This window comes from Phoenix dactylifera, unplaced genomic scaffold (genome assembly GCF_009389715.1).
Source record: "Phoenix dactylifera cultivar Barhee BC4 unplaced genomic scaffold, palm_55x_up_171113_PBpolish2nd_filt_p 000085F, whole genome shotgun sequence".
NCBI classification, from domain to species: Eukaryota; Viridiplantae; Streptophyta; class Magnoliopsida; order Arecales; family Arecaceae; genus Phoenix; species Phoenix dactylifera.
Window position 1 is genome coordinate 1,202,128 of NW_024067677.1, and position 72,089 is coordinate 1,274,216.

Below are 72,089 nucleotides of genomic sequence, written 5' to 3' on the forward strand. Positions count from 1 at the left end.
AAGACAAGGGGCGGGTCTACTGGTTGCAGCTTGGCCCGACCCTTGGCTTGAGAAGAAAACAATCACTCAATAGAAGATATGTAGAGGAAAGCTTAAGGATTGATTCTATTCCCAAATTGAAGCTACAAGCATAAATCTAGAGGAAACTATGATTGGTCTTCCCTAGCCCAAGTCCAAGAGCAAGCTCAAGGACCGAATACAATAGGGCAAAGCCCTCCCAAGCCTAAGGCCGAAATACAAGAGAATACATATGACATAATATCTAAGCTCCCAAATGTGCCTCTCCAAGGCTTATTTATAGGCATCCAAGTCCCCATATGGCTGCCCAAAGGAGTGGCTAAGGCATGGCTTCCTAGGGCCTAGGCATGGCTAAGGCCTAGGTGACATGTGGCACAAGGCTGCAGCCTTGGCATGGTGGCTGCAGCACTTTGGCATGGCTGTGACATGGCCTGGCAGGGCGTGGCTGGCTGTGGCAAGGTGTTGGCATGGCATGGCTGCTGCAGGGGCTGGCAGGGTGGAATGGCTGGGCTGCAGGCTGCTGGCAGGTGGAATGGCTGGCTGCAGGCTGCTGGCAGGATGGCATGGTCTTTGGCAGGCAGGCCAGGGCATGGGTGTGGCTGTAGGGCCATGGACATGGCTGCAGCAGGCTGGACAGGCTGAGCAGGGTGCTGGCAGGGCAGGCAGGGCCCTTGGCAGGCGGCAGGACAAGGCTGGGCATGGCTGCAGGCTGGCTGGCCATGGCAGGGCATGGCCACGGCCTGGCAGGGCTGGCAGGGGCTGGCTGGCCATGGCCTGGCGCTGGGCAGGCCAGGGCATGGCCTTGGCAGGCGCTGGGCAGATGGCCTGGCTGGCCTGGGCGCAGGGCATGGCGCTGGCAGGCTGCAGGCGGCAGGGCATGGGCGGCCAGGCTCTTGGCTGGGCGCTGGCAGGGGCCTGGCACTGGCTGGGCGCATGGTCTGGCAGGGGCTCCAGCATGGGCGCTGCAGGCTGGAATGGGCGTGCACAGGGTCTGGCAGGCTGGGCGCATGGCCTGGCAGGCTTGGCAGGTGGCCAGGCGGGCGGCATGGCCTTGGCCGGGCTGGCCTGGCGCTGGGCGGCATGGGCGCGGCAGAGCTGCCACGTGGGCGGGCGGGCGCGTGCCGGGCGCGCGCGGGCGGGCGCGGGGCGCGCGCGGTCGGGCGCGCCTGGGCGAGCCGGGGCGGGCGCGGGGCGCGCGTGGGCGGTCTCGGGGCGCGCGTGGGCGGGCGCGCACCGCCCGGCGGCCAGGGCCTGGGCGCGCGCGGGCGCGCGCGGGGGCGTGCAGTGGCCGCGTACGGCCGTGGCTTGGGCCGTGCACGGCCGTGCCGTGGCTTGGGGCTGCTGGGCCTTGCCTTGGCCGACCTTGGGGATGCTTGGCCAAGTCTTGGCCCCTCCCCCAAGCCAAGAGTTTGGCCGGGGCCTTGTGCTTGGCGATGCTCTCCTTTGGCCTTCTCTAGGCCTTGAATCCTCCTTGGTTGCAAGCCCCAACGGCGGTGTTCATGGAGGGTCCTCATCACGTGGTCATGCGCGGGCGAGCGCAAGACTTTGGCCATAGTTTGGCCCTCCTTTGGCACCGTCAAGGCCCAAAGTCTTCCACGGTTGGCTTCTTGGCGGTGTGGTGGGCTTGGGTCCGCAACAGGCCTGGGCGTGCGTTGGCGCGTGCAGCTGCGGCCTGGTCGCGCACGGGCGCGTGCGGTGGGCGCACATGAGCGTGGCTTGGGTCGCGCACAGGTGTGCCGTGCCTTTGGCATGCTTGGCCCACTCTTGGTTGACCTTGGAGATGCTTGGCCAAGCATTGGGAGCCTTGGCTTGGCCGAGGCTTGGCCAAGTGTGAATGGGCTTGGCCTAGGCTTGGCCAAGTGTGAATGGGTTTGGCTAAGGTCCGGCCACCCCTCCAAGCAAAGTAATTGGCCCGGATCTTGAGTTTGGCAATTGCACGACCCTCCTTTGGCATCATCCGGGCACGGGCTCCTCCTTGGTTGTGGGATCCGACGGTGGTGTTCACGGAAGGTCCTCAACAGCGTGCCTGCATGCGCGTGCGTCTGTGTCTGTGTGTCTGCATGTGTGTGTGTGTCATGCGCGTGTCTGTGTGTCTGCGTGTGTGTGCGTGTCGTGCGTGCATGCGTGTGTGGGTGGGGTGGGGTGGGGTGGGGGGGGGGGGGGGGGGGGGGCGGGTTGTCGGCCTTCAATTTTCATGAGGTTCTAGGTCCCAAGGTAGTGAGAGTGGTGTACCTATCAAACTTCCAAGGATGGTTGTTGAGCCGTCGCGGGCCCCTCGCGTGCCGAGGCGAGACACTTCTCGACTCTCTTTGCTCCTCGAGTCTCCTCTTGGTTTCTTGGGGGAGTCTCCTGTCAGTAGATTTGCGGCGGGAGGCAATGACTTTCTTGACATAGACATACTTGTCGGCTTGTGCCAATATTTCAGCAAAGTCGAAGGAAAAACGCTTTCCTTTGATTGAGGTTGATCTAGCTAGCAGCTGGACCCTTCCTCTAGTGCTAATCTATAGCCGCCATATCCAAACCGAGATAGAAGCGCAGCTTGGACAACCCTGAGGTCTACTGGAGGCAGGCAGAGGGTTGAGGCATGCATTGGGCGCTGGACTTCTCTGTTGGGTGGCCTGCAAGAAGTCCATCTGCTGGAAGATTTTCGGCGGGAGACCGTCCAATGCTTAAGTCAAAACAACGAGGCAACAATATGGAAGGGAGAGATTTTAGCAGATTGAGGGCTCTATAAGAAGGGTAGCATATTGCAGATCTCAGGTCCTCCGAGTTTTTCTCGTTATATAGGTGTGAGGACCCGTGCGGGCGTGTGTTTAGTCCCACATCGGTTATTCGCTGGGTAGATCTTGGGTATTTATACAGGATCAAGGAACCCAAAAAGTACCTTCCGGCTAGCCATTTTGGGTGAGGTCCTGAGTTGTTACAAATGGTATCAGAGCGGACCCGGCTCATAACCTATGTGGACTAGGGGACACTGCAGCACGGATCTATTGGGGCTGACCACGGGCCAATCGTGGTGTTTGTGATTAGATTTGAATAGATATGAACCCTTAGCCTGACGAGGACGTCAGGGCTTGAACGGGGGGAGTATGTGAGGACCCGTGCGGGCGTGTGTTTAGTCCCACATCGGTTATTCGCTGGGTAGATCTTGGGTATTTATACAGGATCAAGGAACCCAAAAAGTACCTTCCGGCTAGCCATTTTGGGTGAGGTCCTGAGTTGTTACAAATGGTATCAGAGCGGACCCGGCTCATAACCTATGTGGACTAGGGGACACTGCAGCACGGATCTATTGGGGCTGACCACGGGCCAATCGTGGTGTTTGTGATTAGATTTGAATAGATATGAACCCTTAGCCTGACGAGGACGTCAGGGCTTGAACGGGGGGAGTATGTGAGGACCCGTGCGGGCGTGTGTTTAGTCCCACATCGGTTATTCGCTGGGTAGATCTTGGGTATTTATACAGGATCAAGGAACCCAAAAAGTACCTTCCGGCTAGCCATTTTGGGTGAGGTCCTGAGTTGTTACAATAGGGAAGCCAACCTTGTCATTATCTAGGTCGATGTGATATGTAATGCCAGGTAGCGGCTAGTAGTACGACTACAACATGGGGGTCACTCTGTATAGGCAAAGTGCGGTGCAGGTCTGACGCGGGATATATGAGTTGCCATGTTAGGGTTGTCGGTTGTTGGGGTTGTCAGCCCGTGTCAACACATGCTCATTGTTCTCCATGGCGTAACTCATCGGCCGGTGCCAAAGTTGTTCACTTCAGTTTATATTTGAGGATAAAGGGTTGGTCGGGCCGATGTCGGGGTATCCAGTATTTCCCCTATCACATATAAATATTAATATTGTGAAGGTATTACCATAATTTTATATATGTATGAGGGTAAATATATTAATTATGGATTCTTAGATTCAGTTGAGCACCATTCTCCATTGTCTATCCGGCTTCTTTAATCAGTTTCGTTCTCAAGTATACCATTAGTATGGTCGCCCGACTTTCTCCAAATTGTTGGATAATCTCATCCACAGCCTCTTTCTGATCCATGGACTCAATCAACTCCTTGTTTCGGTTCTCAACATTTCCTCTTAAGATCTGAACACATCCCTGCATAGCTTGATCTAGCATCCAAACAAGGCCGAAAAGATAGCTTACGAGAATGCTCCTCCAAGCATCCTATCCCGGTCCTCTTTCCTTCTCTCGTCCGCCGTCGGCCTTTGCTCCCTCATGATTCTCGCGTCCTCCTCTTCCTTCGCTCCGCCCCGTCGCTCACCGCGCACCTCTCGCACTCTCTCCGCCTCGGCCTACGACCCGCCCCTCGAGGTTTGCGTCAATGTCTCCACTACCGTCCTGGCTTGAGATGTTTATATGATGCAATGCTGTTCCTTTGATACTTAATGTTTGTTTTTGAGATGGTGCATTATCCGGTTATTCTGCGAAAAGTTTGCCCTTGGCTAGTTAGTGAGCTTTCAGGCGGGAGTGATAAGAATATCTGCTAATATTGTTTATTATTCTCTATATTCACTTTTCGGAGGCCTTTTTCTTTGCCTGTTACTGCTTATTTTTATTTATTCCTGTTTTTGTGGCGGTTTGGATTGTGTTGAGAACAGTGAGTCGACTTGTAAATGCACCTTATTATGTGCCACTTATGCACAATCTAATGCAATTTCCGGGGGTAGGATTGAAGTCAGATTTCGCAATTAGATTTCCAAGTATAGTCTTATGTCCAGCACACTAGACTTTTTTTTGTTTGTTAAAAAAAAAAAATTGGAAGCACCTGCGTTCTGACATGAAGTAGGTGGATCTTGCTAACAATGCAGGATAGTAAATCTATTCTTATTGCTTGATGGGAAGAAAAAAGTAAGCTTCATCGGCAACTACAAAGTTCTTCAATGTATGCATTTTAAAATAGTGAAGATTGACGAACTCTCATACAAATTGGTGAAGGCTAGTCGGCTGAATTCCTCCCTCCTTCAATGCGAGAAAAAGCATTTAGGTTTGACCGATGACTGATAGCGTGAGCAAAATAAAGAAGAAAAAAAGACGAATTTGTTCATAAACTATGTTTTTTCGACTTCTACCACTCTGAAATCCAATAACTGCTTGTTGAACAGGTCAATTAGGGATGATTTTGAGCCTTACTTGTTGGCAAAATCTCAGATTATGGCCTTTCTTAAGAAATTAATGCAATTTCTTCCCTTACCGAGACCAATCCACTGGCTATGGCTTGTTGACTGGCTCTTGCTCGCTCATGTCAAGGAAATGTTTGCGGTTGGCTCTTCAAATAATAATATTTCTTTTTGAAGGTTCATCGGGAGAGAAAGGATTTCTACTTACTTTGTGTGGCACCCCCTTATCCTTGATAGTAAACCGGATCGAGCCGGGGATCTTCTTGAAAATGAGAAGATCTAGTCTTATAGCCTTTTTCCAATGAAGGACTGAAGCCACCTGACTCCTCTTCAACCCGAAGCGAGAAAGAGAATTTGCCTAAGCAGGCTGTCTTTCTTAAATTGATCTTGCCAACCCTGCTTGATGATTGCCATCATCTTCAGATCAGAAAGGGGATCTCGGATGGCATGAAACTGACTCTTTTACAAGGGAAAAGATGATTGCTGGGCAAGAGCCCTTACACAAATATAGGAATGTGAAGGATTGGCAAACTACTTGAATCGACCAAGGAAGCTTTTCTTTTTAGTCTGCGATCGATTCCTCAAACCACCTTTCTCCTTAGCCTCTGGTCGGCTTAGAAACTTTGCTTCAATTGGCTTCCCTTTCATCATAGTCTTCATGACACCCAGGATCTATCAAAGGTGCCGATGTGGTATCCGTAATGTTGAAGATGAACATTGATTGATAGTTATGCTATTTTAATTATTTCTTCCGCCAATTTGACTTTTTCTGATTGGCCATTATAGTTCTTGTTATCAGTGTCACAAATCTTACCATTATACTTAGTATGGATATGAGTGGGCATATTATCATCAGATCTTGATGTTAACATTATCTGTTTCATGATAAACATAAAGTTTTTTTTTTTGTCATTTTATATTAGAAATGCAATATGTTCATGTGGCACAGGGTTGGGTTGGTAGCTTTAGGTTAGATGAGTCCTTGGGTATAGAATTTATATTGTTTCCCTACTTCCAGATTACTGTACCCATAGTTTTGTGGTGTTGTAATCTGAGATTTGTTTTTTGTTACCTGGATGAAGGAGATGACAACAATGCTTTGTTGGGTTAAGGGTCCATGGTCAAAGCGATTTCTAGTTTTTGATATATACTGTTTAGAAATCTGATTGTGGACAGATCTACTGAATCTTTATGGTATGGGGAGTGGATGAAGTTAGGGAAAATATTTAATAATTCTAGGGTTAACCAATGTGTTGTGAAAGAGGATGATAGCAAGTTATGATCAGATATTTTCTGATCTGATTTGCAGAATATAATTTTTTTAAGCAAAGGTAGTAGGACAAGAAGAGAAGGTAACCAAAAAGAAGAAAGAGGGGAAAAGGTTTGTTCAGTTCAGCAGAACTCTAGCAATCCTATCTTTCTTCTTCTCCTCTTCTCTGTCTCCTCTCTCTCTATTTTGTTGAGGAGTCTAAGGCAACAAATACAGACCTGTTGTCTCATAGCAGACAAACATAAAAGGGCAAAGGAGAAGGAACATGAAGGACTAAAAATAACGAAGATGGAGGACAAGAGGGAAGGAAGAGAATGAGCTGAGAGGGGCCAGCAACCTTTTCCTTTTTCTTTACAAATCTCCACACAATTTGCTAAAGTTCCAGCTGGCCTTTCTCTTTTTATTGGGACCATCTATGATTCTACAAGCCAAGAGAAGCAAATAATTATAATTTCAATTATATCTCTCAAGTTTCTCACTAATGCACTTAAAATGAAGACTAGAATCTAAAAATGAAATGACCAGTTCAATTGTGTACTTTCTCTCCAATGTCTCTATAATTCTTAAGTCATTTTTTTCAAAAGTCTAGGTTGTTCTGTATGGTGAAATAACTTGCTTAATTCCTTTTGCCTTTTGCCTTGTTTTGGACTTTTAACAGACCTAACCCAAGCCCATTTATGCTGCCTATAGCTGGCTGCTTAGCTGCAATAATTGCTTTCGCTTTGAACAACTCATCCACGAGTCAAATGCCTTTGCAAATTTCTTTTGCCTAGACCAAGGGCTTCTTGGAGTAGTCTACATTTGTATACCTTCATCAGTATACTTCAACTATGGTAGGATTGGCCATATGGCCAATGCCCTTACTTTGCTCCTACAGGCAAGAAGGCCATCAGAGCAAAGAACTTGATCATTATTGACCTCTTGTCAGTTGTGCTAGTTGATGCAAGCTCGCTTGGGGATGGCCTGCTTATGCATTGGTGGATCTAATGGATTTGGAAGTTAAGGGTTTTGCTTGCTTTTGGTGCATGCTGTCCTATCACAGAAAATAGGGCAGAAGTGAACAATTTGTTGGGTTAATAGGAAAAGTTTTCAAGGTTTTATCTGTGGCATACCTGGATAGATTTTGGTGTTACAGGAGCTTTCTTAAGGCTTGAAGATTGGAGGTCTTATGTCTTATATGTTGAAGTGACTATAATAACGTAGGATTAAAAAATCAGTAGTAGTAGAACACTACATTTTCACCACTTATATTAGCCAATGGCCTTCTGATATTTTGTAATAGGGATCAAAGAACTTACAATTTGGATGAAAATAAGTACGTGATATTTTTGAAGGATACACAGGTTGATCATAGGTACATTGAGAAGTTGCTACTGTCATTCCAAAAGAACTTGAGCATTGACTTCCAATGTTCTCTCATATGACGAATTGGTTTTCAAAATGTCTCCTTTCTGTTACATGAAGTCATGATTCATGAAGGCCATCCTACTTTTGCAAATGTTGGAGTTCTGTTCTGTTTTCTGGGGCATTATATAAAACATGTAACTTCCCTAATCCCCATTACCGAGGCATATTATTCCAAAGCAGTTCATTACTTCACATTCAGGACAGCAGGCCATGTGCCCAGGTGGTGAGCCCCTCTATGAGCATACAGAGCAAGTGATATGGTATAAGCGAAGGCAAGATTATATTAAGCAACAATAATATGCTAAGTTAAAAATTAAAAACTTCAGTGTACAAATAACTTAGCTGAGTGATCAAGATCAAATACATCATATAGCAGATTGAAGCTCCCATCCCTGCAATCAGTATTTCTGTCCTTTCAGAACATGGAAGTGATTGATTTGCATGTGCATCCTGGAGTAGAATTGTCCATCTGGAAGATTCTTTGGCCGACGACAGTCCGACAAATCTGACCCTTTTGTCACTTGTTTCCTTTGCCCTGCCTTCCCCTTAATTGTGGAAGATAGTTTTATGGTCAAGTGGCTCTTTACACTTCAATATGTTTGCTTGTTTTCTTCCCCTTCCGTACTCTCCCTCTCTTTCCATGAACAAAGGAAAAGAAAATAGCTAACTAAACAAAAAAGATCAGAACCCATAATAAATGAAATGAAGATGAAGCAGCCATTTTTCATACATTGGTACACAGGCGTATGTATGTAATTACATATATCTGTATACCATCGCACGGACTAGAATTTCTTTGTGAACTTCGTAGATGATATGCACACTGAATAACAAAAGATGCAAGACGCATGTATCATGGCATGCTCGCCCAAGGTTATTTAGAGGAATCAGTGTTTGACCAACATTATGTACGCCAAATAATAAGACGATGCACCTTTCCAAGGGAACACTGAGGATTAGGATGTTATAATGATCACATATGCCTTCTTCTTCTTTTTTTTTTGGTAGAAAACTATGCCTTCTTCAGTACCTTATCATACCATAGGTTTTATGTGTGTGCTCCTGTGCTGAATGGTTTAGTTGTTACTGAACCAATATTTCCAATTCCATTTTACTGAAGTTGAAGATTGTTTAGGATGAATTAAAAAAAAAGTAGTTTCGATTTTATTGTACTCTCCGCACTTATATTCAGATAATTTCTTAAGTAGTTTTTAGAATTAGTGTGAAGAAGTCCTACTCTGGATATATGTTAGATTGGTAAGTCAGTCATTGATTTTTTTTTGCAATTTTTGTTGTCTTCGTATATAAGGTACTGTAGGATTTCAGTGTTGGCCCTGGAGAAGTGTCTTGTAAAACAAGTCATAAAGCATGATAGAAGGGCCTTATGACTGTCAACTAGAAGACATTGCTCGTGAAATGCTTGAATAAATGAAAGATTTCTGTTGGCTGCGCTTGGCCCTTCCAACCATCCAATCCCTCCCTCCCGATCCCCTCCTCCCCACCTCCATTCTGCTTCTATTCTATACTTGTGATGTAATTATTGTCTTCTTTATGGTTTATGATTAATTGCATAAAATTTTCTGCATATTGGATTAAATTTCATGAAATAAATTTGTCTATCTTTTTGAGTTTTTCTTACAACGGAACAATGGATCCTTTCTGATTGCCATTGAACCTTCTTCTTATTAGGGTTTCTAGTACCCTTGCAAACTCTGTCTAATTGTGGGACAGATTTATTCCATTTCTCATTTAGTTATAACAATAAACTTTTCTGTTTTGTTTCTGAAACTGGACAGCAAGCTAGATATTTGTTCATAGGACCTTACTTGCATATGCAGGCCATGATTAATTGGTTCTACTCTATTTGCCTTTTCTTTGATCTCTTTTCTATTCTTTATTTGATTGTCATTTTAAATCATGTTATTAAGCAAAGAGTTATTTTAAGCATGAGGTTCTCCATCATCATTTTAGGCTTATACACAATGAGTTGGCATCAATCTACATCAGGATGAAATTATCAACAACGATTGGGTGTCAATGAGTGCTATTCTGCAAGCAACTGTAATACAATTGTGTTGAAAAGCTCCTAAGGCCAAACTTAGGATCAGAATTCATGTAACTAATGAAGTTTGAGAATCATTACATGAGGAGGCTAGTATTGGAGAACCTATGTTCAAGGGTTTATCAAGCAAAAAATGTGATAGTTGAAGATCTTTCTTTCGAAAACCTTGCAGTCCATGGTCCATCCCTTATTTTGAAGGAAGATCAAAACAGTGAAGATACACATGATGAGAATACACATATAATCATTTCACTGCTATAAAGTTGATAATCAAGATTCAACATGAATTTCAAGGTCCATTAGATCTTGGATTGAAGAATCCCATGCTCATCTTTGTCTGTGGATCAATTTAGTGACAGCAGAATCTGATTTTCCAATCATGAGAGAATTCTGCACTGCTCTTCTTCAGCAAATCCTAAAGATCCGACAATTGAGCATGAGGCTATAAATCATCAAAAAGATCTTGAGGGTGAGATCTGCACATCATAAGTGAAAAATGACAAACAGAAAGAAAAAGAGATCTATACTATGTTTGAGACTTTTATTTAGGTAACTTCTAAAATAAGTTTTAAAGACCTAAAGTATAATTTGTTTATGAAAGTCCTACTTAGATAGATGCCAGGCTTGCTAAGTATAATAGGTTGCTAGAATTTCACTCTTTGTAATTTTAAGTTTCTTTCTTTGTTGGGTATTGTAAAATTCCGAATTTTGCATTCTAGTAAAGTTTGGAGATTAGTTACTTGGTTATTGAGGACCCCTACTTACAAAAAAGTCATAAAGTGAAAAAGAAAATATGAAGGTCTTATGGCTCTGTTCCATTAGCATTGCATGTGAAGTATTTGAATGAATGAAAGATTTCTTTTGGCCATGTTCAGCCCTTCCTATGCCATCCGATCCCTCTCTCTCTCCTCTCCTCTCCTCTCCCCCTCTCCCTCTCTATCCAATTCCCCCCTCTCTCTCCTCTCCTCTTGCCCTCCCCCTCTCTATACAATCCCCTTCTCTCTCTCTCTCCTCTCCCCCTCTCTCCCTCCCTCCCCTCTCTCTCTCTCATCCCCCACCTATTTTATTCTCTCCATAATATTATCTTCTTTCTTATGCTTGCTGTTTTGTAGCAGGAAATTTTCTGCATTTTGCATAAAGTTTCTGCACAGAAAAACCTTCCATGTATAAGTTTCACTTACAAGTCAACATCTGAAAAAGCCAGGTGAAAAAGCAGAAGCTTGCTTGAAAGTTGTTAAAACGAAAATTGTTGAAAGCTGGGAGAAAAAATGAAAGCTTGCATGAAACGGCCCTTTGCAGGTTTATCAAACACAATCACAACGATAGTGATTGTTGGTTGCTTTTTGATTGTTTTGCAGACAGACAATGTAGCTTGGATGTCTATCTTCATTCTTAAATGAAAAGACCCAAATGATGGAACAGAGCATGCACCGAGTTAATGAGCCGTCATTCTTCAATGTTCATTTAAAGGAAAATGTGAGTTTACCATGTTCTTGTTGCTTTATTCTTGAACTATTCTGTTGCCATGTATTTCTGACGAGTTGTCCATTGCCATTTGCCTTTTTTCTCTCTTTTGTGATGGAAGTTTGATGATTTTGGTATAATACTAAGCTACTGATAAAATCGCATGCCCATGCATTTAGGTTTGAGATCTATTTAATAGTTAAGAAACTTAAAGACACATTATCATGAATTTGAAATAGTTTAACCTGTTTCCTTGTGGCATACAGCACAATGGAGGGCTCCCATGTATTCTACTTTGTTTTTGTATATTTGTATTTGGTAAGCATATTGTAGCATATCTTGAACAATTATATTCTTTTATATAGACTATTGGACAATAAATAAAGAACATTTTCCTATCAGAATAACAAAGTTATATGCTATCTCTATTGAAATTGCAATTTAACTTTGTAGAATTTAAAATTCTAGTACAGGGAATGCAAGTGTTTGTCAAAATAGTATCAGTAGGTTTTGCATATGCTACATGACTGATAGTTTAGTCAATTGAATGAACTTAATATTGGCTCTCGATGCAATCGATCATCTGGATGTTAATTTAATCTAATAATGCATTTGATATTGGTCTTTGGTGCACATTTTAGATAATCAATCAAAGCATTCTCCAAGAAAGCTTACTTCATGCTTGCCTCACCTTTTGCCTAAATGCAATACTCTTTTAGAATGCCCTATGTCTCATATGTGATGCTTCATAGTATGAGGCATATCACATAAACTAGTGTGGTACATTCATGAATTCTTGTGCCTTCAATAATTCCTATATTAGGAGGCATATGCTTTATTATTTGATTATTTGTCCAACCATTGTAGGAAAGTAATGGATGTAATTTTATATATTTTTGTGCAGCATTATGTGTAGACTTAAGTTCCACGATGAAGTATGGGATTATGTCAACCCATGTGCTATATGGAATATGGTGTTTCTTAACAATTTTTGTATCCATGTCCATACGCATCCAGAACTTGATGGATGCGTGTATTATTATCAGTTATTAACACTTTGATGATCAGACAGCATCAAGATTCGCCGTATCGTATCGAAGCCGGCAGTAAGCCGAAGACAGCATCAAGGTTCGGTATGGTATATGGTATGGAGGGTGTACCGACACTCATTATACTGAACTGGCCTCGTACCGTACCATACCGACACAATGATAGTATGGCACCGGTATGGAGTCCAGTACCGAAATGGCGTACCTTGGATTGCATACATAAATCACTAGTTTATGTTCAATGGTCTTCTAATTGCACATGATTTTACTAAGGACATGGAATGCCTGGAAATGGAAGCTATTTTCTTGTTGAAGGAGAATAACTAGATCTGCTGAACAGGATTAGTTAGGCAGTTTAGTCCAGTTGACAATTTGTCAAATTTTTTTTGACAAATTTACTTTTCTTAATTGGTTTTTTCTTGGTGATTGTCGCCTGTATATGATATAATTATAGACCAATTAGGCATTGTGCATATTGGTTATAGGTTAGACAATGTTACATTAAATGTCCAAAGGATGGGCATAGGTTATTGTTGTAGTGGAGGCACCTATATGCTAAAGGTTGTAGCATGGTCTACCAAACCGGACCGAACCGGCACCGAACCGATACCCGAATCGGCAAAAACCGATCCGAAACCGGTAGAAATCGGTTCGGAACTGGCAGGAACCGGTCCGGAACCGACTAAAAAGGGGCCGACGGCCGGTCGGAACAGTGCAAACCGGCCTGGAACCGGTGCGAACCGGCCTGAAATCGGTGCGAACCATCTAGAACCGGCCGGTTCTATTCCAACTCGGTGCGAACCAGCGTTGACTCGGTTTCGAATCGGGTTAACTATTTTGGGTAGTCTGATGGCCAATAATTGTTGTTGGGAAGGCCCGAGAAGCCTTTCCAACAACAATTCACAAAGAGGATGCGTCCTTCCGCCGCTTCTCCTTCCGAAATACTCTAAAAACAACACCGATTCAGGCTATCAGAAGGAAGATCCGAGGCTAAATAAGGTGTGCTTTCTTATCTCTATCTCATTTCCTCCTTTTTTGGAGGGCTTGAAAAAATAGCTCAAAAATTGCAAAATAAGAGATCATGCCAAAATTTTTGATTTGGGCTTTGATTTTTTTACATGTTGCAAATCTATGGACAATCTACACGCTGACATAAAAATTTTAAATTTTTGGTGGCTACTATTCTTGAGGATACGATTGCATATACAAGACGGGCTCCTCGAGGTCATTCAGCAGGACATGATACAGCTATAGAAGACCTTGCATGTAGAGTAGAATCCATAGACGTATCAGATTCCGAGTTGTATACTGGATCTTATTATTCGCAGCCACAGACAGCCTATGATCTATACGGATATAGATATGATGCGTTTGAGGCATCTTCTGATGGCTACTATCCTACGTAGCTTGAAGCATCTCATGGGTCGGATTTTGCTGCCGACATATTTAGATGGGCTTCTCCACAGCTGTATTATCAGCCAGAAGATATCTCTCACAGTTAGAGCGTCAGTGAGAGATCTGAGAGTGCTTATAACCCAACATACGTTTCTTATGGGATGAACGTACAAGACTACAATGCTGCTTGGTTAGAGAGGTGGGTTGATGTGCCTCCAATTAGCTTCCCGTCAATTGAAGATGGCTCCTAGGTGCCTAGGTTTGGCTCTACAATTTCTTGCAGAAAATCTACTCTCTGTTTGGTTCCAGAAGATGACTCCTGCTAGATAGAGATGACTGCTATCTTGTCCACTTCATCCTTCCGAGCAGGGAGGCGGCTCCAATCCACTTGGAGATAACTCCTCGCCTTCTCAGCTTCCTTCACTTCTTGAGGGGTTGACTCCTGCATTGTAGGAAACAACTCCTCACACAACTTCCTACATACCTATTCATTTGTCTATTTTAAAGCAATTCAAATACATTAATAACTTTTCAAATATTTTATTATGATCAAAATCAATCCCTTGGGTTCAACAGAAGAAACAACATTCTAGTTATTTTTGGACGTTGTACAAGGTTTAAATTTGTCCTGCAAGTGAAATTCAGCAAATAGTGTATGCATTTTTTGCCAACAGAAAATAGATGATGTATGAAAAATTTAAGAAGGAAATTTAAGAAAGAATTTAGATTAGATGAGAGGAAGAGATAATAGTAAGGAAATAAAGAAGAGAAAGAGTGATGCTGGGGAAGTGTTGAACTTTAGCTAAAAACTTGAAGGAGGAAGGATGTGTCGACACAACTGATTGTGGCGAGGTAGAAATCCCACTATGGCACGTACAATACAAGGTGTTCGAATGGATGGATGGTAGTTGGAAGAGAAGCAGGGGCGAATCACTCTCTTCCAAGGCCAAAAGCATCATTTTGACCGACCACTTCAAGGATCTAGCTCACAGATGCTCATTCGTAAACTCTAGAAATCCAACAAAAGGAAGGAGAAAAATAGAAAGAAGGCAAGAACAATTCTCACAAGAGAGTTCTCATTAATCAATAACTCAACTATCTTAAGTATGACTGCAAGAGAAGCCTAATGGAGGTATTTATATGTAGTACAAGGAGACTTTTTTCTCCAACTTTCCAATATGGGATTCCAAGTTTTATTCTAACTTGAAGAACTCTAACTACCAACTTTTCTAATAACATTAAAAGTTCTCAAAAGAAAGTTTACAAAATTCAAAATTTTCTAGAATTAACTGACATCAAACTTTTCTAACGAGACAAAACTCAAGTTAGGTTTCAAGACCCGTGGAGCTGTGGCCTACGATCCATGCAGCCAAGGCCGGCGACCCATGCGGCGACATGTGCATCCTAGGTGCTCTGGCATCAAAGAGGGATAAAAGGGTCCAAATATGGCCAATTAGAAATCCATCATTCATTCAGTAATTTCACATACAATGATTATTTGAGCTAGCACGATAGGCCCTTATGATTTGTTTTTGTAGAAAAAAGGGACTCTTACTAAGCAATAGACTAATCATCAAAAACTTTACTTAAATGGAAAATTAGAATCCCACAATATCCTATATAGAGAGACACCAAAAACAACCACCAAGCTAACATATATCTAAAGTAGGGCTTTTTTTTACATAAATGTCACTTAAAATACTATAAAATTATCTAAATAGAAGTTCCAAATATACAATAAATTTAAAGTAACTGTTTTTTTATTCCCCATCTTTCACTTCCACTGTGTGAATCTCGTCCTGGAGATCTTGATGAGTTATGCTCGCAAGGTTTGGACTTTGGATCCTTAAGATTTAATGATGAAGACCAATTTAGAACCTTATCATTGTCACAATATCAGTTGGTTCTTCTGGTTCCCATTGATCAATGATGATGAAGCTCTTGATGAGTTGATTGATAGTGTTCATCCAAAGATCTACAAAATCAGCAAGGGATGGAACTTTGAATTACTTCGTTATAGATGTAGCTCTTGATTGATTTCAGTCCATGATTTCATCAATTAGAAAATGCTCCAAAATTGTACTTTTTGAATTTCACTTTCAATTCGTTTCTCTGGCCATGTGTTTTCAATTGGCATCTCTTGATATGAAGAAAGATATTTGATCACGGAGTTCTTGCTGGATGAATCTTCATCTGCAAGAAGTTTTGCAGATCTCTAGCTCTCTATGTAGCTGGATCTCTAGCTCTATATGTAGCTGGATTTTTGGTTGTGCTGAAAGAAGTTTTGCGGAAGTTAGTTGAAGATTGAAGGTTGGAGATGATGAAACTACATTGATGCACTGTCCAAAGCCTTGGGCTATAGCATATGCTTGTAAAAAAGCTGTAATTGATGCTAGATCATTCTAGATTTCTAATAGATGTTATATCACAATGCAGCTGCCCAAAAACCTTTTTCTCGTATTTGATATGCTAAGGAGAGCATCAATATTAAAACCTAACTCTTTGATTGATAGCATGCTGAGAGCGGAATGAAATAAGTAGTGACTGGAAGAATGATATAAGAAAAAGAATGAAGGCATAGGTAGGATCCTTTAGCTCTGATACCAAATTTGATGTAGGGCAACTAGGGGTTAGGGATTTTCACATGTGATGGTGGTCCTAGAAGAAAGAGGATTAGGATTTTGGAGAAAAGGATTTTATTGTTCATGAGCAGGAAGAAGGCTTTTGAAGTGATCTTTGTAGAAAACTAATTTGCATGAAGATATAGAAAGGGGATGTAGAACATAGAAAATAAGAGAGAAGAATTAGAGGAAAGAAGTAGGGAAAGAAAAAGTGAAAAGGAGGGGAGAACAACCAAACCTTGGCTTTCTTCTATCTTCCAATGAAAAAATGGTGAAAAAAATTAGTTTACCTAAATTTTATGGTATTTTCGGAACTATTGTTTAGGCAGTTTTTAGAGTGGGTTCTAGAGTCCTATTTTAACTAGGATTTCAGGAAAAGAGTCCCATTTTAGGTATGTATTGGGTTGGGTAAGTGATAGGGTTGTTATGGTTTGATTTATGCCTAGGATATCTATATATAATAATATATACGATTCCAAAATTGTCATTTAAGAAATGCAAGGTTCTAAATACCGGTATTGAATGGCATACCATTTTTTTAATCGGAATGGTACAATACTGGTATTGATGGCACATACAAAAACTGAAAAGTTACTGAACTCAAATTAACTAGTTAAAAGTAAAGAGACTTGAAAGAAATATGCCCAAGCCTCTGATGGCAAAGACAAGACTAACTTACGACCTTATCAACATGAACTGAGCATACTGTTGGATTTCTATTGATGTCAGAGGTTAGAAAATTGGCTTCACTATCACCACCAAACATCTTCTCTGGTTCCAAGTCTTGAAGAACACTGTGAAGACTAAAAATGCCGCACTACAGTTCAGTTGCTTGGTAAGTTGACTTACCAATAACAAGTTTTTATAGTACATGTGACCTGCTAGGGATTCTGGCTACTGTATCCATGCCCTGTGCACCTTACCGTAAATGGGAGTTACAGAAGAGAAGCCTTCTTATTTATCAAACATATGTCAGAAGCTGCTGGATCTATGATTCAAGAGTTCTAAGGGATTGAGAATTGTTTGCTGGTGTATGGAGGGAAATATTCCTTGCTTTGCCTACCATTTGATTTCAGAATGTAGCTTTGAGCGATGCCTGCTGCTGTGATATATCTTTTATTATTATCTGATTTCAAGAATCTCCAATAAAACTTTGGTTAGCAGAACATACACAAGATTGCTTCCCCTCAAAAGCAACATTGCAACAAGATGCCTTTAGTTCTTGGCTGCGAAAATAATGTTTAAATCCAAACTTATCTTAGTCTCTCTTCATATTACAATGACCACTATTCTTTCTCTGGCATCATTTACTTCCTGATATCTCCATGTCTTGCTGGGTTTCCTGCCTTTACTGCTCAATAGTCTGCGGATCCAACATCTTTAGCATTGAAGAGTCTGTTTCACATAATTGTAGACACCCTCCAAGACGGAGAAACATCTTTCTCTACAGCATGCAACATCATGACTCCATTTCAAATGTTAATCTATCAAGAATGTGAGGGACATGTTGTTTCTTTATTCTATTATCTATTTTAGCAATATCAGTAGCATAGGACTGATAATAATCTAAATTCTCTTAATTCCTACTTTAGAAGACTTAATAATCTTCTATTAAACTACCTCTTTGCTCTATGGTCATTGGTTCCTTCTACAAATGATATAATATAGCATTATTATGCTTGTGAGAGTATGTCCTAGATTTTCCTTTTTTCAGTAGAGGGAGAAATATATTTCTGATATGAGGTTCCATTAAATGTAACTGACAGCTTATCACAGTAAGATTCACTTTCCCAATCATCGTGAATTGCTTGATTTCTCCTATTTTAGTAGAACTCATGGTGCAATCCAACTACTTGTACATGGTAATGAACATTCTAGCAAAATGGCTTCCCAATCTTAATGGTCTTCCATCTGAAGGAAAATCTAGTATTGAGAAATCTGCAATGTCAAAAATAATTCAGTCAAGCAACAAACATCAAACCATCTTCAAATCTGATTAGAATCTTCCATGTGATCCGAAGGCTTTTTTTCATAACATTAGAACAGCAGCACAACAATGCTGGCCTATGCCAACATTAAGCAAGAATAACTGTTTCATATTTGATCCGGATCTTCTATTTGCACATCTATTCAGTATAGACTGAGAATGTCACGACCCTTGCATCTGTCGGAGGTTTCAGTCAACAGATCAGATCAAAACTCGTTCCACTTGACCAGAATATAAAACAGAGTTAGATCTGAAATTATAATAAACTAGAGAAAGAGAAAATAATTAGATCTACTCCATGACTAAAGATTTGGTGAATCTTCAGAACTATAATATGTATTTAGTAAATTTTATAACTAGTCTTCAGGTTATGTGTTGAGGCGCAGGACTTGCTTCCAGCTTTGAAGAAGGCATAAATTTGTAACTAATGAAACATTCAAAATTTTCACTTTCACATCAATTACTCCACTGTTTTGCGTTACCTTTGTTGCCTGATGAGTCTTACATGTTTCTGGTTTTCCAGTCCATTTTCTCTGTGGATTCATTGCTTAAAAATCTAGCACTGCCCCAAAGTCATTGGTTAAGTCACTCAGCAGATAGCAAATGATGACATTTTGATACCTGTGACTATAGTATTTGCTGCAATATAGTAGAAATCCATCCTATTTCTCTTGTCACATTGTGTACAGGAACTGATTCTCTAACAGATTATGATCTCATCTGCTGGTAATAAATTTCACCTGTTACTCTTTACCCAATGTAGTCCAACCAAATAGATATAACTGCATGATGATCACCTTTAAGCCATATATACTGAGTCACCTCTGCTATGCTTTTACATAATCTGAACTAGCTTTGATGAATTAGGCCCTTAGAAAGCTCTAATGGTTGTAGGAGTCGGAAAATTATGAGAGGATCAAACCTTTGATGCATGTCAAACACATTTACCTGTTGGATTTTGTCTCTCCTTGGCTGGTGAAAGTATTGTTGATGCATGATATTGCTAGCAAATGAAAGAGATTTTCTTGTTTTGAGGACAATGATGGGATAGAATATTAGGTCTTCCAAGGGCAATAATGATAAACTCTGAGGGGGATTTCATCAAAAATTTCTTGCTCTAAGATAGATGCTTGCTTTGGGGGATGTTTGGTTGCCTCCATCGGTCTCAAATTTTACTGGTAGGATGCAGTTGTTTGGTTGCCAGCAATTGGGCTAGATGCCGACGATTGAATCGTACCCTAAGACTCTTCACTCTTCAGCTATATCTAAAGATGCAGCTAAAAGTGGTCACATACCAAAATACATGCACTAATTATGGTCTTAAAGGAGCTATCATCAGCTCCCTCTCTCTCTCTCATGATATTATTACATTTCTTACTATAGTAGTTCTTACATGATAAAATATAATTATCATAATATCATAATGATACTATTATATAAAATTGCAAGGGATGGACTATCCTCCTCTTGAGAGGTGAAGCTATTTCTCTTAAGTACAAAATTAATAATAAAGCATTTAAATCGAAGATCCATACCATTGATTACGATCTATACTATAAAAATATCTAAAGGCCAAATATCATAAATTTTGGTCATTTTTAATATATGCATTATATTGACACAAAATGGATGATTTTATTTGTACTAATATGGTCAAATACATGATAACACATTTAAATCGAGAACCTATCATAATGACATGATCTATATATGTTGCAATATATACAAATTGAAAATTAATAGATTTTGATACATAGGCTAGAGATTATCAAAATATACTATTTTTTATTAAGTATTTTTAGATATAGATTATGATTAATAATATTTTAAATTTGGATACTTTATTATTGATTTTGGACTTGAGATGACTAGATATAATATCTTGGACGTCCTTTATGATTGTGATAATATTATAATTAGAGTAACATGATGGTAACTATTATCATACAATTATTATCGATATTAATTGATTATTAAAGAAAAATAGTATTGTAATTTTATGAATGGAGATAGTATTATAATATTAAATATCACATATAATAAACATACTCCATTATATTTCTATATTTTGTAATGTATTGTGTTGTATTATATGATGTATTATTTCATATTATTTAATAGTATGTTATATTATATAAAATCAGCAAATTACCAACTTGGTAGATCACCTTCTCAAATTAGAATTCTTATTGAGATGCTATTCCACGAAATCGAAAAAAAATTTGGAGTTCTTTTCCTACCTTTCAATCTTCACAGGTATTTCTGACAAGCAGCATAGATCCTAGCACCCCTTAATGTCTACATTTTCCCTCTTTCCATATCCTACTATTTAATCTGTGTTTGTTACATTTTCACTCGATCAATTTGCTAATTTAAAAAATCTGAAATACTTCTCTAGAGAAGCCAGTTGTCATAACTCATTAAATAATCCAAAAAAGAAGAACTTTTTGAAACAGTTTCAAAGTTAAATTTGAGAAGTTCATCTTTGCTTTGTTGACAAATAGTATTAGTTTCATAATTCTCCTACAAATATAAACACTAATCTATGTTAAATTCTTGCAGCAATGATTTCCTAGTTGTTCTTAAGTTAGATAATGACTTTTATTAATTCATTGTTTCTCACCTCCGGTAAAATCCTGAATCTGCCATTTAGTAACATCATGGCTTATCTACCAAAATTATTACTTTAAACAAAATAACATTTAGCTAGTAACAAAACTTCCACCGATGCAAGCAACCGTTAGGTGAACCATGCTCAGGATATCTAGTTTAGTTCTCCTACATAATAGTAATCCAAAGCTTGATCTTTAGGCAATTCAGAAACCTGAATGAAGGGCTTCAATTATCATAAAACAATATTAGTCACAAATCATTGCATTCTTGTTATTGCTGCTATTTTGGTCCCTAGATCTACCAATAGAAGACCAAAATGCTTCTCACCTTGTAATTTGGTGAAAAGGTTTACATGACCTTACCCTTAGTCATTACTAACCAGGAAAGAGAGAATATTTGTTAGCTTGAATCATATAGGTAGTTTTCTAGGCTTTTTTCAGCCATTCAAGAAGCTGGGGTTTTCGTCTATATATCCAAAAAAAGTTCCTTCATTATAATTTTACTGTAAGGACGATTTTTTTCTAGAAAAAACTGTGATGATGAAATTATTGTAATGATGATGAATATATTGTTGCGTTGCCTTCATCAACAGTTTTGTGTCGCAGATCTCAGGCCACTTATGTGCTACTTGATGATGAACTATTAGGACTGCTTGAGCCGGGTCAACTGGACCGGTGTTAGATCGGATTGAACTGTCGAAGGTGGAAGTAAGGGATTAGTGTGGACATTAAGTGAAGCAGTCTAAAAGACGTCATTTATATCTCACAACAAATATACTCTTAGCTTCAAGCTTTAAACATCCTTCCTCTCACTTGCTTACTTGGTGCTCACCACATAATCCTTTTTTTTTTAAAAAAAAATAAATGGAACATACAACAATATAACTACTAATAAATGTGAACTATTATACTATCCTACCTCATATTCACATCTAGTTGGTATATCATATACCTTATCATAAAATATCTGAACATTCTAACTCGGTCCATACATCAGTTTCGTCATACATCAATCTCATCGGCCTCCTATGGCCTACAATGCAAGTGATCTGCTACCCCAATGGTTCAGATAAGGAAGCCATTTTCTAATTAAATAGCAGTCTCCAGCTAAAGATATTTTGCAACTATGATTGGGCTAACAATCCTTGACTCACCACAAATTGCCATGTCATATTAGGTGACTCCCTCATTTGGTAAATACCAAGTATCAATGAACCACTTCTTGCAGCTCTGCTTAAGTTAAGGTAGCACTTACAAGTTGGGAGTTGCATGCCTCCTATGTTTTTGAATTGTTTTTGCAACACACATACTTACCTGCTTTCTATATTATTGCGAATTTGTCATCAGTCTCAACACATTGAGGTTGATTGTCACTTCGTTCATGAGAAAATATCAATAGACCCATTGTGCATGGTGTATCATATTACCACCAAGCAAGATGATAATATTTTTTCTTTCTTTTTCTTTTCTTTTTTTTTAAACAGTCGCTTGGCAGGCCTCAATATGGTAAGTTACCTTAGAAAGTGGGTGTTGATTGCTTGAGGACTGATAGAAGAGTACTGTATACAAGAATCTGTTACATACCAGTACTATTACTTGTCAGACTGAATTATTTAAAATTTAAAATATTAAGTGGAACTTTCGGTGGCCCTGATTTTTCTAAATCAATTTGTATTGCTAGGGAGAGTGAAAAAGAGTTAAGTACTAATCAGAAGGCTTGACACCTTGAACTCTAGAAGCAGAGAAGTATGAACATGGAGATTACTTGCAAGTATATTAAGCTTGCGATCAAGATTTATGGACCAGCTCAAGTCTTTTCAATTACATTGGATATGCACACGTTTTGGGTTTATTCGCAGCAAGAATCATGCAAGGGTTCCTTCCGGTTGCGTCTTTTGGGTGAAGAAGGATTCATCTTCCTTCATGGGGATCCATTATTGAATTGCATGATAGACATTTTGAGATCTGTGTAGGTGGATGAACGAAGGAGTACAGAGTGCTCTAGATCTGCATGAAATGTCATCCAATGGTTGAAATCGTGAAAGAATATCAATCATTTTTTTGCACGGAAGATACAACCCGAACCTATCATGTAATGGGCTCAGCAAAATCCTCAACTACTGTTTTATTATATGGAAGAAGTTTGTTAAGGAGTCTATTCTGGAGGATTCTTCGCTCTCCAGATCCCTCGTTTTATGGATGCGGCTTTGATTTAAATATTTTATCGGTTCTGGAAAGCATCTCAAAAGATTTCTTTCCCTATAAAGCTAAGTGAGAACATTTAGAATCTAATGAGTATTTATTCATCTTAAAAGGCATCACAAGCAGCCTTTCAGCCTTTCTTTCAGCCTTTTGCTTTCCCTCTGCTTCCCAATTTTCCATCGCTTGTGAAGGTGGTGTCATTGGAGCAACAGCTCCGGCCAGTGGACTCTGTAATTCCACTGTAACGGACTGCTATCAAAGCTGTCATCAAGTACTATAACAGTTATAATGACAGTCATTTGGCATTACAGTAAAAAATTAACTTATAATAACACAAAATTAGCCAGATTAATGGAAGCTTTCTTGTGTTAAGGGTTATAAAAGCTTTCGAATAAGGTCGTAGCATTCTAAGGTTATAATAATTGTAAGTTTTCTTTAACGGCTGTTTGGCTGCGATCGAGCCTGGTGGTAATTTTTAATAGGTGGGATTTGCGGTGTACGAGATTTCCGCAGTTGATGATGGCGGAAGTGCACGCGGAGGGAATATCGATTCCTTTGGAAGACTACATGCGAGCCCCGATCATCATCAATATTTTATCCCTTCCCCACTGTTGCTGCCTCCCCGGATTTTACCTGCCCCTTCAAAATCGTTAACAAAAACTTCAAGTCCGACATCCGGAATAATAATTTAATTTCTTTTATTATTTTTAATATATATATATAAATATAATATTATAGGTACATTTTTTTTTCCTAAGATGAGGATTAGCAAATGACGCGTCACTTCCCAGTTCCCCCCCGGACATCAAACTTAGCAGCACTAACATCATCCACCCAAGTTCCAATCAGCAGTTCCGATGTCCTCTTCTCCTTTTGAAGTTAGTGGCCCCAAAAATTTAAAACGACAATCGGAAATTAAAGCAGAAATTAACATAAATTTTAAGTTAATTAAAGAAGAGGCAAATCCTTGGAATGGGACTTCAAAAGAAGCCTCCCCGGGCTTGGATCGTTTAACCATCCCTCTCCTCTCAGAGCCCGGCAGGGAGGGAGGCAAAATCCTGCAATAGCTGCAAGAAAAATCTCAAAGCAGAGAGTGGGGATAAAGGAGGGAGGTGGACAGAAACGAGGGAAAGTCCAAAGAAGGCTTTATCCGCGGGGGAAAGAAAAAATAAAGAAAGAGTGGGGAGGGAAGGGTCCATGCTTGGGAGACTGGGAGCTCGCGCGCTGCTCTCGAAGCTCTAATAGACCGCTCTGCCGGGCGCTGCCTACCGTCCGCTACACAAAACAAAACCAAAACACATGCTCCTCGATGTCCTAAATCCCAGCCTTCTCCCTTCTCGTTTCCACGCCAACTCTGCCCCCCTCCTCCCCCCTTCCCTCCTTTTAGCTCTTAGCTTCCCCCTCCATCCACTCCTTCCCTTCTTCTTCAGCTGGTAGTGGCCGGCTTCTTAGTAGCAGAAGAGAGACTAGCAAATTAGTGGAAGAAGGAGGAGAAAGAAACCAGAGAAAATGATAACGCTGTCGGATTTCTACAACGTCATGACGGCTGTCGTACCGCTGTACGTGGCCATGATCCTGGCTTATGGCTCGGTGAAGTGGTGGAAAATTTTCTCACCAGACCAGTGCTCGGGAATCAACCGGTTCGTGGCGCTGTTCGCGGTGCCGCTGCTCTCCTTCCACTTCATCTCCACGAACGACCCTTACAAGATGAACCTGAAGTTCATCGCCGCCGACACGCTCCAGAAGCTGATGGTGCTCGCGATCCTGACGGTGTGGAGCAATGTCAGCCGCCGCGGCTGCCTCGAGTGGACTATAACTCTCTTCTCCCTCGCCACCCTCCCGAACACTCTTGTTATGGGCATCCCCCTCCTCAAGGGTATGTACGGCGGCAACTCCGGCAGCCTCATGGTCCAGATCGTCGTCCTCCAATGTATCATCTGGTACACCCTTATGCTCTTCATGTTCGAGTACCGCGGCGCCAAGCTGCTCATCACCGAGCAGTTCCCGGACACCGCCGGGTCCATCGCCTCCATCAGCGTCGACTCTGACGTCGTGTCGCTCGACGGGCGCCGCGACGCGCTCGAGACCGAGGCGGAGATCAAGGAGGACGGCAAGCTTCACGTCACCGTGCGGCGGTCGAACGCCTCCCGCTCGGACGTCTACTCCAGGAGGTCGCAGGGGTTCACCACCACCACCCCTCGGCCTTCCAACCTCACCAACGCCGAGATTTACTCGCTGCAGTCGTCCCGCAACCCGACGCCGAGAGGCTCCAGCTTCAATCACACCGACTTCTACTCCATGGTCGGCAGGAGCTCCAATTTCGGTGCATCGGACGCCTACGGCATGATGCCGACCGGAGCGTCGAGGGGGCCGACGACGCCCAGGCCGTCCAGCTATGAGGAAGAGCACGGCGCCGCCGCATCCGGCGCCAACGCGGCCAGCGCAGGTGCCAAACCCCGCTTCCACTACCAGATGCCGGTCACCGCCGGGACGCTGCACTACCCGGCACCGAATCCCTCCGTGTTTTCGACGGCGGCGACAGGCGGTCCAAGAGCAGCACCGATGGGCGGCAAGAAGGCCAACGGGCAGTCCCATTTGTTGAAAGCGGAGGACGGAGGGACGAAGGATCTCCACATGTTCGTGTGGAGCTCTAGTGCGTCTCCCGTCTCCGATGTATTTGGCAGCAACCAGGAGTATGGTTTGCCGGCGACGGATCCTTTGGCTGCCAAAGAAGTTAGAATGGCAGTTTCTCCAGGCAAAGGTGCTCTAGGTTTAGTCCATGTTTTCTCTATGCATATAGTACTCAGCTTTCCTAGCTTCTTTTATGATGAAAGTATTGACCTTCTTGGATCGAATTATTCCAGTAGTGGATGGGCGGAAGGAGCGGGATGATTACATGGAGCGAGAGGACTTCAGCTTTGGAAATAGGGGAATAATGGAGAGAGACAGTGGGCACGAGGGAGGTGGCGACGAGAAGGTGCATGAGAGCACCAAAGGAGGAGGAGGGAGAGGCACGGCGTTGCCTCCAGCCAGCGTCATGACGAGGCTAATCCTAATCATGGTATGGCGGAAGCTCATCCGCAACCCCAACACCTACTCCAGCCTCATCGGCATCACCTGGGCCCTCGTTTCCTTCAGGTAAGCCAAATCAATAATTGCCAAACTAGTTATATGCATCCAATATTTGTGTGCATCGTGCGTCATGTTTCCTTTTTTTTTTTCTTTTGTTTTTGGAGAAACGCCATTCATAGTTTCTGAGAAGTAAGTGAGGTCGATGGATGATATGTCTCACTGTTGCTCTTGTTGGTCTTGCAGATGGCATGTTCAGATGCCTGCCATTATATCGCAGTCCATCTCCATACTGTCGGACGCAGGCCTTGGCATGGCTATGTTCAGCCTTGGTCAGTATCCATGTGCTCCTTTCCTTTACCAAGCTTAGCTTAGCTTAGCTTAGCTCCTCTTTCTTCTTCTGTTACTAGTTGCTAAAATAAATTACTAGTACTGTTCGCAACCTCATCTTTCTCTGTTTTTATTCTATATTTTTATAATTAATTAGTTCAGCTTGCTGTGACTGTCTCTCTTCATTAAATAATATTAAAGAAGGCTGAGTGGGGATGTCTTTTGGTTGTGGTGTGGGTGTGGGTGGGTCGGGGGGCCAGGTCTGTTTATGGCGTTGCAGCCAAGGATCATAGCATGTGGGAATTCGGTTGCAGCTTTTGCCATGGCCGTGAGATTCCTCGCAGGCCCAGCTGTCATGGTTGCCGCTTCCTTCGTCGTCGGTCTCCGCGGCGTCCTCCTTCACATCGCCATTGTACAGGTCAATCTTCCCCTTCCCATCCCTTCACGCACTCCCCATCTGACACCCCGAATCCAGCACAATGTTCCTCCTCTCACTCGCTAGCTTCAGTTCCCTTTCTTTCCCTGTCTCTCTCTCTCTCTCTACCTATCCTCACAATAATAGTATCCTACCTCTTTAGCTTATCTACGCCAACTTCTCCTTTATTTATTTATGTTTTTTTGATGTCAACGTCTCCTTTATTCTGGAACTGGACAGGCAGCACTCCCCCAAGGAATCGTCCCCTTCGTCTTCGCAAAGGAGTACAATCTGCATCCCGATATCCTTAGCACTGCGTGAGTACAGAGAGCTCCATATCTCACTGGATTCTCTCTGGAATTTCCTCTTTTTTTTCTTTTGTTTGTAATTGGTTGGCTTGGTGATCCTTGTATGATGCTGTAGGGTTATATTCGGGATGCTGATTGCGCTGCCCATTACGCTGGTTTACTACATTCTACTGGGTCTCTGATGTAAAGAGTATATCCACGAGAGACCAGAGGCGTCAAAAGACAGCAGAATGGGCTGGCTTCGGAGAAAGAAAAGAGAGGCAATCCCCAAACCTGTGGAAAAAGGAACCGGATCCGATTCGGACCGACGTGGTTCTTATTGAAAGATGATGGTGTAAAATGATGTGCTATTCAATCTCAAGAGCTCTTCTTCTTTCTTCTTTTGTCTGCTTTGTGTGTTTAATTTGTGTGTTTTTTTCTTTTTCTTTTCATCCTCTCGTCGAGTTGTTTTATGAGAATATACATAAATAAAAGGGGAGACAATGGTATACCAATATATGCAAAAGTAAAAGAAAAAACCAAAGTGTGAAGATAAACGAGAACTATACTTTTTTAAAGTACGCGATACTAGACTGAGGGAAGGGAAAAGACGGAACCTTAAAACCTCATCTATTTGACGATGACAACGACAACGCTGGCGCACTTGTTGTTTGGCTTCTTCCCCCTCCCTCATAAACGTAGGATAAAATCGCAAACGTTAAATAGAAAGGCGTTTAGTGGGGTTATTTCATCAAGTTTTTGATCTAGGAGGTTAATAGGCTAAAAGAATGATGGGAGGTCTCTTTCCTTCCATGAGGGGATTTGATTAGATATGTCGGGATAGTGGTCTAATGCTAAAGGAAGTGTGGGAGATAAAAAAGAACGGAGGAGAACGTCTACGTGAGTAGTGGAGGGCCGGACTTGGCTGCTTGGTCCCCCCTCCATTACGCCTGTGTGTTGGATTTGATGTCGACCCGTTTAGCATATCCCACGACAAGCTTCAACTTAGAGTCCTAGTCATAATAAGGCTGTTGATTCTTGCTGCCCCTCTCATCTATTTGGTGTAAATTAACTTCCGCTCTTCGTCGACTCCACCTATCTTTTTCATTACATTTTCAATGATCGGAGGGAATTCCGGCGAGTGGGCTCCTAAATGTTGGCCGATATATGTATTTATATGGACTAAAAAATGCATGATGTGTCAGTTAGTACGGATTGAATGGTACTCTTACGACAAGTAAGGCAAGGCTAATTTGTTTTGCTGCAATTTTTAGGTGCAATATTATTGGAATCCAGCAAACTATAGTTTGGTGGCTAATATCTACGTAACCCAAAGCTAAGCGGTGTCAAACGATTCCTCGGTCCTGCATAAATATCCAAAATCTCTACAGTACATAAATGATGTAGGACTAAACATATATATGCCGAAAAGAACTCTCACATGCTCCGAATTAGGAGTAGGTGGGTAGTGGAGGGTTTTTCGGTCTTCCTTGTCTGACACTGACCCCAATTATGCATACTACTGTCAAAGGCAGCCGTACAACTTCGTCTTGGTCTTCTTTTTCCACGCGGAAGTAAATATCCAATCAATATACGGAAATGGTATTCCCTGATGGTAGGAAATGATTAAGCCATAGTGTTCTCGCTAAGCTATGGATCAAAATCTAATCAAATCAAATCATAAACATTTTAATTGGCTAGTGGTCAAAAGGCTTGCTGGAAGGTTATTTGGGTTCCAATTATGACCTATAAGGACTCATGCAGGTGTATATTTAATCTCATATCAACTACGCACTGGCTAGCTTTTGGATACTTATGCAGGGCCAAGAAATCTAAATAATATCTTCCAGCTAAATCTTTTGTATGAAGTCTTGAATTATTATAAATGATATCAAAGCAAATCTAGCTCGTGGTACTATGGACTTAGGGATATTGCAGCACGAACCACCATTTGGGATGATTATGAGCAGATATGTATTTAGTATACACATGAGTAAACATTAAGTAGATTTTGAGTACTTAGATAGGGCTAAGAAATCTAATTAATAACACTTTTTGGCTAGCCTTTTTGGATGAAGTTTGAGTCATTATGTAATCAATATGCAACTAACATATATCCTCATGGGTTCTCTCATACTCTTTCTGTTTAAGCTCTGCATCCTTGCCTAGTTAACGGTTCATATCAAATCAAATTTAATTATAAACATCATGATCATCCTATAGATAGCTCAAAACGGCTTGTACTGCAACATCCTTTAGTCCACATGAAGAGGACCTCATCCAAAAATAGCTAGCTGGAGGTGTTATATAGGTTCCTTAACATTGTATAAGTATCCAAAATCTCTTCTAGCACATAATAAATGTAGAACTAAACACATGCCAATATGGGCTCTCACAGCCTGCAGGAACTTAGTTCTATAATTAAGTTAATTTTTTATAATGGCATTATGCATTTTGCTTTGACATATTCGTATTGGAAATGTGTTCATCTACTTCAGGTTGAGTATGGTTAAGAAAGGGTAGATTATTGACAATCCTTTTAGTTGGCATTGAGTAAAACCATCATGTAGTTCATCTTAATTTGTCAGGCATTGAGTAAAATTTCTAATGTATCTTAAATCACCTAAAATAACAATATGTTAAGTTGATATGGTGGATTCATCTATAATACATGTCATCATTATGAAGTTTCAGATACTCATGAAAATATTAATCATTGGCATAACAATTTAAGATGATATAATTTTATTTTTACATGAATTTTCATACTTTCTTTCTTCTAGAATCTCATGTTAATTGAGCTAGAAGTCCAGCAAGACTTGGAAAAATGTATTTTCTATTTTTTTATATTATCATTTTAATTGTTTTAGATAACTTGTACCTTAAAGGAATTAAAGAAGGTCTTTTGAAATATCTATTAGCTTTTGAAATATCTTCTTATGGGCTTCCCCTTCCTTTTTAGAGTTTAGAATTTTAGAGTTGTCATCTAGATGAGATAGCAAAGAACTTAATATCAGAGAAAGGGTAAGATCTAGGTTAATGGAGGGGAAAAGAACATAGGTGCCCCTTGCTGCCCCTCCTAAGAGGCAGTCCTAATTAAGGGAGGAAAGGTTTTTCTAACTAATTCGATGCATAATAATAAATAAAAAGATAGGGAGAGGGAGAGAGAGAGAGAGAGAGAGAGAGAGAGAGAGAGAGAGAGAGAGAGAGAGAGAGAGAGGGAGGGAGGGGGTGTTGGTATCCAAAACTCCTTGAGATCTCCTTCTACTTCCTTGTAAATTTGCTAGTGGAGAACTAAGGCTAGGGCTTCATGAAAAGTGGAAGGGGAGAGAAGAAAAATAAGGTGAGAGCTAAGATTTTGAGGATTCAAGGTGGAAGGGTTTTTCTAGGCTTTGGTAGTTTTTGACCTAATTTCTATGGGATTTGTTCTTGGCTTTCCGAAGAGAGGGGACACTTATAGAGAAGGATGGGAAGTTTAGTGGCTAGAAATTATGGAGGGAGAGGTAGCCCTAAATCTAAGAGTTAAGGAGAGGTGATAGATAGTTCAACCATATTAGCTCTAGGGTTCTGAAGAGCAATAATGAGGTGGTTAATTTAAAGGGCTAAAATACATAAAAGGTGTATTTTTTTATACTTTTAGGAATTGAAAGCAACAAATGTGAAGGAGGGCGAGATGCTGGTTTAAGGGTTGAGATTTAGGCCCATCCAATCTAAGGTTGGTTTAGGGTGGCTTATGCCTATTGGCTAGAAGATAAAAGGAGGGGATTGAGGAGGTACATAAATAGGATTAATGAAGAGTGTGTTTCTTAGGTTTGTGCTTCTTTAGATGGTTATAATTAAAGGAGGAGAAGAAGGATTAGGATTAGGGGATCATTTCTAGTCTAGGGGTAGGGAGAAAAGCTTGGTGAAGGAAGAGGATTGGCCTTTTTCTTCTCTTAGATTAGTCTGGTGGAAGGGGAATGATGGGTTGAGATCTTTCAAAAGGAAGAGGAAAAAAACTAAGGGTGGAGGTTAAGGATGGCAAGTGATGGGGGGCAAAATGGATCTTCCAGCCGATAACTAAAAGGCCGCCCAGTTGCAGCTCAATAAACGTCACTTTGGCCCAGAGGCATCTCGACTTCGGGACTCCGCCAAAAGCTCCACCAACTTCAGTATTCGCCGACTCCCCCGACCAAGTTTGGGGCGCCTCCAGTATTCGCCGACTCCCCCGACTAAGTTCGGGGTGCCTCCAGTATTCGCCGACCCACCCCAACCCTCGAGCTCGGGGCGCTCCACCGAGCACACCTCGGAACCCGAAAAGTCGAGCTACTCTCAGCACCCATCAAGCCGACCTCGCCAAATGCATGATGCGAATTTTCAACGAGCTCGGCCTCATCAACGACCACACCCATGTGCGTGCCTATGCCCACCTACATGGTCGTACATTACAACACTACCGTGCCACATCTCCATAGCCGGCCTTCAACAGTCAGACGACACCTTGACTACTCCGGCTATATCCTACTGTGACTGTCAACACCTTACCGTTCTCAAGAACGGGCAGTATTACATGCCACCAACCAGCCTAAGCTATGCGCTATCTGGCTCAGAGCCATGCCCCTTTATGATGAGGGCTGACAGTGCCTCTGCTATCTGAGCCACTCTACTAGGACTATAAATAGCTCGGTCAGGTAACTTCTAAGAAACTTTTGGCTTGACCAAACTTATCCCACTCTAACTTGATCATCGAAGGGCCTTCACCGGAAACACCAATGAGGCTCTGTGCATGTCCACGGCCGTCGCACAGGAGGTGGCTCCCATCGTCTCCTTTCAACCACCGGCGGCTCCCTCGACTCCACCGGCGTGGTCACCCTTGGGCCAAATTTGAACCACAATAGCAAGCATGTTATTTTGGATGGACGTAGGAGGAGGTTTAAGGGTTAACTAGGTCTTTTGGTTGGGGTATGAGGACTAGACATCATACACTCTCTTATGGAGGACATCTTAGCCTTGTTTCAGATTAGAGAGAGAGGATTTCGGGTGAGAAGGGGAGTATGTGAAGAGAATGTTGGAGAGATACATACCAAGAGAAGGATAGATGAGAGTTTTGCCCAAGCTAGCTGTTGCCCAAGGTGACAACCCAAGAGGGGGGGTGAATTGGGTTTTCTAAAAAGTATGATCCCAAATTAACTAATAGATAAGTGCACAATGTAACCAATGTGAAAGGTGTAAATGCAGTGAAAGTGAATGTAAATAAGCTCTAGGCAATCACAAGTAAATCAGTAAGAAATTAAACTAGAGCAACTACACAATACAAGGAGGAAAGTAAAGCAAGATGCACAAAGGAACACAATCCAAACACAAGCAAGTATAGTGGTTCGGTGCACTCCAAGGCACCTACATCCACTCTCTAAGCGTCTCCTTAGAAATTCACTATAATTTTGCCAACTATAGTTGGATTATTTTACCGGGCTCACAATCCAAAAATCCACACAGTTGATTTTTCGGGCTCACCAACAAAACCCTCAACTCAGTTGGTTTTAAGGCTCACCAACAAAACCTTACAAGGAGAATAAGTAATTCAGAATTTAAAGCTCCTTAAATAAGCAAACAAAATAATTATGCCCTAAAGAGGAAAGAAGAGAATGATATCGCTTGAAGGCGCTTTTTGTTTCTTCCTCACTGAGATTGCTTTACTCTTTAATGGGTTGGTTGAGCTCTTGAAAGCACTTGGGGTTTCTGCTCAACACTCTTCTTTTTGGCTTTTACCTGAAGCAATAAATGAACTCCCTCAGTTTTACTCTTTCTCTTGAATGCACACTTAATTTCTCACTGAAAATTATTTTCCTGATGAATAGTAGCTCTTAAATATTTTTCCAACCTCCAAATAGTAGTTATTAGTCGTTGGATTGAAGAAACTAGTCATTTATAGCCATTGGAGCTAGCTTTCAAAAGGACTTCTACAAAACTAGCCGTTAAGCTGTCAGTTGAGCTGGGGTTGACTCGAGTAGATCTGGGGTCGACTCTAGCAGATCTAGGTCGACTCGAATTCTGGTGGAGTCGGCTCAAGCAGAGATTCCAGAAGAGCATGTTTCTGTTAAGTCTGGTGGGGTCGATCCAAACTCTGGTGGGGTCGACTCGAGTTCTTGGTGCAAAAGAGCAAGTTTCTGTCAAGTCTGGTGGGTCGACCCGAACTCTGGTGGGGTCGACTCGAGTTCTGGGTGCAGAAGAGCAAATTTCTGTCAAATCTGGTGGGGTCAGCCCGAAAGCTGTACCAATGTGCCAAAGCGTGCCGGGGTCGGCTCCAAACTTTTTGAAGTCGACTCTAATATTGATTCTCTATATCTTAAAGTTAGATTTGCACATAAAACTGAACTTCTTGAAGTAAAATATTGCAAGTCGTTTCTTTTCACTTAGGATGCTTGGCACATGAAAGTTTCATCTCTTTAAACTCGGAAAAGACAGAATTGCACTTCAACTAAGGAAACTTGACTCTCAAGTCTATCAAACTGAAATTTAGGTCTTTCCTCAAGTTCTTCCATTAAATTCCTCTTTAGATGAGTTCTTGAAAGTTTTTTTTTTGTATCAGCAAAGCGTACCATGAATGTTTCAATTCTTTCTTCCTTAAACACTTATGTACAAGATCATCTCAAATACTTAATTTAAAAGTATTAGTATAACAATATGACCTCAATGGCTTTGTTAACATTAAAATCACACTAGGGTCAACAATCTCCCCCTTTTTGATGATCACAAAATATTGAGTATAAGCAAATTGACTTACATTCATGTGAAGAGTTAGGTTTAATATATAGGAAATGCTTATGGTGCAATAGTATCGAGATAGTCTAATTAATGAACGTATCATAAAGCATAAGTTGAACCAAAAACTCCCCCTATCTTATCCAAATAGGTGCCAAAAGAATTTCAGCCTTGTTCCCCCTTACTCTTGTGTATCATCAAAGCAAGATTTCTAAAAATATGTATCAAAATAAGAGTTTAAGGTTATGTATCAAGGCAAAACAAAATTATATAATCAAGTATCAAAACAAAGTAAGATTACATAAATATGTACCAGAGCTTATGATTATGTGCCAAAAGCTTATGTATCATGACTTCTTATATATCAATACATATGTATCATAACTTCTTATGCATCATGATTCTTTATTTATCAAAGCAAAGTATGTATCTGAATTTTTTATGAATCAAGAGCTTATGTATCAAGATATTAAGTTTCAGAATTTCTTATATATCAAGACAAGATACTCATATATCTGAATTTCTTATGCATCAGAATTAGGTATCAAGAAATTCTTATGTATCAAAGACTGCCTCTTTTTTATCTTTATCTTTGTCTTATCTCCCCCTTAATATTTGCTTAAGTATTAACTCACTCTCATATCTTCTTTTCTTTCCTATAAAATTTGCTGAGAGAATATCTCTTATATTTTCTCCCTTTTTTTTCTTATAGAATTTTTTATCTCACATATTTTCTCCTCCTTTTTGTTATCATCAAAAAGAGAATAAATTAAAAGGATAGCATTGCAATGAACATTACAAAGATCATAAGTCAAGAAGTAACATTGTATTTCATCTAAACCAAAAATACAATATTTCAGAGAAGAAATACAGACAATAACAGAGAGTAAACACAAATCAAAATAAATACAAAATCTAGAAGACACTTTAATCACCATCATGAGCTGTCCTAGAGGGTACTCCTGCTGTCCTATCACTAAGCCTACCAGAAGGATCTAAGGACTGAGGGAGAATCCTAGGTCTCCTGGTGTAGGTGGTGAAGTAGGGTCTAGGCTGCTGGGATGGGACGGTCTACGAGAAGTGATCGCTTTGAAAACTGGTTGGCTCTGTGCCGATACGTCAGAATTAGCGCCACGAGACTCCATCTGATCCAGTAATCTCCGCTTAATAGTAGTCAGCCTATCTGATAAGCTCACCATCTGTGCAGCTAGTCGATCAAAATATGCCTGATGAGAACACGACCAACCTCACAGTCTATCTGCCACCATATCAGCCAACTTGCTCAGCTGCTCATCTGTAAAACCAGCAGGTGCTAGTGGCTTTGGCTGAGAATGTGGGGCTAAAGATGATGGAAGGAAATAGAAATGCTATCCTAAGTGAGATACCTATCTTACTAAATATTGAAGAAGATACAGAAATGTTTAGTTAAGCCACTGATTAAAGAGATGCAGGTTTTTGGAGGGAGGCAATTAATGATGAAATGGACTCAATATTATCTAATAATACTTGGGTATTAGTTGATTTGCCTCTAGGATCTAAACCAATTGGATGTAAATGGGTATTTAGAAGGAAATACAACATAGATGGATCTTTACAAACTTTTAAGGCTAGGTTAGTATCCAAAGGTTTCAAACAAAAGAAAGGTATAGATTATTTAATACATATACACCTGTGGCAAAAATAACATCTATTAGAGTATTGTTGGCACTAGCTTCCATATATAATCTACATATTCATCAAAAGGATGTTAAAACAGCCTTCTTAAATGATGATTTTGATGAAAAAGTACATATGGAACAACCTAAAGGATTTGTTATGCCAGGAAATAAAAAGAAAGTTTGCAAACTAATTAAGTCACTATATGGATTAAAGCAAGCACCAAAACAATGGCATGAGAAGTTTGACTCTGTGATTTTGTCTCATGGTTTTAAACATAATAGTGCTGATGAATGTATTTATTCTAAATTTACAAAAGAATATGGTGTAATTGTTTACATTTATGTAGATGATATGTTCATATTTGGGACCAACTTGATAGGCGTGTCTGAAATTAAGAAGTATCTAACTTCAAATTTAAGATGAAAGATCTTAATGAGGTAGACACTATCTTAGGAGTCAAAGTTAAGAAACATAGTGGGGGTTATGGTTTAAGCCAATCTCATTATATTGAAAAAATGCTTCTTAAATTTCAGCATCTAGGAATTAAAGAAGCAAGTACCCCATATGATTCTTCTTTTAAATTGATTGAAAACTTAGGCAGATCAGTTGCCCAACTAGAATATGCTAGTGCAATTAGTAGTTTGATATACAATGCATTGCACTAGGCCAGATATAGCATTTACAGTTTACAAACTTTCTAGATATAGCAACAATCCTAGCATAGATCATTGGAAAGCTATTAGTAGAGTCTTTGGATATCTTAAACGAACTATTGGTATAGGATTGTACTTTAATAACTTTCCAACAGTACTAGAAGGATATAGTGGCGCTAGTTGGATCACTAGTGCAAGTGACAATAAATCAACATCTGGCTGAATTTTTACTCTTGATGGAGGAGCCATTTCATGGGCTTCAAAAAGGTAAACAATCATTTCACACTTCACCATGGAATTTGAATTTGTAGCATTGGCTGTAGCATGTAAAGAAGCAAAATAACTAAAAAATATGTTACTAGATATAAACTTGTGGCCACAACCGATGCCATCTATATCTTTACACTATGATAGTGAAGCAACTATGTCTTGAGCATATAGTAAAGTTTATAATGGGAAGTCTAGACATATTAGCTTGAGACATGAATATGTAAGACAATTAATATGAGATGGGATTATCACAATTGTGTATGTTAGATCAAGTAATAATTTGGCAGATCCTTTGACGAAAGGTCTCTCAAGAGACTTAGTTAAAAGTACATCTAGTGGAATGGGTTTGAAACCCTTTTTCATTAAAAAAAAAATCACAAGTAATGGGAACCCAACCTAAAGCAAGTCTAAGGTTTAAAGAGTAACAACAAATTACTGATAAGTAATGGATATAATAGTGAGGAATTTTATCTTTACTGAAACCCATTCTAAGATGTTTAGTGTTGCCTGTTATGCTAGTTAGGATGAGTTTAAACTCTTAATGAGATTCAAGAATTTTTCCAAAGTATTTAAGTAATAGGACACCAATGGAATCTTACCTATATGAACATAAGAAGTGGTGCCGCTTCAAACAAAAGTTTGTGTTTACTTTTGGAAATGTTCATGAAGTTCAGGATGGAGTTGTCTATATGTGTATTATGATTGGTGAACTACTCATTATAACTGGATAGAATTTTGTGTGGGATATTTCCGGCTCTAACATGAATAAGTCTTGATTTAAGCTTTAGGCAACCATTGACTTAATTAGAACTTTAAAGTATCTACACTAATTGAAGGTTTAAATCGAAAGATACCTTCTTCTATGCATAATTATGTCAATATTAAGACTGAGAGCCTCTATATTACAATCTAAGTAGGGGATTGTTAGAAATATTATATAGATTGTAATATGATGGTAATTTAATTTATAGATTTGAATAATTAAGTGTACAATAATATAGTGAGTAAGTTGTATTGGATTAAAAGTTCTCAAAGCAGCTATAACTTTATACAATTACAACTGCAGATAGATAACCACCTATTTGAATTTAAATCAAATACATCTTCAGAAACATTATGGTTAGAAAAGGCAGTTATTTACAACTATTTGAACTCTATAAATAGGAGTACAGGCTTAAGGATAAAGAAATAATTTTTATTATCTTTTAAGGCTCGCAGTTTTAATATACGGTTTGGTGAGAGTTCTACAAAAAATCTTCAAAATTACTATCTGCAGATTTGTGACTTTGTTGTATCTTGAAGGTGATTTGCCAATAACCCAGTAGCAAACTCTTGAAAGGGGGCAAATATCACCTTAAAGAAAGTGTCTTAGAAGCGCCTCAAAGTTGCTTTGTTTTCTTTATAACCATTAAAACAAACAGTGTGAACTCAATGTCCACAATGGCAGCGAACTCTGATATTGTTCAACATGAAGTAGGGCTACCAGCCAGATCTTCAAAAGCAGAAGATAACTAGATAAGCACTTCTAACCACTACATGGTCCACATCCAATGGCCTGAAAGGAAACAGACATCCTATAGAGCAGGCTCTACATACTAGGAATCATCCGTTCTGGTCCCTTTGATATATATATAGCATCAGACTAAAAGCATCAGACAAGACCCAGCTTGATATCAGACTAAAAGCATCAGACAAGACCCAGCTTGATATCAGACTAAAAGCATGTTTCGTTGAAAAACTGTGGTCGAACATTCCAATAATTCTCACCAGCAGATTTTCTGCAGGGCAACTTATTTATAACTCACTACAGGAATAGTGACTTTTAGCGGCATTTTTCTTGACCTTTACCGACGCTTATTAGTGTCGGAAAAAATCCTGCCGACGCAAGACAGAGCGTCGTAGACGCGTAGGCGATACCTGAGTGGAAAATGTTTTTGCCGACGCTAAAGGAAAGCGTCGGCAAAACCAAGGATTTACCGATGCTTAAAAAAGCATCGGTGTATCTTCTTTTTCCGATGCAATTTAGCGTCGACATAGACTGAAAATAGCGCGTGCCGGTTGGTGCCGTAGAGGAGGAAGTAGGAGAGCAGGACGCAGACGGTCGCTCAGCGCCAGAGAGAAGGGAGGAGGAGAGGAGCTTGCCGTCGTACGTCGCTCGGCGCCGGAGAGGACAAGGGCCGGTCGCTCGTCGTCGGAGAGAAAGGAGGAGGAGAGGAGCTAGGGCTTGATCGATCGGTCGGGATGCAAAATGAGGAGGAGGGGGCCGGCTGCTTGGTTTTGGTTGTTAATTTGACTTTTGACGACGCTTATACGCATCGTCTTAGGCTGCGACTAGTACGACGCTAATAAGTATCGTCTATTCCTACGCATTTTAAAAAAGCGTCGGCTTTTTCTGTAACATTACAACGACGCTCACACGCGTCGGCTGTTCTTAAGAATTACCGATGCTTAGTTAAAACGTCGGCAAATGTCGGAGCTATTCATTTTTTTCCCGAAGCTTTTCCTAGCGTCGGAAAAAAAGCATCCGGAAAGGCCGATTTTCCTGTAGTGACTGCTAAGTCGACTAGGCTCCTGGTATCTTTTAGGGCCTTGGCAGAAATGATCAAGGGTACACAATGGGTCTGAAGAGGCTCATATATATCTTTCTCCACCTAGCTCTTTTCTCAAGCTGGATAAAGGCACTATTAGACGCTGGAGAAAAATAGCTGGCATAGAGCGAAAAAAGAAAAGGAGGAGAAGAAGGAGCAGATGTCCGAGCATCTCATTTGGTGCGCTTAGAAGTGTATGAGAAAGTACTATATTTTTTAATACATAATGCAATGAGGATTGGAGTAAGTACTATATGAAATGAACGAGCGCTTTAGTAGAGTTTAAGACCCATTGAACAATACAATAGAAACAGCTAGGCCTAATGACCCACTATATACAAGCGTACATATATGTATGCATACATACGTACTAACATACATATATACATACATGCATACGTACCTAGATACATATGTATGTACATGTGTGTATGTATGTGTGTGTGTGTGTGTATAGATAGATAGTTAGTTAGATACATAGATACATAGATATATATATACACGTACATACATACCTACATACATATATATGCATACCTACATACATACATTCATATATGCATGCATGAATATGTACATACGTACATACGTACCTATATACATATATATGTATAAGTACTTTAATATATACATACGTATGTACGTACGTATGTACACACATATTTAGGGCTGAAATTAGATCGGATAATAATCGGATACTAGTATATTCATATCTCTATTTTTTTTGTTTGACAAATACAAATACAGATATGGATGTTAGGCAGATGCAAAAATTTATATTCATATTCGTTTTAAATGGATACGAATACAAATCGAATACCAAAAGTATGAACAAAAATATAGATATAAATCGGATAATCAACTTTATAACCATAAAATCAAACATATTACTAAGTGGATAATATATCAAGTTAATAGTATGTTAATATATGGATACGGATACAGATATCAGCCAGATGCAAAAAGTTAATAGTTGCCTATCTATATCCATATCCATTTTTCTTGATGGATATGGATACGGATATAGATATCAGCCAGATTCTCAAATTTCTATTCATATCTTGATAAATTCGGATAAGAAAATAGATCCGGACGAATATTATCCAATCCACTTTCACCCCTACATGTATTAGAGTTTGTTGACCTGAGTCATCATGCATAAACCATCCCCAATCTATATTTTGCATCATGGATGATAAAATAGATTTATCTAACAACCGACAGCAGATTCACCATGTTCTTCCAAATATTGTGTATAAATAATAGAGATGAATTAAAGTAACCATCGCACAATGCAGAATGATGTGCAGCCCCATGCGATCATGGTAGTCACATCCTTCTAGATAATAATGTGCAGCTCGCTTGGGATCGTAACTGGAAGGAAACAGTACTGTGAACTCAATATCCACAATGACAACGAACTCTGATATTATTCTTCAAAAGCAGAAGATAACTAGATAAGCACTTCTAACCACTACATGGCCCACATCCAATGGCCTGAAAGGAAACAGACATCCTATAGAGCAGGCTCTACATACTTGGAATCATCCTTTCTGGTCCCTTTGATAGCATCCACGCATCAGACAAGACCCAGCTTGATATCAGACTAAAAGCCTGTTTCGTTGAAAAACTGTGGTCGAACATTCCAATAATTCTGACCAGCAGAATTTCTGCAGTGCAACTTCTTTATAGCTGCCAATTCGACTAGGCTCCTGGTATCTTTTAAGGCCTTGGCAGGAATGATCAAGGGCACACAATGGGTCTGAAGAGGCTCATATCCTTCTCCACCTAGCCCGTATCTTTTCTCAAGCTGGATAAAGGCATTATTTGACACTAAAAAAAAAAACTAAACCCGATTTCCTGAAGCTTCACAACCAACACAAAAGTTCAGGCCATATGGACTCGAGCTAGAAACTTGTGCATACGGAGGGTGAATACTTTTTACGTATCAGAGAATCACATCCTCTCCGTCTGCAGAGGTAAAGGCATTGGTATGGATCATGTCAGCTGTGGATACCCCACCTTGAGGAAAGGGACTTTTGTTCCCTTTCAATCAAAGAAAGAAAAAAAAAAGTAAAAAAAGGATTTTTTTTCCCCCCACCAGAAAAGCAATGTTTTTTTTCTTTTTTGAAAAAAAGAAAGAAAGAAAAAGCAGGAGAGAAAGTTAAAGCTTAAACTTAGAGATGGGAAGGATTCCCCTCCCTGAGGAAAGGGAGACTTGTTCCCTTTCAACAAAGAAAGAAAAAATGGATTTTTCCCCTACCAAAAATGCAACGTTTTTTCTTCGAAAAAAGTAAAGAAAAAGCAGGAGCCAAAGTTAAAGCTTATACTTAAGAGGTGGGATAGGGTCAAGGCTGCATGGGCCTGCATAAAGACTGATAGCGCCAAGAATTGATTGATGGCCCAAAACCACCTGAAGTGTTAGGCTGGGAACCAAAATTTCACCCAGGGACATGAATTCCCTAGAAAGTATATATATGCCCTGAAACGCAATTTATTTTAAGAGTATACAGAGGTAAACCAACATGGAGTGCTCATTTTTGTGATTGTCAGCAGTTAAGATGACTTGATGAGTATCATTTTTTTTTTCCCCAAGCAAAAGTATATATGCTGATTCAGGCAACATATTTATTTCATCTATACAACTTAGTTAGTATATGAGTTTGGATCTTCCACGGTGCAACTTTTGCGCCACAAAATAAAGTACCATATCATGGAGATGAAGAAGAACCAACTATTTTCAAGATGGAAAATATGGTGACTATCCACAATAGTATCATACTCTACTGTGCAGAAATCATACCATAGAGGACCTGGTAGTGTATCTTCTAAGCAAATCTAAGACTTAAAAGAGTTTCATAGTACGAGGAATAAAAGAAAGTCAAGGTAAACATAATTCTTGGAAGATATATACTTGATGAGCATCATTTCACAGCTACCCATTGTGCCCAGAAATCAAATGGTTCTTTTGAATTCCTAGAGAAACCAATGCATTGGTGCATGGGAAACATTGACATTCCCTATGATTTGACGGCATGAGGTAGAAACTATCAGAAGAAATTGGATACACCATTGATCAAGATATTTAGGCCCTATGTTTGTATTCCCCACCATGCCATCCAGCTCGATCTCCCACTATAGATGTGAGTTTCTTTACCTTCATTAACCCATGCTGCAGTCCATGAGAAGGAACTCCAGGATGTTGCAAATCTTGGAACTTCGTGTTCCAAAACGTGAGTTTATCCCGAGTTTATCTTCTCCACTTGCACACTAGAAGGTTGGGTACTCCAATCACAACCAGAGGTAGGTAGTGAATGGCTGAGGGCAAGATAATAAAATGATGTAGGTGGGTCTCACTACCTCCGCCCACAACTCAATCACCAATCACTAGTTAAGGTGGACTCAAAATTAAGTTCGTCTAGAAGAGTACTTGGAGTTTTCAAAACTATGCGAATCCCTTCAACTTCCAAACCATCCTATCGTTTCATCCCATCCCATACTGCTAGCACCGGGAACACTTAAAGATTTTTTATTTGTGCATCCGGAAACACTTAAACGTATTAAAATCTCTACTGTGGTCAATGGCTCTGGAATAACGAAAATTAACTTATTTATTGGAGATGTTCTTATTCCGGATAACTTTATCCTCATTTATTTCTACCTCTCATAATTTTATAAATTAAGATCATCCTCCCCTATTATTGATACAACTAAAAAGAGAGTATCTCCGGATACAAGATACGTATCATAACCTACTCCTGTTCACTCATCGTCATCGTCAACATGTTTGCTGGATTTTCTTAGAATTGACAACACGAATGCGAGACTGAAAAGTTTTTATGGATTTGAGTTGTATCTTTCGTGCGAAAAAAAAGAGAATAATCTTCTTTCACGGTGTTGATTTTTTATTCATCCATCTACTCAGACCTCAGAGCGACCATGATTCAACGGTGGAATAGAAAACGTTAGGTGCGTGCGCTCAGAAAGATGAAGCCGGTAATTTCTTAAACAGTTGAACCCAAAAGCATGTCATACTTTACCATGCATCTGAAATAACAAATGTTGCTGCACTTCATTCCATATCAAATTGGTATCTTTTCGTCCACTTCACACAGGCCAGTCATGGGGACCATTGCAAAGCATGTATCCGGTTGGAGGCTTTCAGCTCCAAATTTAAAACTATAAAGACCATCTGTCCACCGAAGTTGACTACCTGTAAAGCGTGCACTTGAGGAGCCTTTCTCGTGTCTAGGAATAATAAGGATCGCCAAGGCCCATGGCCCGGTGTATATTAATATCCATCTCAGTTCTCGCACAAACACCCATTCCTAAGTGTCGCGATTGGTCACGGGCGCCCACGGGCGCAGGCCCCCCACGAGAGCCTGGCCGCGGCCTCGGTGGAGGGACGCCATCGAACACATGGCGGCACGGCAAGGTGGAGCACGCTGATGCCGAGCGATAACGACGCCAAGCACTAAGAAAAAAGAAAAGAAAGGCTAGTGGGGAGAAGGAAGAGGGTGGCGGGCAGCAGCGTGGGGCCGGGCGTCTTTGGGTTTGGGCGTGGATCGTTGCACGACGAGTCTCTGTTTTTTGGTGCAGGCGATGCCCGCCACCAGCCATTGTCTGGTCGGCCAAGGGAGGGACAAAGATAGCTTTCTGATAGGCTGTCCCCACCGCCCACACTCGGCCATGGCCTTGCCTTGGTTTTATTCCCCCCTCCCTCCCCAAGTTCCAAAATGCCATTCAGATCAGGAGTGGAAAAGCAGCGTCCACATTGGAGATTGGAGAGGGGATTTGGGTTGGCCGGATGGCACCGCCGCCTTGCTCTTTTTCCCTTCATCAATGATGCTCCTGTGTACTCCTTTTTTTTCTTCCTCCTGGCACCTTCTTCTTGCTTTAGATGTCCCGTCCCACTAACGTAGTGGGATCCAAATGAAACGTCCCATCCAATGATGATTAAGAAGAACTGCTCGTACAGTTCTGCTATCAGATTATTCGGTTTGGTTGTTAGTATGAAAAGATTCAGCTGCAGTCTTGGATTTTGATTAGCTGCAAAATGGATATACCCCGCTTTTAGCGGACAACAAATTCTTGTGAGATTTTGAGCCGTCTTCGTCCAATTCGGAGAAGTACTGTTGGACCCAACTCTGTGCTCGTGTTGCTTCTGCACAAAATCTCTACTTTATTATGATGACGTCCTTCACTTATGCGATCCATTATAATCGGTCCAACGCCGCTGACCGTCTAATTTCCCTTCTGATGTGGCATGAGGGTACCAGTTCGATTTAGGGATGGCAACAAATCGGATGTTGGTTAGGCAGTCCATTATCTCCTACTTATCTCGTACTTATCTCGAGACAGGACGGGACGGGTAGATTTAGTAGAGTGGGTTGAGCAAATCGAGTTGAATAAAGCTATAAAAATTATCTTTTTGCGTATCAATCATCTTTTCTTTTTTTTTTTTTTTTTGCTTTGGATAGGATTTATGAAGAGTTATATATATCCGAGTTAGATTCGAGATGGATTTTACCATTATTTGTACCTATCCTGGATCCACTTCAAGTCGAGTGTAACCCACCTCATTAGGATCCTGTCGGATCAAATATCCGATGGATTGAAGTAAATTATCACCCCTAGTATGATTATTTGCCATGTGGACCACTTTTAAGTAAATATCGAACCGAGTTGGGATGGAGTTGCCAACTGAAGAAGCAATCATGTGCAAGTCATGTTGGCTAAAAATACTACTTGAATTCATGAGCTCGCCTGGTTGCAGCACTGGTTGAGCTAGAGCTAATCTTGGCTCATGCAAGCTTGGCTTGACTTAGAAATGAATAATCATAAACATAAACTTAAATAACTATGATGTTAAATTGATATTTAGCTCATAGAAAAATGGTGCATACTAATTTAGTTATTTTTATAAAAAAAATATTTTTAAATATCAATATTAAAAAACTAATATGGTTTGCAATATTGTGACATAATATTGAGATATTGTCGGCAGAAAAATGATATTATAATTAATTCAAGCACATATTTGAGGGGTTGCAAGCTCTAACCAGGTCTCTCAAACTAGCTAGTTCAGAGTGGCATTAGTTCCGATTGAAATGAAATGATAGTTCAAGCTAACTTGATAATAAGATGAGCGGAGCTTGAACCAAGTCTAATCACTTCTAGTTTGGCTTGTTTACAGATGTCGGAAACTACGTTAGGCCTCATAGCTAGGACTGTCACTCCAAACCCCAAACTCGATGCTTGACCCAAAACTGATCCGATCTGGCCCAAACTTGACCATGAATGCGTGTTGTATGGAATCAAAGACAAACTCATTGAGACTTTTAGGTTATAGGTTGGAGTTGATTTTAAGGATTTTGTACCCAACACCTACCTAAACCTTACTAAACCAACATATATACACACATAGTTACAAACAAATATGTACGCACATGCATGTATGTATATGACACTATATCTTTCAACTGAACAAATAGTAATGATATATTAGAGCATGTTTGGATATATACACTTAACTTCAAGTCTGTTTTCAATTTTCAATCCATCATTATTATAAAGTTATGATGATTTAATTTTTATAGCATGCACTTGATGTTTTTCATTGATAAACTTTTCAAAATATAAATTATTTAACTTGATTAAATATTTAAAATATAATATTTGATACCTGATGGGTACTCAGATCTGATCTCTATGCCATCTGAACACAATACACATTTTTATGACTTGAACTCCAACCTAACATAATCTTTCAATGGGACAAATATGGAACAAAAGTTAGAACCGTATCCTCAACATGTACAGGTTTGGGTTTCATGAAGCTCAAACTCAACACAACCCCATAGTACCGTAGTCATAGCTTTTTCTTTTTACAAATATCTATATATTTATGTTATGGCTTAAGTGATGGGTTAGAAATTGTTTTAGAGTCAGTCACCAACTCTTTAACTAGAAAAGACTAGGAAAACCTAAATAAAGAGGAACAAGAATGCTTCTCGATTCTATAGATATCCCACTTTTAGGCCCTCCATAGAGTAGTTCAGACATGTACATGTTATTATGCCCTATTTTCTAGCAAAATACATCCAAAACCATTTATTCTGCCAATCTTCTTATGGCATCAAAAGGTTTTTAGGAGCCTCCCCTTTGGATATCCGTATCACATATCCTAACCAAAATAGTTCATTTACACTTACATCTCATTACAAAATTTTTCAAATTTTTTCGGTGCCCAAATATGGGCAACATTGTACTCATTAGAAAAGCATCAAGAGCCCGGCCTTTTCTATAGAATTCCAATTAAGCTCAAGGTAGAGAGTTATTACCAATATACAAATTGCGCGATAGAATGCTGAATTACATGAGAAAAAGGGTGTTCTAATCAACTCGACTCTTGCTCAAATTGGGACATCTTAGCACAAGTTTGAGTGATTTTTAAAGTTTCATGAAGGCTTTTCAACTCATCTTTGAGTCTATGTGTCCCAATAGGGATTGGTTCCATATATGAGTCAATTGACAGTGGAATTGTGGTGATGGGCAACAATGCTCTTTGTAAAACTATTGGAAACGGGATAATTTGAATTAAAATGCATGATAATGTGGCGAGAAACTTGACTAATGTTCGCCATATTCATGACTTGAAGAATAATCCCATCTCTTTAGGCACCCTTATGCTAATGGATGCAAGTACACAGCTAAAGGTAGAGTTATAAAAGTTAGTAAAGGTGCCTTTGTACATTGTAATAAAAGGTAAGATCTCTGGAAGCCTTTATGTACTTCAAGGTGCGACTATTATAAGTGGAGTAGCCCCTTTTTTATCTTCCATGGTTGATTCCTTTATCACCAGAATATGGCCTATGAGAGTGGGACATATGAGTGAAAAAGGTTTAACTGTGCTGGGTAAAAGAGATCTTTTTTATGGTTAGAGTACAAAAAAAAATAATCCTGCAAGCATTGTGTATTTAGTAAGTAGAAAAAAGTTAATTTCAACCATTTTAGAAAAGAATTAGTTTCAGTACTGTAGTTTATAGAACCAAGGGTACGTTGGCTTATATTCATTCCCATCTTTAGGTACCCTCAATTCCTTCAAGAATGATGCTCGGTATATGCTTATCTTTATTGATGATTATTCTAGAAAGGTTTGACCGTTTATATTAAAACACAAAGATGAAGTGTTTAGGTACTTTAAGCAGTGAAAGGCTATGATTAAGAAGTAGATTAGAAATAAAATCAAGAGGCTCAAAATAGACAATAGATTAAAGCTTTGTTCTTCTGATTTTGATGAGTTCTGAAAAAATAATGGTATCGTTAGATATAAAGTAGTTGACATATACCACAGTAGCTGAGTGTATGAATATAACCCTCTTGAAGCAAGCTTATTAAATATTCTAAAATTCTGACTTGTCAATAGATTTTTCAGTAGAGGCAGTCTTGACAGCATTCTTGGTGAACTAATCTCCATCCACAGCTATTCAGTGTAAGACTCCAAAAGAGATATGGTACGGTAACCCTATCGAATACTCTATTTTGAGAGTATTTCAATGTTCTGCATTTGCTCATATTGATGATGAAAAATTAGAACCTCAAGCTAAAAGTGCATATTTTCAGCTATGCATCTTGGGTGAAAGTGGATGATGGTTGTTGTGCACCTAAATTCATAATTAATAAGAATGTTACCTTCGATGAGTCTACTATGCTCCACTCGATAAAGGAGTTTTCAATTTCTTAAGATTATAAAAAGATGAAGAATAACATCAAGCAGGTGGAGTTAGAGAGTGATGGTTGAGTTCCTCTGCAATATAGTTCTTCTTCTCAACCTGGTTCATAACAAGTGCCTAGTACTCCTGAAATGAAAGATGTACCACAGAATGAGGAGTATAGTCTTACTAAAGGCATGGAGAGGGAGAGAGAATAGACCACCTTAGAGAAATGGCTATGGAGAGTTAATTGCTTATGCTTTGTTTTAATGATGATGAGCCTTCGACATATTCAAAAACTCTTTCTTATGTTGATTCTATGACATGGTTAGTTGCGAGGCATGGGGAGATTAAGCCTCTTTCAGTGCCTCAGTTCAAGTATTGCTTGGACTTTATTGGTGTATGTACCGCTTGAGATTTCTCCATTCAGAACTTATGTGGAGAAGGTGGAGAGATATTCTATTATTCTATTTTGTGGCGTGATAGAATTCGATTCAAGATGGAGATATGTTAAGTGTACCTTGAATTCCTTAATTTACCTCGTTCCATGATTTAGTTAGAGAAATTTAGAAAAGCATCAACAATAAACATGCCAGACATAGCGCCGGCCATTGCCCATACTAGCCACTTGCCTCGATTGCATGAGACTCAAGACTGAAGTATGCAGTGCACATGCCGACTGGCTAAGTTGCGGGTCCTATGCATGCAGGTCTTGGGATCCCAGCTAGTTTTTTTATGTGTATCTGTTTTTTTGTCTTGTAAGGAACATTTGAGACTGAGGTGTACTAGGATTAGGGTTTTATTGAAAGATGGCTTTATTTTTGTACTCCATCTTTTTGATTATAGTGAAATCTCTTCTCTATCCTCACCTGCAGATGTAGGCTTGTGGCCAAACAATATAAATCTATGTGTGCTATATTGTTTTGCTCTCTATCTCCTCAAATCTCTTTGTTCTTCTTCAGTTTCATCAAGATCTGTCATAATATTTTTTAGTCCTATATTGATTCATGAAGAAGCTTGATAGTTCCTATTTTCCAACAAATAGTTCCTATTTTCCTATTTTCCTATTTTCTTGGACTAATGCATTGGATATTTTATGTCAAATTGGATCAGAAGAAGAAAATCAAAACACAAGCCATGAAAACAAGCATAAATAAATTATCTACTTGCAAACATTTTATGCAAGAAAATAGCATTTAAACAAATTGCACACATCAACAACAAGCAACATTATATAAGATATAACTGACAACCATATATAAATTATAATCAACAAAAATCGACAATAAACTTGATAAAACTAGATGAGCTACAAGATTCATGAAGGCTATATCATATTAGTCTTGGGTTGGTTCCGATTTGATGGAGCTTTAGTGACCCAAATCCAATCCATATCCAAAATGGGCTATAACTTTTGATTTAGACCCAATCCACATGGTAGTTGTGATCTCTTTGTAAATCCAAAAACGTTGTCAGCTCTAAGTGCTGCTAAATTTAGCCCATCAGATATTCCATTTATATGCACCAAACCAGAATAAAAAAAATTTCTAGGTAGGTGATTTGTAGGACATTGATATGAAATAAATGAGGAAATCCATGCCTGGGTTGAACATACTTCATTACATATATCTAGAGGAAGACTATACCTGCGGAAGATCATAGGTGACCCTCTAATGTAGGATAGCTTAACAGCTAGCTTCACACTTCTTATCACCATCTTGGCTTAACCAACTTTTGTTTGGACCCATGCAATCTGACCCTTCTTAGTTATGTCTAACTTGTGCTGCCAAAGAATTCCTGAACCTTGGTATGGCTGCCGTTTCACGGGCAGTCTCTGACCTGTGCCTGGTTTTATATGCAGAAATTAAATTACCATCAAAATCGAAGGCAAGGAATATTTTTTTTTTTTGGTCAATGAGTATTAATTGCTAAATCTTAATCCAACAAAGGAGCAGGAATCAATTTAACCCTGCCATTTAACTTGAGAGACAGGCTAAATGCCATAAATTTTTGCTTTTTATCTATATTTAAAGACGTTTCCATGAGCTCAAAATTTCTAGCTAGAGACCTATCTTCAATATAAAACTTCAGGCCTGAGCTTAGACTACCTAATAATGCATTTTCCCAACTTGGAGAAAGATAAGAGCTAGGCCCAGCAGGATATGATGTATTCAAATCCATTTTGCCATTAGCCACGTCTAACAAGGCCCTGAAAGACACTCTAAGCCCTAGTCAAACGAGAAGCTCAGAATAAGTTTAGACTATAGATAATTAATTGTTTGGGAACATATATAATGTGCTTCATATCATTATTTATCTTGTTTACTTGAATGATGTCACTTGGATCAGAATGGCAAGGTTTCAAGTAAATGTGCTTTATGTTCTGAAGACAACGGCACTACTAACATTCTAGATAATGATTCCATCTATCCTAAACGCAAGCATGGGTGAACAAACAAAACATCATTCAATGGTCGATTATCATAGCCTTCTGAGGAAAATTTTCTATACTAGACTCATGGTATTGAAAATTCCACCATTACTCTCTATCTAATCCCAAGATCATAGATTACTATTATGCTGAAAATCTCTATTCTGCTATGTGCTCGTAAAAGATAGTATGTTCTCACATTAAATTATATCTTCTGATGCGAACCATGAAGAGTATAAGTCATGATATTTTTAGTTTACTGAAAATTACCAGTATAGGAAGAAAAGTTGAACAACTTGTAGGATGAATTTTCAGTTGTACAACTTTTTTTTTCTTAACAATTCAATAAGAATAGGAATGACACTGCACTCATCCCTGATATAAAAATCCACAGATAATAAACTTTAATAAAACTATAAGTTGTTCAAATTATATATGGATTTGCACTACAGGCATAATGTTAGTTAACTGGTCAATGATTTAAAAATTCTAAAATCCAAAATGGGACATTGAGATAATAGATCCAAAATATCAATATGACCTCTCTCTCTCTCTTAACATCTGGAAAAAAAAAATGCATCTTCTGGAGGTCTCTAGTCCATGTATTATGTAGTTGCAGAATTTCTCTCTCTCTCTCTCTCTCTCTCTCTCTCAAGGAGGTACACTTGTAGAAACATCTAGAAATAGAAATACATCTTCTGGAAGTCTCTAACCTATGTATTATGTAGCTGCAGAATTTCACAACGCACAATATGCTAGTATAGGACATTTAAATTGGGAATCTATTTTACTTATCATGATCTACACATGTTAAAACATGTATAGGTTAAAAATCAATTGATTTTGATTAGTAGATTATAGCTAAACATTATCTAATATCATTAAAGCTGTTTGTTTTAACACCTATTAAATGCATAGATTAGAGAACAGCAAAACATAAAAGTTTTGATTTCTAGACTTTTTTTTGTGTTTATCATAATTGATGGTGTAGAACTTTGATTTGAATGCCCTGTCATTGATTTTGAATCATTAAATCTTTTATCAAATAATTGATTTTAAAACAAATAATCAGTACATGACCAATAATTCTATAAATGAGTTGTTAGAATAAGAATCTCTAGACCAATACTAATATTAATACCCATAAATTAAATGGAAATCATTATCATTAGAAAGGGGTATTCATATTTGAATGGAAATCATCTAGATTTGTATAACAGGACATCATCTTTTGGAGTGGACCAATGATATATATACTTCTTTGTTGGATCCCTTGGAAATTTCCTGAAATTGGCAAATGTTGCCCATAACATCAAGCTTTATACAAAAGAAAACTTAGTAACTTATATAGTGGAAATATATTAAAGAACCATATTGTAGGTGATCATTAAAAAACGATCTTAGAAGTGTAAGCAACATAGTTACAGAAGCTATTCTCCTTTGGTTAGTGTAAACTTCATTTATATTTTTGTACTAAAAAAAACTTCCTTTATATTTAGTATTTTAAAAGATTGATGATGTCACTAGTTCAGTTGGTAGTCACTGGGGGCTGTTACCAGTGACCTAGGTTAAGACTTTTAAATCCTGTTTAGCCACAGTTCATGATCTCAATGAAATTCTATAACCTTGCCCATTTTCTTTTAAAAAAATATTATTTAAAAATATTTTAGAATTGAAAACCTCTTTTGGGGCTTCAAAAGCTTAGCAGTAACTGCTATTTTAACCCTATGATGAGCCAAATCTCAGCTTACAAATGTGATAACTGATGATAGATTTACAACTCAAGTATGACACTACCATAGGCCATCTGAGATGATGTTACATTAGCTAGAAATTATGTATAAATTGAAAACACCCCTGGAGCATCTTGAACAGTGTCAATAGTAGAATTGCTAAACTTTTGGAGCCTTGTCGGTCATATGCCATAAAAAAAAGAAAGTCATGGTTCTTATTTAAGACTTATACCCTGAGGAGTTGCTAAACTTTTGGAGCCTTGTCGGTCATATGCCATAAAAAAAGAAAGTCATGGTTCTTATTTAAGACTTATACCCTGAGGAGAGAGTTCATTTGCTTTAGGCTTGGCAGATTTTAGCACTTGCACGAAAATGATCAAAGCATACTGCTAGCACTAAGCATGCATGATGCTTGTCGTTATTTTATTACTACGAAGCAGTCGATTGAATGCATGAGGTTCTTGTCCCCTGTGAGGCTTGTGCACAAACGATGTTAAAAAATCCTGGTTGCAATTTTGAGTTTCTAGCTTTTCTTTTTCCAAAAACATAAAAACTGGGGCAGTAATGACACTTGGTGACCTCGTTTCTATTTTAATTTTTCAAAAACTCTTATTCCAATTTCTAAAAATTGAGGAAGATAAAATCTACACTCCAAAATTTTTGAAAACCAAAACAATCAGCGACCGCCATTGACGGACACCACCATTATCTCTGCTACCGCTACCAAAACCACTATCGCTATCACAACTGCCATCAAGCAAATTTCAAGTTTTCGGTTCTCAGAAGATAAACCGGTTTTAGTTTTTAAAAAGTGAAAACTGAAAACTGGAAGAGATGCCCCTTATGGTACTATTAATTGGCATATGTATTTTATAAAAAAAAAATGAAAATGAGCCAAAGCCTAAAGGCATTAAGAAAGTGAAGTTATCCTCTCAAAAGAGAAGGGGAACATATCAGAACAAGGTTACAGTCTTAGAATGTAATCAAGTAAACAAATTCGCCCGTTATTCTGAGCCAAGATCGTACTAATGTAATCTCTGAAAAGAAAAACAACCTTCTTCTGAACGACCTCTATGCCTTTTTGCTTGATGGAGAAGATCCTTGCATCATATTCCTGCCAAATGGACCAGCTAACAACAGCAACCACTACTTCCCAGCTCCTTCTCCATTCTTGTCTTCACCATTTTCTCTCAAAGAACAAGTAATCACCAATACTAGTTGCAGAGGAGAAAGCATATAGCTGAGAGCTGAAAAACTACCAAAGCTTTCTAGAGAATTGGCACTGAACCACTACTAATTGGCAATTCAGTAGAAGATGAGCCAAGAGAAAACATACTAAAGGACTTGAATTTTGATATTCTTGAATTAATAATCATGGATGTTAATAGAAGAATTAATTGTTCTAATATAAATGAGAAATGTGCAACAAATAATATAGAAAACTCCGCAGCATATATCCAAAACAAAATAGGCATATGAAATTGCCCAGGCTCCAAACAATTATGTTTTTAGCATAATTGGCATGACTATTTGTCGTATTGCCCTATTGTTTGCCATAGTCTATGCAGATCCAAATCAATTTGGGACCTCAAAATCTTTAGTTGCCACCCTAGCAAGAGTGAAGCCCAATCTCAACCTAATTTCAAGCCTGCCTGGCTTAAGATATGGGACTCGACCTGGCCAATCCTTTGATTCCCTTCACCATGGTCCAAGCATCTTTCCCACCCACTCTAATCCCTCTTTATCCAACCTTCTACCCAAATCAAACAGATCAAGTGCAACAATATTTCACTACTGTGGCTAATAAATTAGCCACCAACATCTTCAAACAAGGCCAACAACCTAACCTCTACCATGGTTCACTTTGTCACTACATTCATGACTACCCAAGCCCTCTGGCTACTCTAAGATCAAAGAACCCACCTACAACCCGACATCAAAACCCTCCACCTGCCTTATGCCTTAATACCTTTCCTCTATCACCATACCAAATAAATGTCCTGCAGCCCACCAATCAACAATACCATAACCACACTCAACCTATGGCCAATCGTAACTCAAGCATAACCATTACTATCCCTAGATGCAGTCTTACACTAAGCCCAATCCCTAATCCTGTTGTGGTACCTTAAGCATCTGTATCATTCCCATCATCTGTAATTGAGGTAGAGTGACAAGAACCTGGTTACCCTCTATACCTAACATCTAGGCCCTACTATCCCCCTTCATTGCAACTGATGGACATGTGGATGATCACCAGAGAACTTGCAACAAAATGTTAAGATCTTTGTTCATTATATTTTCACATAAGGTATGCATATGGATTTAAAATATCTATACCTTCCTATAATGCTGATTTTGGAGTTGATTTTATGCTCTTGGGAGAGATCGAGGTTGTGGAAAACATAAGACATTTTGAGAATTACCATACATGACCACTTCACTCCACATGCTCTATCTTGTAAGGTTTTCTTAGCCATAGATCTCCAACAACTATAGGCTAAGGGGACACTCTATAAGGAGATCTTCTATTGCTTTAGAACAAGCCTTCTTTTCTCTTCTTCTCGCTCCCTTCTTGGTGAAGAAGCTCTATAGCAACCTCTCTATCTTTTCTTTCTCCCATACACCCCGCATATCCATTGATCGAATCCTGGAGATTTTCGGAGTACTTGCAGCAGAATTGTAGGACCTTCGTTCGTGATATTTTCACACAAATGAGCATGCATATAAGTTTAAGATAATTATAACTTTCCATATTGGTAATTCAGAAGTTGTTTTAGTATTCTCAAGAGATAATAAGGTTGTGAAAGTACACGACCCCCTAAGAATTACTATTCTCAGCCACTTCAGTATATGTGCACATCATCCAAGCCTTTTTTAGTTATGAATCTCCAGAATCCACAAGCCACAAAGATGCACTATGAGAATATCTTGTCTATTGCTGTAAAATAACGCTTTCTCTCTCTCTCTCTCTCTCTTCTTATAGATAAAACCATCAGGGTACCAGCATCTTTCACTATTGTTTCTTAGCCTTAAACCCTAGGGCGCCTACTCCATGTACTTATAAAGGAGGGAGGTGACAAGGTTTCATCCTTGGGCACCTACACAAGGGCTCTGATAGCCCTTGTTGGACTCCACTGAAATAGTGACAACCCCTTCTGGATATTGCGTTCTTATGTGGAGTGCACCATCTAATGACACTCAATAAGGAACGTAGGGGTGGCCCTCTTAGTTGGCTACTCGAACTTTGGTCCTACTTTCTTTTGATTAGTCTTTTTAGATGAGATCATAAGATTACTCTGATACTATTTTTCCCCTCATGGCAAGGATCCACATGATCTCATGGGCTGATTCTCTAGTCTTTACACATGGATCCTTTGACAGCCTCGGCTCTCACAGGGTATTGGATAACAGTTCGCATTCTCTCATCAGCTCAAACACCTCCATGTCCATTGAAACTAAAATCATAGATACCTTTTTCATTTAGCCATTTTGTCAAACATGCAACAGGCACCAAAAGCACTTGGATTTCCTCAAGTGCTTGGAGAGAAAGTTGGGGAATCGGTGAGGTGTGTAGGTTCATGAGCTCGACGACCTCTCTCACCTTGGCTTGCTTACAGCAAGCTCCGAGACCGACGGCGCGGTGGGTGGTGAACAATCGATGACCCACACTTCATTCGATCACAAGAAAAATCCATTCAAAGGCAAACAACACAGAAAAAAATCGAAAAGCCATGAAAACACGAAAAAATCGAGCTAAAAAATTGAAAAAGGGAGCAAAGATAGATGCATCGGAGGGAGAAAGATCGAAATCCAATCCTACATCCTCCACCCACCGTCAATGGCACAAACTGAAACTCTTAGATAAAACAAAAATTCCAAAAAAGCTGGACCTTTCCAAGGAGCAAAAACAAAAAAAGCAGGCGAACCAAATCTGAAGATCAAATGCAGGAAAAGAAGCAGAGACCTACGAGTACTTTGATAAGGAGAAAGGTAGGGGGCATTACATAAGAAGCTTATCGCCGCCACGCCATCGGAATCCTAAGCGCCGCTACTGGAACCCTAAGCGTCGTTGTCAGAGGGCTCCCTCTCCCTCTCTCTCTCTCTCTCCCACCCTCCCTCTCTCTCCCTTATCCCTCATACCTTCTTTACCCGTCCCTCTCCCTCGCCTCCATCTCGAAGGCTCAAGACCCTCACTTTCTAAATGCCCACTCTAGCTCTAGCCTCTGAGCGCAAGTTCACAAGAGATCAAAGAGCTCTCGGCCGGAGCTTTAGGCTGGGCCTTAACCACCCCTCTGTGGTTCGCGAAATTGAATTTGGGTCAAATGAATTATTAAAATTATTAAAATTTCAAATGAATTGAGTCAGATCAAATAAAACTAGAATTAATAAAATCTAAATTCGAATCTGAAAATAAAAAGGATTTAATTCTAGAGCCCAATCTGGCTCTACAAGCTCTTTAAAATAAGTCGTTCGTATTTGTTCGAGTGACATGTCAACCCAACGTATTTACACCCTATTGGTCGGTAAAATAAACTCACGTGCACGGCAGGCCCATCCCTCTAGAATGAGTATACCCCCAACCCCGACTGAAGCCAAACCCCTTTGGTCGTCCATCATCCCGGCAACAACCTTGTGGTCTGCTGCTACCTCACCATCCGCTAATACATTCTTTGCGGCTGCGCTGTTGTGTCTGATCCTTTACTCTCACATCCGAGAGAAGATTGGGATAAGGAAGGGATAATGGACTCTGCAGACAAGAAGGACGTCGAGAGCAAGGGTCCTGCCGTCCCTCCTCCCGCCGCTGCTGCGGATGCCGCCGGAATCGAGGTAGAAGACAGGGAGCGCCAAGCTCGCGAGCTCAAAGCCGGCCTCCATCCCTTAAAGGTCTCTCTGTGTCGCGCTTTCTTTTTTGGTCTTCCAATTTCCTTTGACCTAGATGGGGCTTTGATTCATAAAGAAGCAAATCACCCCCCTTCCCCCCCCCCCCCTTTGATGGTGTCTTCATTAGAGACCTTGCATTGGTTATCAAATTCCCTCGTTTCCCTTTATTCTTCTTCTTATACTGGTCGTTTTGCTAAATATACTACCTTGTGCTCATAAATATAACATGGTTTACATGTAAAAGATGATTGAAATGTGAGATGATTCTCTCTCATGTCAATATTTGCCAGCTGTGAAGTATGAAAAATCTTAAATTGGGGATGTTTCACTCATTGAACTTCGTATTTTTGGGGAAAAGGGTGGAGCTTTTCCTTCTAGATGTCATATCCTGTCTCTAACTGCCTTAAGTTACCGTAAATTTCTGGTTCAGGATCTTAAACTATCGAAGTGTTTTTTTCCTTATCAAAGAAACAATTGTGAGTTGTTGTCCCTTGATGGATCGGGAGATATGTTCCTGTAAATTGGAAGAGTCGGTAGTTAGTGAATTCGGCAACAGAAAGCTAGCCTCAATTCTTTGCTTAACATTCATCATTACAATTATGCAAAAGCTTTGGTTCCAAATTGCTAATGTGTTTTCATATGAAAAAATAATTGTATTGTGATTTCATATGACTATTTTTTTTCTATATTATGTATGTATGTATTTAGGCTGATTTCCTCATCATTGCTATTGCCCCCATCTCCTTTTTTCTGATGGATGAATTATTCTTTGGACCTTCAGCACAAGTTTGTATTTTGGTATACACGTCGAACACCTGGAGTACGGACACAGATATCATATGAGGACAACATCAAGAAGATTGTTGAATTCAGTACGGTATGCTGCTTTTTGAGTATGGGATGATTGTTGTTTCATTTCTTTGAATTAGCTATAGTTTCTTGTTTTTCTTGTGGTAATGCTAATGCTTGAACTTTGGCATGATGTCATGTAACTGTAATATATCTATAGGTTGAAGGATTTTGGGTTTGCTATTGTCATCTGGCACGCCCTTCTTCTCTACCAAGTCCAACAGATCTGCATCTTTTCAAAGAGGGTATTCGCCCTTTGTGGGAGGTAATTTTTTCTGCTATGCTTATGCAAGCAGGAGTTAGTTCTTATTTTTCCATTCAACAAAAAACAAAGGAGAAAATAAAAGTCCACTGTATATATCTTCAGCTAATACAAGTTAAATGCACCCTGTTTGGTATTGCGCAGGATGCTGCCAATTGTAATGGGGGAAAGTGGATAATACGGTTCAAAAAGGCTGTTTCAGGTCGATTCTGGGAAGACTTGGTAAGCAAAAGAAGTCAGTTGTTATTTAGCCCTTATATTGGTCAACACCTCTCTGCTTATTCTTTGTATATTCTTGCTTCCATTTTTTGTTTTTCTTAATTTTGACTTTTGATGCTGTCTTTGTAAGCTTTGCCCATACCATTGAACATGGTGGATGGAAATTTCACATTTAACCACCTTTATGAATGCCATGCAGTTTTATGACAAGTAGTTCTAGCTTGTTAAAACCCTTTTTGACATGTGAACACCGTATTATTCCTTGCAGAAAAAGATAAATAGATGTGCAACAACTCATATATCATCTAGTCTATCATTCTGAACAGGGGGAATTGAATTTTTAGACTCAAAACCCTAATAATGTCTTAGGGGCAGTACTATTAAGTTTTCAGTTTGTTGAAAGCCTTCTGACATCTGATTTCCATTTTCTTCCTTACAAAAATGACACATAGATGCATGAAAAGTCATATAGCATCTATCTGCTGATATTTTATGGACTATAAGTGGTAGAGAGGTGGTCAAGGTGCTGCATGGTGCCTAGGCACTAGGTGATTACCCAGAGGTCAAGGCAGTGCGGGAACAATAACTTTAGGAAACTAATACATATATGACAAAATCATAAACAAAAGGCATTAATCTAAAAATTGAAATGTTAGGATCAAATCTGATGCAGTAAGCCAACCGACAATTTAGCAACATTTATTATTGATTCATGAATCAATCTCGTTCATTATGCTCAAACATGATGCAGAACATCAGCATGTTTGCCCAGGAATTCAAGTTGGCCAGTCTTAAAAATTTTGCTATTCACCAACAACTTAATAACCATTTCACTTCCAAGAATGATTAACTTTGGCATCACAACTCCTTGGATTGGTAACCTATGAAAGTCCATTATTTTTTATAATCCTATGTTTTTTCATCATTTTTGATAGTTGAACTTAAATCAATAGTGTGAGATCAATGTAAATCCATCCTTAGGTGTCAGTTTTAGTCTTTTAGTTCTCCTTGACCTTTGTTTGTCTAGTTTGGGTTTGGGCTCATAATTTGTATGGCACTCTACTCGAACAACTTGAGTTCACTAGGATTGCATGAAGCTTTATATATATATATATATATTATATTCTTTTATATTTATTAACTTCAGAAAAATCAATGTTTTGTATAATTAAACGTGTGTACCTCTATTTGTATTTGCATATGCATGCTTAATAATATATATTGAATTAGCCTTTAAAAACATGCCTGATCCCCTTTTTTTGGGATCAGTTTAATGCTTGATTTATAATCCTTGAAAGTTTATGTTTAAAACTAGCTATCAACAAAAGACAAATTAGAGCAAAAGCTTCTTGGTGAAGGCAGCTTTGGGCATGCGATGCCCTTGAAATGAAGACAGGATAATTGACAGGCAGGTAGACACCATGCTGGTTAGACAGTTTAAGATCACATGACTTGGCAGCAAGACCCAATGTTTATTTAATAATAATAAAAATAAAGTCTTAACAAAGGAAAATGACAAAAATCGTGACATCAGGATTAGAAGCCAAAAAGTTGAGCTGAATTTACATGGATTTACTATTCACATGATATTTGTTTTAATTACCATTAAACTTCATAATATTTTTCATAGAAGACTATAAGAGTTCCTACTCAAAGAGCATGATTAACTTTTAAATTAAGATGCACTTACATATTTAAGTTTAGAACATAGGTTATGCAATACATCTTGACAGCTTTAGGCAAGAGGGGGGAGATAGAGCTATCAAATATGCTAATGTGCTTGACACAAGCACTTCTATTAGTAGGAAACATCCAGTATATTTTCGTATTTGAAAAATAATTTCATCATGGTATCTATATATATGCTTATAGAAAAGGAATAGATTTTCCAGTTTGTGAATAAATTACGATGGCATGTTGGCAAGATGGTTGTTTAATCAAGGAAAAGCAATTTTGATCTACTATATTATTTACAAAGCAATGTAGGCATGACACATTTACTTCCAATATTGGCATGCATGGTAATACCTGAATAATTATTCAGCTAACTGAAGTGTAGCAGTCATACAGTTTTGAGTTGGCGGTGCATGTATATGATACTTCATGCAGTCATACATCATGTCTTTGAGTAGGATGAGAATGTAAACAATGAGAAAAAACATATATTATTGGAAAGAGCAAGGAAGATGATGTTGCCAAGATACATGCACTACAACTACGAAGCAGAGCATTTGAAATGAGTATACCAAGCAAGCCATCTGAAGTTGTAGGTCATGATAATGATTTTGGCAATTGAGGACAATTCCGCTATAAGCAACAATTTGCAATTTTCAAACAAATGCAAAAGCTAGCCAAATATTTCGAAAGAATAAAGATACTAAAAATTAAGAAAATTCAACAAAAGATAAAGATGGTTAAACTATTGAAGCATTTGAAAATTTATTTACCCAAAACATGCATTAGAAAAGAATAATAAACTAACAAAAATTATACCACCAGAAATAGCTATAGCACCATATAGATAATTCATTAATAAATCATAAAAATGTGAATAAATCATGCATACTTGGAGAATTCTTAATTCATATATCCAGAACAATATGAAGAATCATCTGGTTAAGGAAATATCGAGAATAATTCCAGAATTTTACAATGACTTGGAGAATATTGTTAAAGCGTTATAAAATTGTGGAACAGTTTGATTGACTAACCCAAAAAGTAAGATATGGTCCACTAATAAGGAGCATGTATGTGAGTTGAGCCTAAGGTCCAAGAATGCAAGACAATGCTAGGATAGTTTGGTGATTAGAGGAGTGCTCTCTGTTGCCCCATAACCTTACTCATATGTGGAAACTTGGTGTAAAACTTGCAATATAGGTGAGTAGAGGAAGAGGGATCAAAAGAAGCCATTGATCCTATGATCTATTATTTTCGAGATAACCACAAATATCTTTAAAATGGATTATGGTATTCATTATATAAATGTAGTTGAAGATTCCAACTCAAATACTTTGAAAACACCAACTCCATCATGCCTTATTAGATATTTCTTCCATTCCCATGTGGAATATTGCACAGATGTTCTAGAGGCGTGCAAATATTCCCTAAGGCTCATAAGGAAATGCTGAAGGGTGTTACCTTTAATGGTTCGAGGAGTATCTCCAAAACTCTAAGACATGTTTTGTTTGCTGGAATGGATATCAATATCTCGTTCCAACCCATTGCCATGATGGATAACTCACCTGGACATGAGAATGCTGATTTTAGTGGGTATTGTGTTGCCATAAAAAATGGATAAAACCATACCTAGAGAGGCTTAGTTATCACCTTCCCTAGTAGTGGATAATATAAACTATCCACTAAAAGCACATTATAATAATATATGATTTGTTATATAAAGTAATATAACACTAGATAGTTAGATGAACTGCATAGTTAAAAATAAGGACAATATGTTACAATTTACTATATAATATTAAATTATATAACTTTGTACTTTATTATGTTACAATTATAATAGAAATTTAATGTATTATTTATATAATGCATACATAAAATACTATGATCATTCTATTATAAATATTTGATCTAACATTACATGTGTATAGTATATAATTATCTATCAAAATTTATTTTTATAATTATAATATAATTGATGCAAAGAAATTATATTATACAATTTATTATAATATTATAATATGATATGATATAGTGTGATAATAATAACATAATATATTCATGCAATAAGTCTATTAGATAGTATTTATAATAATATAATATAACATTTTAAGGTAAATATTATACTGTTTGCGTATATGGATAACATTATAAATTATTATATGTTATTATGTAAATGTGAATATCATATAAAATTAATTTCCTAAATGCTAATAGTTATTAAAATTAGTATAATGTGCTATATAATATATAATTGTTATATAATTATATTATTACTTGTTATATCATTATAACTACATGATATCTTCATATAAACTGGAATATGCTAAAATGTTTGCTTCATTCACTTGAGATTGCTTAACATGTCCAAACTCAAATCAAAATCAGTCAATCTCAGATGTTTCCTTGAAATAGGTTTCCAAGGAGTGGCAAAACTGTTCATGATTTCCATGTCTGACAACCAAACCTAGCCACTGTCCTGTGTGGACACTAGGCAACTTACTCTGTGTGCACTCTCCTATAGGAGCAGTAATTGCCAAGTAAAAATGGTTCAACTTAGGGAAAATTATAGGGAACAGAGGGGACTTTAGAACAATTAGTGCTAACATTTTGGATAAGCAAAACTGTGAAACAATGGAAAGATAATATCTTGGGATTGTATATTTGTTAGCCTTGCCTCTGCCTACAGCATCTTGGTTGTACTGCCCCATAGCTACAACCCTTTGCATCTCTGCATATAATATCCAATTGGTTAGAGAGGATATCCATGAATAACAATGGAAAGATAGGAAAAACATATTTTACAGTGTTGGTTTTAAACAGATAGAATGGGGCGGGTGTGATAAGAATACCTGAAAAGGAATCCTTGACCTTGAGTATCCTGATTCTTGTGCTTTTCCCCTCAGGGAACATATTGCATGCGCAAACAATGACAAATGTGAAACTTATGAGGATCTAATAATGTTGCTCGAACAAGTTTTTATCAATAGATGTGTTGCCCAACTATGTAGTCCAAAAGAGGGGGGAATTGGGCTTTTCAAAAACTTTAAGCAAAATGCAACAGAATAAAATTTGATGAGTGTGTGTGATTTTAAATAATTGATAATGAACAGTAAGTAAATATATGGGAGTTCAAAGCACACAGATCAAACACCACAAACACAACAAATTTATAGTGGTTTGGTGCAATCTTGCACCTACGTTGACTTCCCAAGATCCCTTGAAAATTTTCACTATAATCCCTCCAAGATTATAGTCCGATTGTTTTGACTGAACTCGCAATCAACCTAGTTGATTTTTACTGAAAATCAACTAAACTACCATCAAGCTTTTTCCCAGGCTCAATGTAATCAAATTCAATGTTTGAATGGGCTTTTTCCTAAGTTTTAATCCTTGAAACTTGTCATAATAAAGAATAGAGAAAATGTATGATAAAATTAAATTACAGCCCCTTAAAGACAAATACACAAAGAATAAATGGAGCTTTGCGTCAGTTGGTTGGCCTTGAATGAATTTAAATGTTCTTCACCAACTCTCTCAATAGTCGAGGATGTGATCTTTCAGCTCTTAATGAATGTATTTGAATATTTTCTTTCTTTTGCGAACTCCTTTTCTTCTTTTCAAAAGACTTTCTTTTCGTTTGATCCTCAATTATTTCTCATCTTCTTTTTGGTATTCTAATGCATTTATACCATCAAGGAGTGGTTGGAAGACACTTCTAGCTGTTAGACAGGCCGAAAGAGTCGTGAAACAAAAACGGTCATTCTGATTTACAAAAAAATTAGCTATTATTATTGTCAGGCGCAGACGGGTCAACTCGACTTTTTTAAGGATCGACTCATGATCTTCAGGGATCAACTCGAAATAGTTGTTGTTTTTGCTGCGCTATCTTTCACTTGTGGCCATTATGGGGTCAACTCTTTTGGTTTAGGGGTCGACTCGTCCATTGACGGGGGTCAACTCGTTATTTTTATGGGTCGACTCGTAAATAAGCTGTTTTTGACTGCTCTCTGTCTTTTATTTGTGGCCATTCGGAGGTCGACTCGTTTACTTCTGTGGTCGACTCTTGTTCAACGGAAGTCGGCTCATGATCTTCGTAGGTCGACTCATCAACATGCTGTTTTTGACTGCTTTCTGTCTTTTTTCTTGGGCTATTCAGGGGTCAACTCATTTTCTTCTAGGTCGACTCATTTTCAACAGGAGTCGGCTCGTGATCTTCATGGGTCAACTCGTCAATAAGCTAAATTTTACTGCTTTATGTCTTTCTTTTGAGACTGCTCTGGGGTCAACTCATTTGCTTTTAGGGTCGACTCTTGAAGAAGTATCAGTCTATATCAGTGTGCTAGGGTCAACTCGTTATATTCTAGGGGTTGATTCTTACGATAGCCCAAGTTGAAATTTGCCGTCATTATATGTGAGCATTCAATGGTCATTTGAAGGTGTTTTTGGAGTCGATTCTTTTTGTGCAGAGCTTTAGATAGTTAATTTTCATTTCTCCATATTGAATGTTATAGAAAGATTTCTTCTTGGCTCCTGCAAGCATTTTAGTATACTTCAGGCAACTACTTAGTGAATTTTTTACTCAATTATTTTGTATCATCAAAATCAAACCTTTGGGTCAACAAAATGATCTTTATATTGCATTGTTTGACTAGCTGCTCCTAGTAACTTATATACTAAAAACTCTAATACACTTTACCTAACTAGCATGTGCAAGCATCAATATTTCTCTTTCTATTCAGAATGTTACAGAAACTGCATATTGCTTAATTTTTGCTTTGTGGTCTATTTTTGTCTTTGCGTAATAGCTTAATGCTGTAACCATGTCAATCAGTTTGACAGTTTCTTTTATACTAGACCGTCCAAGCATTGGACATTTTACCTAATATTTTAAATGATTCTGTTTATAGGTGCTGGCATTAGTGGGTGACCAACTTGATTATGGAGATGATGTTTGTGGTGCTGTGCTAAGCATTCGCTTTAATGAGGACATCTTGAGCGTATGGAACCGGAATGCATCAGACCACCAGGTTTAGTGTTCTCACCTAATTTGACATTTTCCACCTGAAGTTAATCATAACTCTGTGCTGACAATTGCTTTTGGTACTACTAGGCTGTGATGGCATTAAGGGACTCGATTAAGCGACACCTGAAGCTACCCCATAGCTACCTAATGGAGTACAAGGCACATGATGCTTCTCTACGTGATAACTCCTCGTATAGGAATACTTGGTTGAGAGGATAGACGTGGATATTCTTAATCATAAGCCTGTCCTGCATCTTTAAAACAACTTTAGAGTATAATTCGTCTTTACTGGTACTGTTGAAACTGTTAGTTTTTTTTAATGTATTAAGTGGTGGATTCTGATGTGAGAGCTGTCACTGCAGAACGAAAATACTCATGCTGCCAGAAACATGGCTAAATGGTGGTATGACATGGTTTAAAGGGGATAATGTCAACAATGATACAAGGCTACAGCCAAACGCTGCTTGTATTTTATGTTGCAAATTATAGTCTTGGTTTAAAGGGGATAATGTCAACAATACCACAACTCACATGTAGTCGATGTAAGTAAATCGATCAATGCATGACTAGCAGCAGTGTGCTCAATATTGAAGCACCTTGGCATCTGTGATAAGTTTCTTGTTAGGGGGTGAAGGGCTTCAAGCTTAGGTCTTCAAGTTGAAGTTATCACTAGACAGTCTCTGATTATGCTGATTTTTCTTAGGTTGTGTAGCTGAAAGGTCAGCAAAGATATATATATTGGTGTGTGTATAAAATCAGAATTTGCATTGAGATGTTGATAAAGAAAAAGTAGTAGAATTTTATGATGATTTTTTGTCCAAAAAATTCTTGACATGAAACAAGGTGAATAACCTTGAAAAATCTGGTTGTCTGGTTACGTGGCTAAGGGCCAGATATCTAGTTCTCCCAAGAGGAACGTTTTTGGGATCTAGTGCTAATTTTCAGGTGGTTTATTTGTTTGCATGTTGTTTTAGCATTTCTCATCTTACGAAATATAAATTAGGAAGTCACATAGGATTAGGGTCGAAATCGGATCAGGGTCGAAATCGGATCAGATATGGATTGGATATTAGTATATTTATATTCATATTTCTTTTATTTGATGAATACAGATATGGATGTTGGTTGGATATAAAAATTCATATCTATATTTGTTTTAAACGGATATGTGTACAAATCAGGTACCAAAAGTATGGATATAAATCGGATAATTAAACTTTATAATTATAGAATCAAAGATATTGCTAAGTAGGTGATAAATCAAGTTGATAGCATGCTAATGCGGCTATTTAATTTTTTTGAAAGTTCATGAGTATCATATAAAATTAAATAAGTTGACAAATAGAATCAAATATTCGGATATAAATCGAATGATGGTCTATCCATATTCTTTTTTTTTACAGATATGGATACAGATATGGATACAGATACTGATATTAGTCGGATGCTCAAATTTATATCCATATTTGAATAGATTCGAATACGAAAACAGATCCAGACGAATATTATTCGATCTACTTTCATCCCTATATAAGACTACTAGAGGCTAGAATTAGCAGGGCATATTGTAAAGAAGCGAATGTGTATGATTTCATTGAGTAATTGAGTCAAAACATGCAACAAATTATATAGGAGAATCGACATTACTATGACTCACACATCTTTGGATAATAGAACAGGCACTGAATTTGTAATTTTTTATGCTACAATGAAATCTGAATAGATTATTTTGTTGTTTAAAACTAGTAATGGTAATTGCTCATTTCATAAGGGTTAAATTAATTTGTTTCTTAAAACTATTAATTGTGGGTGCTCAATTCATAGCTAATAAATTTCCAGATGCTCGACTATTTGAGATTATAACTTAGTAACCATTTATATACATCTTTCTTTAACTGCTGGACAGCTTTCTCCTTCCATCATTAATATTTATCTTTTGTAGTTACTACTACTTTATCCACTTTCTTTTGATAGTTGTTGCTGTCAATTCTAACCACATCTTCACTTTTCACATTACGATTTTTTGGTAACTATTCTGCCTCTCACGTCTCGATCTCGAGACTCCATCTTGTGTTAGGTTGATAGCATACTATGGTAGGCTATATTCACAATCAGCCTGTACTTATGACCTCTCTAGAACTCATCCTATTTCTTAAGTAACAACCTTATTCGACAAACTTCCTTTAGGGCTCGTTTGGTTCGCGGGAAGCATTTTCCCTCCTAAGAATATGATTCCTGTAAAGCAAATTCCTAAGAAAAGGATGCCTAGAAAAGTACTTTTGGCATGTTTGGTTGATCATGGAAAAGTGACAAATTTCCAAAGTGCTTATGTTTGGTTGGCCATCCACTTTCTTTGGAAAGTTATGTATAATTCCTATTATGCCCTTAATAAAAATTAGGTTTTTAATACCTCTTTAATGCTTCTTTAATGCTGAAGGGACTTTTTGGAAAAAAGTAAAAATGGAGTGATTTCCGCCTCATGGGAAAGTAACTTTCCCATGTTTCTCATGAGAAAGACTTTCCCATGAAATATAGGAATCATATTCCCATGGGAATATAATTTTTCCTTCTCTCTCCTTTGAAAACTCCAACCAAACAAGAGGCATCTCATTACTTTCTCGTTGACCACACTTTCCCCCCTTCTTTTCCCGCGAACCAAACGAGCCCTTACAAGTAGCTTGCCTATCTTGTGTGGTGCCTTATGGCAGTTCCATTAGCCTACTACTATCTTTTGATTCTAAAATCTAGCCACGTGCCACCATCTTAACCGATCTTCGTGTTCTTGATGGAGACATGATGCACATAATCCTATCCAGCTCTTATCAAGTAGTGGCTACCATGCTTGCCTTGTTAAATCAATCTTGAACCCTTGGCCTACTTTTCATTACCATGGCAAGTATCTCTCATTATTTCTTGGTTTCTAGCATCGCCACATGTCCATCCAAATGACCTTTGGGATTATATCACAAGCTATGATGTGGTGTAAATGCTATCCCAATCTGATTGGTTCTTGTAGTCGGTGGCATCAAATTAGGAAACTAGGCTTTCACTAGGATAGATCAAGGAAATCCATCTTTATCCATATGTGGGAGTCCAAGATACAATCAAAGTTTGCCGGTTAAGTTCCAAACCTAATGTAGCAAGAGTCCAAGAAGACATGGCCAACTACTACAAACAAGTTCTAGATAATAGGAGACAGAGACAAACTCGGACTTTCATATGGATAAGCATAATGGAGAGGATTAATTTCCAATTATATTCTAAAGGTAACCCAAACAAATGATATTGCTTAGATTGATTTTCAGTTATGATATATTGAATGAATTATCTGCAATCATACCAGATAACATAATGTTTTTTGTTTGTTGTAAACTTTTTTATTACTTCTTTTGGATTTTCGAAGTAATTTTTAAACCAATTGTTTATGAAATATCAAATCATACTTGAAATTAGTTAGAGACTAGCTTCTAATATAAAGAAATAATTTTTTATTAATCATATGTAATGAATTCAAAATATTTGTATGCTTCAAGATTAAAAACTAAATCACCAAAATGGAAAAGGTAAAGTAATGCACATCTTCAAATAATATAGGTGTATAGGCAACCCAAAAATTAACATGCACTTCTCGTCTATAAAAAATCTTTGAAAAAAAAAAAGAATATTAACAAAAACTATGGATAAATATGTTGTTGTGTGCTATATATTCATCTTACCAATCACAACTGATTAGTGCTACTCTAGCCTTCTTTAGTACTCATTGAACCACTAGTTGTTATTGTCGGTGAAGTTTTTATATTGGATCCATTACTTATAGTAATGTAATTGCTTTTCAAATACTAATCTTAATATATACATCTTATATGCAATGTAGATATTGTATGATATATGGTTTATGCGATAAATATGTTCTTTCTAATTGGAGCATGCACAAAAAGCCATAACTAGCTAGGTACTCAGTACTTTCACTTTCTTATTGCAAAAGCATTGTACTTAGACTAGAAAATATTGATAAAAAGTCTAAATTCACAAATTGATAGCCAAGAAAAGTCATATCAAGTATATTTGGACCATATTTATACATATACATCAATAAATTTTGTCACTACTCTCCTTAGTATGGTGCCTCAACTCCATCATTGATCGACACAAGATCAATCCTTGATACTATATCATACCACATCATATCATTGTACATTATGCATTTAAAGTTTATGATACAATATTTAAAATTTATAGTGTACATACTATCTCATGGTTCGGTATATCGTGGGCTCATAGTTTATTTTAATTATTACTTTAATAAATAGAATGATAGATTTTTTTTCTTGTTGCGATATGTTATGTCCAAGATTATCATATAGTTTTATCTTTTGGATTTCTTATTGTATTCTATTATTTATTGATTTATGTTGTTCATTACTTGTTCTATATTAATTTCCTAAATAAAATCAATATAGTAACATTACTGCATTCAACCTACCGTTGTTCAGTTTGACCGCGATCAAAATCCTCTGAAATTACACCGTGGATCCTTTAAACCCAAGACAACACATTACTTCTAAGCTTCTCTGCATTACAAAATTACCCTTTTTTTCTGATTCTCGGAATTAGAATGGTATGTGATATATAGTTTTTTATAATTAGCTTAGGTTCAATGATCTTTCATGGTCTTTGTACCATAAGATGAGTTCCATTACGCGACTCCATTAATTAGTTTAGATTTTTTTCAGTTTCTTTTTGCTTGAGATCAGAAGGTTTCTTAGAAGTACTACTTTACTACCATTGTTTCAATTGTAAATAGTGATTTGGAAGTCATTCAACTTCCAAATATTGTGGAGAGGGTAACAATATCTGCATCCCCTGATAAGATTGATGGTTTAGTATTTTGTCCTTGGAACAAATACACAATACCTTGAACATATATTTTGAATTCAAGTAGTTGCACAATTTTTTGAGATAAAAATTAATTCTTAGGCATCCCCACGCACCACTCATTATTGAGTTCATATTTGGCATGAATGCTCAGTCAGGCTCTGTTTGAGCTTATTTGAGCCTCAAATGGACTCAGCTCTTAGGCTCGAAGCTAATTTCAAGCCAAGCTTGGGAAAAACCTGGCTCTATTGTTTTTAAGGTTTAAAATTGGATATAAAATACGTAATACCACGTACAAGTAGATATGCAATGAATTGCTATAATAGATCTAACTAATTTTCAGGGCACCTCGGATAAGGTTAAGGTTTCATTTAGTTTATCATTTAAATTGGTAAATTCGATATGAACTTTAATTCAAGCATTTCCCTTTATTCGATTCATGCACTTGAAACAAGATGGATGCAGACTTGATTTGTTTTGGCTCATTACAAGGTTACTAACGTTCAGGGCACTACAGGTGACATTAAGGTTCCATCTGGTTAATAGTTTAAATTTGTAAAATCAAGATGAACTTTGTTTGATTCAAGCGCGTCGAACAAGCCTCAGCTCATCAAAATTTATAACAAGTTAATCTAAGTAAAGTTAACGTTGGCCTCAATTTGAAGTTAAGTTTGACCAAATTATAAATAAATCAACCTTGATCTTAAACTCCGGGCTCAAAATTAATTTCAAAACCAGCTTGGACGAACTCAAGCTTAATTAGGCCACATTACACCCCTATTTGTAGTATAATTTGCCAAGTAATGCAAATCGCCAAAGTTTTAGAAAATTTCCAACACAAGGTAGCGCTAATGTCCAAATGAATAAATGACAGCAAGAGAAAAAAAGGGAGACATCCGACCATATTGAGTCCCACAAAATTCAGTGGACCTTTTCTCTAAACCAAAAATAACATCATGTGCCATCTACGGTGCTAGCCAAGTCACAAGCGTACTAATAGGTGGCTAAAGAGTTGAGGAATGTAGTGTAAGAGATATATTTGCAAGTGTTGGAGTGTGATTAGTACAAAGGGAAACCAACACTCCCCAATTCAATTGCAGAGGCAACTCACAAGATTACAAATTTCGGACCAGGCATCTAAACATTCACCCATGCCTTTCCTTGATCTCTGGTTGTCAACCTAAACATCATTTAATAGGACAAAGTTGATGCACTTGGTGGCTTTTGGCGGGCCCTGCTGTATTTTGGTGGGTTAGTTTTGGCAACATCAACAACTATCATCCAGCCATTGATGATCTGCAAGCATCAAAGATAGATGAATCATAATCTTTGAGATATGCTTGGGTATTAGAAGAACAGGAGACTGGATTGTTCATACCTTCCCATTCATCTCTTTCAAAGCAGCACTTGCAGCTTCTTCTGTAGTGTATTCTATGAAGGCATAACCCTTGGACCTTTTTGATATCTTGTCCATTATAATTTTAACTGGTTGCAAGACAATTTACAGGATCAACAATTTTGCGCCTGTGAGATGATGAATGAATAAGTTCACGACTTTACCTTCAACAAGCTCACCAAATCCTTCAAATGCTGCACGCAAGGTTTTCTCAGAAGTATAGAATGAAAGTCCTGCAACAAACAGTTTGGCAACTATCTTACAGCATTTAAATGAGGCAGGACAAGTGCCTAATGCCTAAATGAAAAGAAATACATAATGTGAAACGTTTAGGATTTGCCATTCGAAATGAAATGAAATGATATAACACTAGATTTCTGAGACAGATCACAGTACCATCAGTAGACAATCAACTAGACTCGACCTAACAAACAGGTGGGTGATAATTAATTGTTGCTTTAAATAAAAGTTCAGCCACAGCTAGAAAGTGCGTGATACATCATGTCCTTGCTACTATGAAATGAATGCAATATAGGGAATTTAATTATCCAGTTATCAAGGCATAACCCATGAACGGGCACTTTTGTGAATACAGTTGAACTATAGTTACAGAAGGTACAAGCAGGGGCTGATACAATTGTCAATAAGCTTTTGGTAAAATTGTCCTTGGTTCGAAGGGTTCTAGTAAAGAACATGCAATAGGAGATGAAAGCTTCTCATGACTTTGCCAATTCCTAGCGAAAACCAAATAAAGTTGCTGACTGGTTTGCCAGCCAAGTTGGCATAATTAA

The 72,089-nt window shown here is 38.6% G+C and overlaps 4 protein-coding genes and 2 long non-coding RNA genes across 15 annotated transcripts in view; 4 read left to right on the forward strand and 2 right to left on the reverse strand.

Moving 5' to 3' along the window:
• The first annotated feature begins 385 nt into the window (after window positions 1-385).
• On the forward strand, window positions 386-3,889 carry LOC120104727 (spidroin-1-like). Its single transcript, XM_039116355.1, has 2 exons — window positions 386-1,120; window positions 3,878-3,889. Exons 1-2 carry the CDS (start codon window positions 386-388, stop codon window positions 3,887-3,889), a joined length of 747 nt encoding a protein of 248 aa, XP_038972283.1.
• Window positions 3,890-3,960: 71 nt separating this feature from the next.
• LOC120104720 lies at window positions 3,961-22,671 on the forward strand. 2 transcript variants are annotated; one of them, XR_005507085.1, is made up of 3 exons: window positions 3,961-4,345; window positions 11,249-11,366; window positions 22,503-22,671. It is a non-coding gene; the product is annotated as an uncharacterized LOC120104720 (long non-coding RNA). The 2 variants fall into 2 exon arrangements; XR_005507084.1 differs by lacking the exon at window positions 22,503-22,671 and adding an exon at window positions 12,259-13,994.
• Window positions 22,672-24,187: 1,516 nt separating this feature from the next.
• Window positions 24,188-27,838, forward strand: LOC103706185 (probable auxin efflux carrier component 1c). Of its 2 annotated transcripts, none has more exons than XM_017842548.3 (6): window positions 24,188-25,981; window positions 26,088-26,358; window positions 26,536-26,621; window positions 26,880-27,037; window positions 27,275-27,351; window positions 27,458-27,838. In XM_017842548.3, exons 1-6 carry the CDS (start codon window positions 24,730-24,732, stop codon window positions 27,522-27,524), a joined length of 1,911 nt encoding a protein of 636 aa, XP_017698037.1. In that variant the 5' UTR covers window positions 24,188-24,729; the 3' UTR covers window positions 27,525-27,838. The 2 variants fall into 2 exon arrangements, with proteins under 2 accessions (XP_017698037.1, XP_008788445.1); XM_008790223.4 differs by having other exon boundaries at window positions 24,202-25,981; window positions 26,085-26,358.
• A 25,098-nt stretch (window positions 27,839-52,936) lies between these two features.
• On the reverse strand, window positions 52,937-56,381 carry LOC103706186. Of its 3 annotated transcripts, none has more exons than XR_003385511.2 (2): window positions 56,118-56,381; window positions 52,937-53,365 (listed from the first exon to the last, which is right to left on the reverse strand). It is a non-coding gene; the product is annotated as an uncharacterized LOC103706186 (long non-coding RNA). The 3 variants fall into 3 exon arrangements; XR_003385512.2 differs by having other exon boundaries at window positions 52,937-53,357; window positions 56,118-56,374; XR_005507086.1 differs by having other exon boundaries at window positions 52,937-53,324; window positions 56,118-56,364.
• Window positions 56,382-56,701: 320 nt separating this feature from the next.
• LOC103699876 (eukaryotic translation initiation factor NCBP) lies at window positions 56,702-65,550 on the forward strand. The gene is made up of 6 exons (XM_039116335.1): window positions 56,702-56,997; window positions 57,776-57,871; window positions 58,004-58,108; window positions 58,250-58,327; window positions 64,912-65,031; window positions 65,115-65,550. Exons 1-6 carry the CDS (start codon window positions 56,854-56,856, stop codon window positions 65,244-65,246), a joined length of 675 nt encoding a protein of 224 aa, XP_038972263.1. The 5' UTR covers window positions 56,702-56,853; the 3' UTR covers window positions 65,247-65,550.
• Window positions 65,551-70,807: 5,257 nt separating this feature from the next.
• The window catches only part of LOC103706187 (organelle RRM domain-containing protein 1, chloroplastic-like), a 17,139-nt gene continuing 15,857 nt past the window's right edge, over window positions 70,808-72,089 (reverse strand). For 4 of the 6 annotated variants that reach the window (XM_039116338.1, XM_039116339.1, XM_008790224.4 and 1 more), the window contains 3 exons: window positions 71,463-71,531; window positions 71,281-71,387; window positions 70,808-71,198 (listed from right to left, as the gene is read on the reverse strand). In XM_039116338.1, coding sequence (XP_038972266.1) covers window positions 71,094-71,198; window positions 71,281-71,387; window positions 71,463-71,531 — 281 coding nt within the window. In that variant the 3' untranslated portion in view covers window positions 70,808-71,093. Of the gene's footprint in view, window positions 71,199-71,280; window positions 71,388-71,462; window positions 71,553-72,089 lie in introns of all 6 variants that reach the window. The other 2 variants (XM_039116336.1, XM_039116337.1) reach the window with 1 other exon arrangement.

Coding starts and splice junctions, on each gene's coding strand:
- LOC103706185 (XM_008790223.4), top strand. CDS start 24,730: ATGATAACGCTGTCGGATTTCTACAACGTCATGACGGCTGTCGTACCG. Junction 25,982..26,084: donor GGCAGTTTCTCCAGGCAAAG/GTGCTCTAGGTT, acceptor GAATTATTCCAG/TAGTGGATGGGCGGAAGGAG. Junction 26,622..26,879: donor CATGGCTATGTTCAGCCTTG/GTCAGTATCCAT, acceptor TCGGGGGGCCAG/GTCTGTTTATGGCGTTGCAG.
- LOC103699876 (XM_039116335.1), top strand. CDS start 56,854: ATGGACTCTGCAGACAAGAAGGACGTCGAGAGCAAGGGTCCTGCCGTC. Junction 58,109..58,249: donor GTATTCGCCCTTTGTGGGAG/GTAATTTTTTCT, acceptor GGTATTGCGCAG/GATGCTGCCAATTGTAATGG. Junction 58,328..64,911: donor GTCGATTCTGGGAAGACTTG/GTAAGCAAAAGA, acceptor TTCTGTTTATAG/GTGCTGGCATTAGTGGGTGA.
- LOC120104727 (XM_039116355.1), top strand. CDS start 386: ATGTGGCACAAGGCTGCAGCCTTGGCATGGTGGCTGCAGCACTTTGGC.